Here is a 70,217-nt window from a genome sequence, read left to right as displayed (position 1 = left end):
TAGAATCCACGACAGGCAGGATGGTTCCCAGACCAGAGGTGACACCATTGCCAAGTCGGGGTAGTTTGATGGTGAAAAGTGGCTCCTGCAATCTGCCATCCAGAAGCGGGGCAGCTTACTTTTGTTTGCCAGGGAAAAGGGCCGAGGTTTTTGTCTGGGGGCCTATGGCTGGGAGTGACCGGCTGTCTCCTGAAAAGCTACGATAGGCAGGATGGTGACCAGACCCATGGTGGCACCAGTGCCAAGTTGGGCTGGTTTGATAGTACCAAGTGGCTCCTGCAAGCTGCCATCAAAATGTTGGCAGGCGAGTTTTGTTTTCCAGGGAAAAGCGCCGTAGTTTGTGTTTGGGGGCCTGTGGCTGGGAGTGGCCGGCTGGCTCCTTAGAATCCAAAATACGCAGGATGGTTCCCAGACCTGAGGTGGCACCAGTGCCAAGTTGGGCTGGTTTGATTGTAGCAAGTGGTTCCTGCAATCTGCCATCCAGAAGCGGGTTAACTTACTTTTGTTTTCCAGGGAAAAGCGCCGTTGTGTGTGTTTTTGGGCCTGTGGCTGGGAGTGGCCGGCTGGCTCCTTAGAATCCACGATACGCAGGATGGTTCCCAGACCCAAGGTGGCACCAGTGCCAAGTCGGTCTGGTTTGTTAGTACCAAGTGGTTCCTGCAATCTGCCATCCAGAAGCGGGGCAGCTGAATTTTGTTTGCCAGAGAAAAAGGCTGTTGTTTGTGTTTCGGGGCCTGTGGCTGGCAGTGGCCGGCTGGCTCCTGAAAATCCATGATACGCAGCATGGTTCCCAGACCCAAGGTGGCACCAGTGCCAAGTAGGGCTGGTTTCATAGTACCCAGTGGCTCCTGCAATCTGCCATCCAGAAGAGGGGCAGTTGAGTTTTGTTTTCCAGAGAAAAGGGCCGTGGTTTGTGTTTGGGGCCTATGGCTGAGAGTGACCGGCTGGCTCCTGAAAAGCTACGATAGGCAGGATGGTGACCAGACCCATGGTGGCACCAGTGCCAAGTCGGGCTGGTTTGATAATACTAAATAGCTCCTGCAATCTGCCATCCAGACGCGGGGCAGTGGATTTTTGCTTGCTGGAGAAAAGTTCCGTGGGTTTTTTTTGGGGGTATATGGCTGGACGTTGCCGGCTGACTCCTTAAAAACATCGATACGCAGGATGGTTCCCTGACCCAAGGTGGCATCACTGCCAAGACGGGCTGTTTTCGTAGTACCAAGTGCGTCCTGCAATTTGCCATCCAGAAGAGGGGCAGTTGAGTTTTGTTTACCAGAGAAAAGGGCCGTGGTTTGTGTTTGGGGGCATATGGCTGAGAGTGGCCGGCTGGCGCCTGAAAATCCACGATAGGCAGGATGGTGACCAGACCCATGGTGGCACCAGTGCCAAGTTGGGCTGGTTTGATAGTACCAAGTGGCTCCTGCAATCTGCCATCCAGAAGCGGGGCAGCTTACTTTTGTTTGCCAGGGAAACGGGCCGAGGTATTTGTCTGGGGGCCTATGGCAGGGAGTGACCGGCTGGCTCCTGAAAAGCTACGATAGGCAGGATGGTGACCAGACCCATGGTGGCACCAGTGCCAAGTTGGGCTGGTTTGATAGTACCAAGTGGCTCCGGCAATCTGCCATCAAAAAGTTGGCAGGCGAGTTTTGTTTTCCAGGGTAACGCGCCGTTGTTTTTGTTTAGAGGCCTGTGGCTGGGAGTGTCCGCCTGTCCTCTTAGAATCTACGTTACGCAGCATGGTTCCCAGAGCCAAGGTGGCACCAGTGCCAAGTTGGGCTGGTTTGATAGTAGCACGTGGTTCCTGCAATCTGCCATCCAGAAGAGGGGCAGCTTACTTTTGTTTGCCAGGGAAACAGGCCGAGGTTTTTCTCTGGGGGCCTATGGCAGGGAGTGACCGGCCGGCTCCTGAAAAGCTAAGATAGGCAGGATGCTTACCAGACCCATGATGGCACCAGTGCCAAGTTGGGCTGGTTTGATACTACCAAGTGCGTCCTGCAATCTGCCATCCAGAAGCGGGGCAGCTTACTTTTGTTTTCCATGGAAACGGGCCGAGGTTTGTGTCTGGGCGTTTATGGCTGGGAGTGACCGGCTGGCTCCTGAAAAGCTACGATAGGCAGGATGGTGACCAGACCCATGGTGGCACCAGTGCCAAGTTGGGCTGGTTTGATAGTACCAAGTGGCTCCTGCAATCTGCCATCAAAAAGTTGGCAGGCGAGTTTTGTTTTCCAGGGAAAAGCGCCGTTGTTTGTGTTTGGGCGCCTGTGGCACGGAGTGGCCGGGTGGCTGCTTAGAATCCACGATACGCAGGATGGTTCCCAGACCCAAGGTGGCACCAGTGTTAAGTCGGGCTGTTTTGACACTACCAAGTGGCTCCTGCAATCTGCCATCCAGAATCGGGGTAGCTTAATTTTGTTTGCCAGGGAAACGGGCCGAGGTTTGTGTCTGGGGGCCTATGGCTGGGAGTGACCGGCTGGCTCCTGAAATGCTACAATAGGCAGGATGGTTCCCAGACCCATAGTGGCACCAGTGCCAAGTTGGGATGATTTGATAGTACCAAGTGGCTCCTGCAATCTGCCATCAAAAAGCTGGCAGGCGAGTTTTGTTTTCCAGGGAAAAGCGCCGTTGTTTGTATTTGGGGGCCTGTGGCTGGGAGTGGCCGCCTGGCGCCTTAGAATCTACGTTACGCAGCATGGTTCCCAGACCCAAAGTGGCACCAGTGTCAAGTTGGGCTGGTTTGATAGTACCAAGTGGCTCCTGCAATCTGCCATCCAGAAGCGGGGTAGCTTACTTTTGTTTGCCAGGGAAACGGGCAGGCTTTCTGTCTGGGGGCCTATGGTTGGGAGTAACCGCCTGGCTCCTGAAAAGCTACGATAGGCAGGATGGTTCCCAGATCCAAGATGGCACCAGTGCCAAGTCGGGGTGGTTTGATGGTGCAAAGTGGCTCCTGCAATCTGCCATCCTGACGCGGGGCAGCGGATTTTTGTTTCCAAGAGAAATGGTCCGTGGTTTGTTTTTGGGTCTATATGGCTGGGCGTGGCCTGCTGGCTCCTTAAAAAGCTACGATAGGCGGGATGGTTCCCTGAACCAAGGTGGCACCAGTGCCAAGTCGGGCGGTTTTCGTAGTACAAAGTGCGTCCTAAAATTTGCCATCCAGAAGAGGGGCAGTTGAGTTTTGTTTACCAGAGAAAAGGGCCGTGGTTTGTTTTTGGGGGCATATGGCTGATAGTGGCCGTCTGGCCCCTGAAAATCCACGATAGGCAGGATGGTTCCCAGACCAGAGGTGGCACCAGTGCCAAGTCGGGCTGGTTTGATAGTACTAAATAGCACCTGCAATCTGCCATGCAGAAGCGGGGCAGCTTACTTTTGTTTGCCAGGGAAACGGGCCGAGGTTTGTGTCTGGGGGCCTATGGCTGGGAGTGACCGGCTGGCTCCTGAAAAGCTACGATAGGCAGGATGGTGACCAGACCCATGGTGGCACCAGTGCCAAGTTGGGCTGGTTTGATAGTACCAAGTGGCTCCTGCAATCTGCCATCAAAAAGTTGTCAGGCGAGTTTTGTTTTCCAGGGAAAAGCGCCGTTGTTTGTGTTTGGGGGACTGTGGGTGGGAGTGGCCGGCTGGCTCCTTAGAACACACGATACGCAGGATGGTTCCCAGACCCAAGGTGGCACCAGTGCCACGTCGGGCTGGTTTGATGGTGAAAAGTGGCTCCTGCAATCTGCCATCCTGAAGCGGGGTAGCTTACATTTGTGTGCCAGGGAAACGGGCCGAGGTTTATGACTGGGGGCCTAGGGCTAGGAGTGACCGGCTGGCTCCTGAAAAGCAACAATAGGCAGGATGGTTCCCAGACCCAAGGTGGCACCAGTGCCAAGTTGGGCTGGTTTGATGGTACCAACTGGCTCCTGCAATCTGCCATCTAAAAGTTGTCAGGCGAGTTTTGTTTTCCAGGGAAAAGCGCCGTTGATTTTGTTTGGAGGCCTGTGGCTGGCAGTGGCTGCCTGTCGTCTTAGAATCCGGGTTACGCAGCATGGTTCCCAGAGCCAAGGTGGCACCAGTGTCAAGTTGGGCTGGTTTGATAGTACCAAGTGGCTCCTGCAATCTGCCATCCAGAAGCGGGGCAGCTTACTTTTGTTTGCCAGGGAAACGGGCCGAAGTATTTGTCTGGGGACCTATGGCTGGGTGTGACCGGCTGGCTCCTGAAAAGCTACGATAGGCAGGATGGTGACCAGACCCATGGTGGCACCAGTGCCAAGTTGGGCTGGTTTGATAGTACCAAGTGGCTCCTGCAATCTGCCATCAAAAAGTTGGCAGGCCAGTTTTGTTTTCCAGGGAAAAGCGCCGTTGTTTGTGTTTGGGGGACTGTGGCTGGGAGTGGCCGGCTGGCTCCTTAGAACACACGATACGCAGGATGGTTCCCAGACCAGAGGTGGCACCAGTGCCAAGTCGGGCTGGTTTGATAGCACCAAGTGGCTCCTGCAATCTGCCATCCAGAAGCGGGGCAGCTGAATTTTGTTTGCCAGAGAAAAAGGCTGTTGTTTTTGTTTCGGGGCCTGTGGCTGGGAGGGGCCGGCTGGCTCCTGAAAATCCATGATACGCAGCATGGTTCCCAGACCCAAGGTGGCACCAGTGCCAAGTAGGGCTGGTTTCATAGTACCCAGTGGCTCCTGCAATCTGCCATCCAGAAGAGGGGCAGTTGAGTTTTGTTTTCCAGAGAAAAGGGCCGTGGTTTGTGTTTGGGGCCTATGGCTGAGAGTGACCGGCTGGCTCCTGAAAAGCTACGATAGGCAGGATGGTGACCAGACCCATGGTGGCACCAGTGCCAAGTCGGGCTGGTTTGATAATACTAAATAGCTCCTGCAATCTGCCATCCAGACGCGGGGCAGCGGATTTTTGCTTGCTGGAGAAAAGTTCCGTGGGTTTTTTTTGGGGGTATATGGCTGGACGTTGCCGGCTGACTCCTTAAAAACATCGATACGCAGGATGGTTCCCTGACCCAAGGTGGCATCACTGCCAAGACGGGCTGTTTTCGTAGTACCAAGTGCGTCCTGCAATTTGCCATCCAGAAGAGGGGCAGTTGAGTTTTGTTTTCCAGGGAAAAGCGCCGTTGTTTGTGTTTGGGGGCCTGTGGCTGGGAGTGGCCGGCTGGCTGCTTAGAATCCACGATACGCAGGATGGTTCCCAGACCAGAGGTGGCACCAGTGCCAAGTCGGGCTGGTTTGATACTACCAAGTGCGTCCTGCAATCTGCCATCCAGAAGCGGGACAGCTTACTTTTGTTTGCCAGGGAAACGGGCTGAGGTTTGTGTCTGGGGGCCTATGGCTGGGAGTGACCGGCTGGCTCCTGAAAAGCTACGATAGGCAGGATGGTGACCAGACCCATGGTGGCACCAGTGCCAAGTTGGGCTGGTTTGATAGTACCAAGTGGCTCCTGCAATCTGCCACCAAAAAGTTGGCAGGCGAGTTTTGTTTTCCAGGGTAACGCGCCGTTGTTTTTGTTTAGAGGCCTGTGGCTGGGAGTGTCCGCCTGTCCTCTTAGAATCTACGTTACGCAGCATGGTTCCCAGAGCCAAGGTGGCACCAGTGCCAAGTTGGGCTGGTTTGATAGTAGCACGTGGTTCCTGCAATCTGCCATCCAGAAGAGGGGCAGCTTACTTTTGTTTGCCAGGGAAACAGGCCGAGGTTTTTCTCTGGGGGCCTATGGCAGGGAGTGACCGGCCGGCTCCTGAAAAGCTAAGATAGGCAGGATGCTTACCAGACCCATGATGGCACCAGTGCCAAGTTGGGCTGGTTTGATACTACCAAGTGCGTCCTGCAATCTGCCATCCAGAAGCGGGGCAGCTTACTTTTGTTTTCCATGGAAACGGGCCGAGGTTTGTGTCTGGGCGTTTATGGCTGGGAGTGACCGGCTGGCTCCTGAAAAGCTACGATAGGCAGGATGGTGACCAGACCCATGGTGGCACCAGTGCCAAGTTGGGCTGGTTTGATAGTACCAAGTTGCTCCTGCAATCTGCCATCAAAAAGTTGGCAGGCGAGTTTTGTTTTCCAGGGAAAAGCGCCGTTGTTTGTGTTTGGGCGCCTGTGGCACGGAGTGGCCGGGTGGCTGCTTAGAATCCACGATACGCAGGATGGTTCCCAGACCCAAGGTGGCACCAGTGTTAAGTCGGGCTGTTTTGACACTACCAAGTGGCTCCTGCAATCTGCCATCCAGAATCGGGGTAGCTTAATTTTGTTTGCCAGGGAAACGGGCCGAGGTTTGTGTCTGGGGGCCTATGGCTGGGAGTGACCGGCTGGCTCCTGAAATGCTACAATAGGCAGGATGGTTCCCAGACCCATAGTGGCACCAGTGCCAAGTTGGGATGATTTGATAGTACCAAGTGGCTCCTGCAATCTGCCATCAAAAAGCTGGCAGGCGAGTTTTGTTTTCCAGGGAAAAGCGCCGTTGTTTGTATTTGGGGGCCTGTGGCTGGGAGTGGCCGCCTGGCGCCTTAGAATCTACGTTACGCAGCATGGTTCCCAGACCCAAAGTGGCACCAGTGTCAAGTTGGGCTGGTTTGATAGTACCAAGTGGCTCCTGCAATCTGCCATCCAGAAGCGGGGTAGCTTACTTTTGTTTGCCAGGGAAACGGGCAGGCTTTCTGTCTGGGGGCCTATGGTTGGGAGTAACCGCCTGGCTCCTGAAAAGCTACGATAGGCAGGATGGTTCCCAGATCCAAGATGGCACCAGTGCCAAGTCGGGGTGGTTTGATGGTGCAAAGTGGCTCCTGCAATCTGCCATCCTGACGCGGGGCAGCGGATTTTTGTTTCCAAGAGAAATGGTCCGTGGTTTGTTTTTGGGTCTATATGGCTGGGCGTGGCCTGCTGGCTCCTTAAAAAGCTACGATAGGCGGGATGGTTCCCTGAACCAAGGTGGCACCAGTGCCAAGTCGGGCGGTTTTCGTAGTACAAAGTGCGTCCTAAAATTTGCCATCCAGAAGAGGGGCAGTTGAGTTTTGTTTACCAGAGAAAAGGGCCGTGGTTTGTTTTTGGGGGCATATGGCTGATAGTGGCCGTCTGGCCCCTGAAAATCCACGATAGGCAGGATGGTTCCCAGACCAGAGGTGGCACCAGTGCCAAGTCGGGCTGGTTTGATAGTACTAAATAGCACCTGCAATCTGCCATGCAGAAGCGGGGCAGCTTACTTTTGTTTGCCAGGGAAACGGGCCGAGGTTTGTGTCTGGGGGCCTATGGCTGGGAGTGACCGGCTGGCTCCTGAAAAGCTACGATAGGCAGGATGGTGACCAGACCCATGGTGGCACCAGTGCCAAGTTGGGCTGGTTTGATAGTACCAAGTGGCTCCTGCAATCTGCCATCAAAAAGTTGTCAGGCGAGTTTTGTTTTCCAGGGAAAAGCGCCGTTGTTTGTGTTTGGGGGACTGTGGGTGGGAGTGGCCGGCTGGCTCCTTAGAACACACGATACGCAGGATGGTTCCCAGACCCAAGGTGGCACCAGTGCCACGTCGGGCTGGTTTGATGGTGAAAAGTGGCTCCTGCAATCTGCCATCCTGAAGCGGGGTAGCTTACATTTGTGTGCCAGGGAAACGGGCCGAGGTTTATGACTGGGGGCCTAGGGCTAGGAGTGACCGGCTGGCTCCTGAAAAGCAACAATAGGCAGGATGGTTCCCAGACCCAAGGTGGCACCAGTGCCAAGTTGGGCTGGTTTGATGGTACCAACTGGCTCCTGCAATCTGCCATCTAAAAGTTGTCAGGCGAGTTTTGTTTTCCAGGGAAAAGCGCCGTTGATTTTGTTTGGAGGCCTGTGGCTGGCAGTGGCTGCCTGTCGTCTTAGAATCCGGGTTACGCAGCATGGTTCCCAGAGCCAAGGTGGCACCAGTGTCAAGTTGGGCTGGTTTGATAGTACCAAGTGGCTCCTGCAATCTGCCATCCAGAAGCGGGGCAGCTTACTTTTGTTTGCCAGGGAAACGGGCCGAAGTATTTGTCTGGGGACCTATGGCTGGGTGTGACCGGCTGGCTCCTGAAAAGCTACGATAGGCAGGATGGTGACCAGACCCATGGTGGCACCAGTGCCAAGTTGGGCTGGTTTGATAGTACCAAGTGGCTCCTGCAATCTGCCATCAAAAAGTTGGCAGGCCAGTTTTGTTTTCCAGGGAAAAGCGCCGTTGTTTGTGTTTGGGGGACTGTGGCTGGGAGTGGCCGGCTGGCTCCTTAGAACACACGATACGCAGGATGGTTCCCAGACCAGAGGTGGCACCAGTGCCAAGTCGGGCTGGTTTGATAGCACCAAGTGGCTCCTGCAATCTGCCATCCAGAAGCGGGGCAGCTGAATTTTGTTTGCCAGAGAAAAAGGCTGTTGTTTTTGTTTCGGGGCCTGTGGCTGGGAGGGGCCGGCTGGCTCCTGAAAATCCATGATACGCAGCATGGTTCCCAGACCCAAGGTGGCACCAGTGCCAAGTAGGGCTGGTTTCATAGTACCCAGTGGCTCCTGCAATCTGCCATCCAGAAGAGGGGCAGTTGAGTTTTGTTTTCCAGAGAAAAGGGCCGTGGTTTGTGTTTGGGGCCTATGGCTGAGAGTGACCGGCTGGCTCCTGAAAAGCTACGATAGGCAGGATGGTGACCAGACCCATGGTGGCACCAGTGCCAAGTCGGGCTGGTTTGATAATACTAAATAGCTCCTGCAATCTGCCATCCAGACGCGGGGCAGCGGATTTTTGCTTGCTGGAGAAAAGTTCCGTGGGTTTTTTTTGGGGGTATATGGCTGGACGTTGCCGGCTGACTCCTTAAAAACATCGATACGCAGGATGGTTCCCTGACCCAAGGTGGCATCACTGCCAAGACGGGCTGTTTTCGTAGTACCAAGTGCGTCCTGCAATTTGCCATCCAGAAGAGGGGCAGTTGAGTTTTGTTTTCCAGGGAAAAGCGCCGTTGTTTGTGTTTGGGGGCCTGTGGCTGGGAGTGGCCGGCTGGCTGCTTAGAATCCACGATACGCAGGATGGTTCCCAGACCAGAGGTGGCACCAGTGCCAAGTCGGGCTGGTTTGATACTACCAAGTGCGTCCTGCAATCTGCCATCCAGAAGCGGGACAGCTTACTTTTGTTTGCCAGGGAAACGGGCTGAGGTTTGTGTCTGGGGGCCTATGGCTGGGAGTGACCGGCTGGCTCCTGAAAAGCTACGATAGGCAGGATGGTGACCAGACCCATGGTGGCACCAGTGCCAAGTTGGGCTGGTTTGATAGTACCAAGTGGCTCCTGCAATCTGCCACCAAAAAGTTGGCAGGCGAGTTTTGTTTTCCAGGGTAACGCGCCGTTGTTTTTGTTTAGAGGCCTGTGGCTGGGAGTGTCCGCCTGTCCTCTTAGAATCTACGTTACGCAGCATGGTTCCCAGAGCCAAGGTGGCACCAGTGCCAAGTTGGGCTGGTTTGATAGTAGCACGTGGTTCCTGCAATCTGCCATCCAGAAGAGGGGCAGCTTACTTTTGTTTGCCAGGGAAACAGGCCGAGGTTTTTCTCTGGGGGCCTATGGCAGGGAGTGACCGGCCGGCTCCTGAAAAGCTAAGATAGGCAGGATGCTTACCAGACCCATGATGGCACCAGTGCCAAGTTGGGCTGGTTTGATACTACCAAGTGCGTCCTGCAATCTGCCATCCAGAAGCGGGGCAGCTTACTTTTGTTTTCCATGGAAACGGGCCGAGGTTTGTGTCTGGGCGTTTATGGCTGGGAGTGACCGGCTGGCTCCTGAAAAGCTACGATAGGCAGGATGGTGACCAGACCCATGGTGGCACCAGTGCCAAGTTGGGCTGGTTTGATAGTACCAAGTTGCTCCTGCAATCTGCCATCAAAAAGTTGGCAGGCGAGTTTTGTTTTCCAGGGAAAAGCGCCGTTGTTTGTGTTTGGGCGCCTGTGGCACGGAGTGGCCGGGTGGCTGCTTAGAATCCACGATACGCAGGATGGTTCCCAGACCCAAGGTGGCACCAGTGTTAAGTCGGGCTGTTTTGACACTACCAAGTGGCTCCTGCAATCTGCCATCCAGAATCGGGGTAGCTTAATTTTGTTTGCCAGGGAAACGGTCCGAGGTTTGTGTCTGGGGGCCTATGGCTGGGAGTGACCGGCTGGCTCCTGAAATGCTACAATAGGCAGGATGGTTCCCAGACCCATAGTGGCACCAGTGCCAAGTTGGGATGATTTGATAGTACCAAGTGGCTCCTGCAATCTGCCATCAAAAAGCTGGCAGGCGAGTTTTGTTTTCCAGGGAAAAGCGCCGTTGTTTGTATTTGGGGGCCTGTGGCTGGGAGTGGCCGCCTGGCGCCTTAGAATCTACGTTACGCAGCATGGTTCCCAGACCCAAAGTGGCACCAGTGTCAAGTTGGGCTGGTTTGATAGTACCAAGTGGCTCCTGCAATCTGCCATCCAGAAGCGGGGTAGCTTACTTTTGTTTGCCAGGGAAACGGGCAGGCTTTCTGTCTGGGGACCTATGGTTGGGAGTAACCGCCTGGCTCCTGAAAAGCTACGATAGGCAGGATGGTTCCCAGATCCAAGATGGCACCAGTGCCAAGTCGGGGTGGTTTGATGGTGCAAAGTGGCTCCTGCAATCTGCCATCCTGACGCGGGGCAGCGGATTTTTGTTTCCAAGAGAAATGGTCCGTGGTTTGTTTTTGGGTCTATATGGCTGGGCGTGGCCTGCTGGCTCCTTAAAAAGCTACGATAGGCGGGATGGTTCCCTGAACCAAGGTGGCACCAGTGCCAAGTCGGGCGGTTTTCGTAGTACAAAGTGCGTCCTAAAATTTGCCATCCAGAAGAGGGGCAGTTGAGTTTTGTTTACCAGAGAAAAGGGCCGTGGCTTGTTTTTGGGGGCATATGGCTGATAGTGGCCGTCTGGCCCCTGAAAATCCACGATAGGCAGGATGGTTCCCAGACCAGAGGTGGCACCAGTGCCAAGTCGGGCTGGTTTGATAGTACTAAATAGCACCTGCAATCTGCCATGCAGAAGCGGGGCAGCTTACTTTTGTTTGCCAGGGAAACGGGCCGAGGTTTGTGTCTGGGGGCCTATGGCTGGGAGTGACCGCCTGGCTCCTGAAAAGCTACGATAGGCAGGATGGTGACCAGACCCATGGTGGCACCAGTGCCAAGTTGGGCTGGTTTGATAGTACCAAGTGGCTCCTGCAATCTGCCATCAAAAAGTTGTCAGGCGAGTTTTGTTTTCCAGGGAAAAGCGCCGTTGTTTGTGTTTGGGGGACTGTGGGTGGGAGTGGCCGGCTGGCTCCTTAGAACACACGATACGCAGGATGGTTCCCAGACCCAAGGTGGCACCAGTGCCACGTCGGGCTGGTTTGATGGTGAAAAGTGGCTCCTGCAATCTGCCATCCTGAAGCGGGGTAGCTTACATTTGTGTGCCAGGGAAACGGGCCGAGGTTTATGACTGGGGGCCTAGGGCTAGGAGTGACCGGCTGGCTCCTGAAAAGCAACAATAGGCAGGATGGTTCCCAGACCCAAGGTGGCACCAGTGCCAAGTTGGGCTGGTTTGATGGTACCAACTGGCTCCTGCAATCTGCCATCTAAAAGTTGTCAGGCGAGTTTTGTTTTCCAGGGAAAAGCGCCGTTGATTTTGTTTGGAGGCCTGTGGCTGGCAGTGGCTGCCTGTCGTCTTAGAATCCGGGTTACGCAGCATGGTTCCCAGAGCCAAGGTGGCACCAGTGTCAAGTTGGGCTGGTTTGATAGTACCAAGTGGCTCCTGCAATCTGCCATCCAGAAGCGGGGCAGCTTACTTTTGTTTGCCAGGGAAACGGGCCGAAGTATTTGTCTGGGGACCTATGGCTGGGTGTGACCGGCTGGCTCCTGAAAAGCTACGATAGGCAGGATGGTGACCAGACCCATGGTGGCACCAGTGCCAAGTTGGGCTGGTTTGATAGTACCAAGTGGCTCCTGCAATCTGCCATCAAAAAGTTGGCAGGCCAGTTTTGTTTTCCAGGGAAAAGCGCCGTTGTTTGTGTTTGGGGGACTGTGGCTGGGAGTGGCCGGCTGGCTCCTTAGAACACACGATACGCAGGATGGTTCCCAGACCAGAGGTGGCACCAGTGCCAAGTCGGGCTGGTTTGATAGTAGCACGTGGTTCCTGCAATCTGCCATCCAGAAGAGGGGCAGCTTACTTTTGTTTGCCAGGGAAACAGGCCGAGGTTTTTCTCTGGGGGCCTATGGCAGGGAGTGACCGGCCGGCTCCTGAAAAGCTAAGATAGGCAGGATGCTTACCAGACCCATGATGGCACCAGTGCCAAGTTGGGCTGGTTTGATACTACCAAGTGCGTCCTGCAATCTGCCATCCAGAAGCGGGGCAGCTTACTTTTGTTTTCCATGGAAACGGGCCGAGGTTTGTGTCTGGGCGTTTATGGCTGGGAGTGACCGGCTGGCTCCTGAAAAGCTACGATAGGCAGGATGGTGACCAGACCCATGGTGGCACCAGTGCCAAGTTGGGCTGGTTTGATAGTACCAAGTGGCTCCTGCAATCTGCCATCAAAAAGTTGGCAGGCGAGTTTTGTTTTCCAGGGAAAAGCGCCGTTGTTTTTGTTTGGGCGCCTGTGGCACGGAGTGGCCGGGTGGCTGCTTAGAATCCACGATACGCAGGATGGTTCCCAGACCCAAGGTGGCACCAGTGTTAAGTCGGGCTGTTTTGACACTACCAAGTGGCTCCTGCAATCTGCCATCCAGAATCGGGGTAGCTTAATTTTGTTTGCCAGGGAAACGGTCCGAGGTTTGTGTCTGGGGGCCTATGGCTGGGAGTGACCGGCTGGCTCCTGAAATGCTACAATAGGCAGGATGGTTCCCAGACCCATAGTGGCACCAGTGCCAAGTTGGGATGATTTGATAGTACCAAGTGGCTCCTGCAATCTGCCATCAAAAAGCTGGCAGGCGAGTTTTGTTTTCCAGGGAAAAGCGCCGTTGTTTGTATTTGGGGGCCTGTGGCTGGGAGTGGCCGCCTGGCGCCTTAGAATCTACGTTACGCAGCATGGTTCCCAGACCCAAAGTGGCACCAGTGTCAAGTTGGGCTGGTTTGATAGTACCAAGTGGCTCCTGCAATCTGCCATCCAGAAGCGGGGTAGCTTACTTTTGTTTGCCAGGGAAACGGGCAGGCTTTCTGTCTGGGGACCTATGGTTGGGAGTAACCGCCTGGCTCCTGAAAAGCTACGATAGGCAGGATGGTTCCCAGATCCAAGATGGCACCAGTGCCAAGTCGGGGTGGTTTGATAGTACCAAGTGGCTCCTGCAATCTGCCATCCTGACGCGGGGCAGCGGATTTTTGTTTCCAAGAGAAATGGTCCGTGGTTTGTTTTTGGGTCTATATGGCTGGGCGTGGCCTGCTGGCTCCTTAAAAAGCTACGATAGGCGGGATGGTTCCCTGAACCAAGGTGGCACCAGTGCCAAGTCGGGCGGTTTTCGTAGTACAAAGTGCGTCCTAAAATTTGCCATCCAGAAGAGGGGCAGTTGAGTTTTGTTTACCAGAGAAAAGGGCCGTGGTTTGTTTTTGGGGGCATATGGCTGATAGTGGCCGTCTGGCCCCTGAAAATCCACGATAGGCAGGATGGTTCCCAGACCAGAGGTGGCACCAGTGCCAAGTCGGGCTGGTTTGATAGTACTAAATAGCACCTGCAATCTGCCATGCAGAAGCGGGGCAGCTTACTTTTGTTTGCCAGGGAAACGGGCCGAGGTTTGTGTCTGGGGGCCTATGGCAGGGAGTGACCGCCTGGCTCCTGAAAAGCTACGATAGGCAGGATGGTGACCAGACCCATGGTGGCACCAGTGCCAAGTTGGGCTGGTTTGATAGTACCAAGTGGCTCCTGCAATCTGCCATCAAAAAGTTGTCAGGCGAGTTTTGTTTTCCAGGGAAAAGCGCCGTTGTTTGTGTTTGGGGGACTGTGGGTGGGAGTGGCCGGCTGGCTCCTTAGAACACACGATACGCAGGATGGTTCCCAGACCCAAGGTGGCACCAGTGCCACGTCGGGCTGGTTTGATGGTGAAAAGTGGCTCCTGCAATCTGCCATCCTGAAGCGGGGTAGCTTACATTTGTGTGCCAGGGAAACGGGCCGAGGTTTATGACTGGGGGCCTAGGGCTAGGAGTGACCGGCTGGCTCCTGAAAAGCAACAATAGGCAGGATGGTTCCCAGACCCAAGGTGGCACCAGTGCCAAGTTGGGCTGGTTTGATGGTACCAACTGGCTCCTGCAATCTGCCATCTAAAAGATGTCAGGCGAGTTTTGTTTTCCAGGGAAAAGCGCCGTTGATTTTGTTTGGAGGCCTGTGGCTGGCAGTGGCTGCCTGTCGTCTTAGAATCCGGGTTACGCAGCATGGTTCCCAGAGCCAAGGTGGCACCAGTGTCAAGTTGGGCTGGTTTGATAGTACCAAGTGGCTCCTGCAATCTGCCATCCAGAAGCGGGGCAGCTTACTTTTGTTTGCCAGGGAAACGGGCCGAAGTATTTGTCTGGGGACCTATGGCTGGGTGTGACCGGCTGGCTCCTGAAAAGCTACGATAGGCAGGATGGTGACCAGACCCATGGTGGCACCAGTGCCAAGTTGGGCTGGTTTGATAGTACCAAGTGGCTCCTTCAATCTGCCATCAAAATGTTGGCAGGCGAGTTTTGTTTTCCAGGGAAAAGCGCCGTTGTTTGTGTTTGGGGGACTGTGGCTGGGAGTGGCCAGCTGGCTCCTTAGAACACACGATACGCAGGATGGTTCCCAGACCAGAGGTGGCACCAGTGCCAAGTCGGGCTGGTTTGATAGCACCAAGTGGCTCCTGCAATCTGCCATCCAGAAGCGGGGCAGCTGAATTTTGTTTGCCAGAGAAAAAGGCTGTTGTTTTTGTTTCGGGGCCTGTGGCTGGGAGGGGCCGGCTGGCTCCTGAAAATCCATGATACGCAGCATGGTTCCCAGACCCAAGGTGGCACCAGTGCCAAGTAGGGCTGGTTTCATAGTACCCAGTGGCTCCTGCAATCTGCCATCCAGAAGAGGGGCAGTTGAGTTTTGTTTTCCAGAGAAAAGGGCCGTGGTTTGTGTTTGGGGCCTATGGCTGAGAGTGACGGGCTGGCTCCTGAAAAGCTACGATAGGCAGGATGGTGACCAGACCCATGGTGGCACCAGTGCCAAGTCGGGCTGGTTTGATAATACTAAATAGCTCCTGCAATCTGCCATCCAGACGCGGGGCAGCGGATTTTTGCTTGCTGGAGAAAAGTTCCGTGGGTTTTTTTTGGGGGTATATGGCTGGACGTTGCCGGCTGACTCCTTAAAAACATCGATACGCAGGATGGTTCCCTGACCCAAGGTGGCATCACTGCCAAGTCGGGCTGTTTTCGTAGTACCAAGTGCGTCCTGCAATTTGCCATCCAGAAGAGGGGCAGTTGAATTTTGTTTACCAGAGAAAAGGGCCGTGGTTTGTGTTTGGGGGCATATGGCTGAGAGTGGCCGGCTGGCGCCTGAAAATCCACGATAGGCAGGATGGTTCCCAGAGCCAAGGTGGCACCAGTGCCATGTTGGCCTGGTTTGATAGTACCATGTGGCTCCTGCAATCTGCCATGCAGAAGCGGGGCAGCTTACTTTTGTTTGCCAGGGAAACGGGCCGAGGTATTTGTCTGGGGGCCTAAGGCTGGGAGTGACCAGCTGGCTCCTGAAAAGCTACGATAGGCAGGATGGTGACCAGACCCATGGTGGCACCAGTGCCAAGTTGGGCTGGTTTGATAGTACCAAGTGGCTCCTGCAATCTGCCATCAAAAAGTTGGCAGGCGAGTTTTGTTTTCCAGGGTAACGCGCCGTTGTTTTTGTTTAGAGGCCTGTGGCTGGGAGTGTCCGCCTGTCCTCTTAGAATCTACGTTACGCAGCATGGTTCCCAGAGCCAAGGTGGCACCAGTGCCAAGTTGGGCTGGTTTGATAGTAGCAAGTGGTTCCTGCAATCTGCCATCCAGAAGAGGGGCAGCTTACTTTTGTTTGCCAGGGAAACGGGCCGAGGTATTTCTCTGGGGGCCTATGGCACGGAGTGACCGGCCGGCTCCTGAAAAGCTAAGATAGGCAGGATGTTTACCAGACCCATGATGGCACCAGTGCCAAGTTGGGCTAATTTGATACTACCAAGTGGCTCCTGCAATCTGCCATCCAGAAGCGGGGCAGCTTACTTTTGTTTGCCAGGGAAACGGGCCGAGGTTTTTCTCTGGGGGTTTATGGCTGGGAGTGACCGGCTGGCTCCTGAAAAGCTACGATAGGCAGGATGGTGAGCAGACCCATGGTGGCACCAGTGCCAAGTTGGGCTGGTTTGATAGTACCAAGTGGCTCCTGCAATCTGCCATCAAAAAGTTGTCAGGCGAGTTTTGTTTTCCAGGGAAAAGCGCCGTTGTGTGTGTTTTGGGGCCTGTGGCTGGGAGTGGCCAGCTGGCTCCTTAGAATCCACGATACGCAGGATGGTTCCCAGACCCAAGGTGGCACCAGTGCCAAGTCGGTCTGGTTTGTTAGTACCAAGTGGTTCCTGCAGTCTGCCATCCAGAAGCGGGGCAGCTGAATTTTGTTTGCCAGAGAAAAAGGCTGTTGTTTGTGTTTCGGGGACTGTGGCTGGCAGTGGACGGCTGGCTCCTGAAAATCCATGATACGCAGCATGGTTCCCAGACCCAAGGTGGCAACAGTGCCAAGTAGGGCTAGTTTCATATTACCCAGTGGCTCCTGCAATCTGCCATCCAGAAGAGGGGCAGGTGAGTTTTGTTTACCAGAGAAAAGGGCCGTGGTTTGTGTTTGGGGCCTATGGCTGAGAGTGACCGGCTGGCCCCTGAAAATCCACGATAGGAAGGATGGTTCCCAGATCCAAGGTGGCACCAGTGCCATGTTGTGCTGGTGTGATAGTCCCAAGTGGCTCCTGCAATCTGCCATCCAGAAGTGGGGCAGCTGAATTTTGTTTGCCAGAGAAAAAGGCTGTGGTTTTTGTTTGGGGGCCTATGGCTGGGAGTGGCCGGCTGGCTCCTGAAAATCCATGATACGCAGCATGGTTCCCAGACCCAAGGTGGCACCAGTGCCAAGTGGGGCTGGTTTCACAGTGTCAAGTGCCTCCTGCAATCTCCCATCCAGAAGCGGGGCAGCTGAGTTTTGTTTGCCTGTGAAACGGGCCGTTGTTTTTGATTGGGGTCTGTGGCCGAGAGTGTTCAGCTGGCTCCTGACAATCCACAATACACAGGATGATTCCCAGACCCAAGGTGGCACCAGTTCCAAGTTGGGCTGGTTTGATAGTACCAAGTGGCTCCTGCAATCTGCCATCCAGAAGCGGGGCAGCTTACTTTTGTTTGCCAGGGAAACGGGCCGAGGTTTGTGACTGGGGGCCTATGGCTGGGAGTGACCGGCTGGCTCCTGGAAAGCTACAATAGGCAGGATGGTTACCAGACCCATGGTGGCACCAGTGCCAAGTTGGGCTGGTTTGATAGTACCAAGTTGCTCCTGCAATCTGCCATCAAAAAGTTGGCAGGCGAGTTTTGTTTTCCAGGGAAAAGCGCCGTTGTTTGTGTTTGGGGGCCTGTGGCTGGGAGTGGCCGGCTGGCTCCTTAGAATCCACGATACGCAGGATGGTTCCCAGACCCAAGGTGGCACCAGTGCCAAGTCGGGCTGGTTTGATACTACCAAGTGGTTCCTGCAATCTGCCATCCAGAAGCAGGGCAGCTTACTTTTGTTTGCCAGGGAAACGGGCCGTGGGTTTTGTTTGGGGGCATATAGCTGAGAGTGGCCGGCTGGCCCCTGAAAATCCACGCTAGGCAGCATGGTTCCCAGATGCAAGGTGGCACCAGTGCCAAGTCGGGCTGGTTTGATGGTGCAAAGTGGCTCCTGCAATCTGCCATCCAGAAGCGGGGCAGCTGATTTTTGTTTGCCAGAGAAAAATTCCGTGGATTGTTTTTGGGGGCATATTGCTGGGAGTGGCCGGCTGGCTCCTTAAAATGCTCGATACGCATGATGGTTCCCAGGCCCAAGGTGTCACCACTACCAAGTCGGCCTGCGGTTTTAGTATCAAGTTCATCCTGCAATTTGCCATCCAGAAGAGGGGCAGTTGAGTTTTGTTTGCCAGAGAAACGGGCCGAGGTTTCTGTTTGGGGGCATATGGCTGAGAGTGGCCGGCTGGCCCCTGAAAATCCACGATACACAACATGGTTCCCAGATCCAAGGTGGCACCAGTGCCAAGTTGGGCTGGTTTGATAGTCCCAAGTGTCTCCTGCAATCTGCCATCCAGAAGCGGGGCAGCTTACTTTTGTTTGCCAGAGAAATAGGCCTAGGTTTTTGTTTGGGGGCCTGTGGCTAGGAGTGGCCGGCTGGCTCCTAAGAATCCACGATACGCAGGATGTTTACCAGACCCATGGTGGCACCAGTGCCAAGTTGGGCTGGTTTGATAGTACCAAGTGGCTCCTGCAAACTCCATCAAAAAGTTGGCAGGCGTGTTTTGTTTTCCAGGGAACAGCGCCGTTGATTTTGTTTGGGGGCCTGTGGCTGGGAGTGGCCGGCTGGCTCCTTAGAATCCACGATACGCAGGATGGTTCCCAGACCCAAGGTGACACCAGTGCCAAGTCGGGCTGGTTTGATTACAACAAGTGGCTCCTGCAATCTGCCATCCATAAGTGAGGCAGCTAAGTTTTGTTTGCCAGAAAAAAGGGCCGTGGTTTTTGTTGGGGGCCTGTGGCTGGGAGTAGCCGGCTGGCTCCTTAAAATCCACGATAGGCAGGATGGTTCCCAGACCCAAGGTGGTACCAGTGCCAAGTCGGGCTGGTTTGATAGTACCAAGTGGCTCCTGCAATCTGCCATCCAGAAGCGGGGCAGCTTACTTTTGTTTGCCAGGGAAACGGGCCGAGCTTTGTGTCTCGGGGCCTATGGCAGGGAGTGACCGGCTGGCTCCTGAAAAGCTACGATAGGCAGGATGGTGACCAGACCCATGGTGGCACCAGTGCCAAGTTGGGCTGGTTTGATAGTACCAAGTGGCTCCTGCAATCTGCCATCAAAAAGTTGTCAGGCGAGTTTTGTTTTCCAGGGAAAAGCGCCGTTGTGTGTGTTTTGGGGCCTGTGGCTGGGAGTGGCCAGCTGGCTCCTTAGAATCCACGATACGCAGGATGGTTCCCAGACCCAAGGTGGCACCAGTGCCAAGTCGGGCTGGTTTGTTAGTACCAAGTGGTTCCTGCAATCTCCCATCCAGAAGCGGGGCCGCTGAATTTTGTTTGCCAGAGAAAAAGGCTGTTTGTGTTTCGGGGCCTGTGGCTGGGAGTGGCCGGCTGGCTCCTGAAAATCCATGATACGCAGCATGGTTCCCAGACCCAAGGTGGCACCAGTGCCAAGTAGGGCTGGTTTCATAGTACCCAGTGGCTCCTGCAATCTGCCATCCAGAAGAGGGGCAGTTGAGTTTTGTTTTCCAGAGAAAAGGGCCGTGGTTTGTGTTTGGGGCCTATGGCTGAGAGTGACCGGCTGGCCCCTGAAAATCCACGATAGGAAGGATGGTTCCCAGATCCAAGGTGGCACCAGTGCCATGTTGTGCTGGTGTGATAGTCCCAAGTGGCTCCTACAATCTGCCATCCAGAAGTGGGGCAGCTGTATTTTGTTTGCCAGAGAAAAAGGCTGTGGTTTTTGTTTGGGGGCCTATGGCTGGGAGTGGCCGGCTGGCTCCTGAAAATCCACGATAGGAAGGATGGTTCCCAGACCCAAGGTGGCACCAGTGCCAAGTGGGGCTGGTTTCACAGTGTCAAGTGCCTCCTGCAATCTCCCATCCAGAAGCGGGGCAGCTGAGTTTTGTTTGCCTGTGAAACGGGCCGTTGTTTTTGATTGGGGTCTGTGGCCGAGAGTGTTCAGCTGGCTCCTGACAATCCACAATACGCAGGATGGTTCCCAGACCCAAGGTGGCACCAGTGCCAAGTCGTGCTGGTTTGATAGTACCAAGTGGCTCCTGCAATCTGCCATCCATAAGAGGGGCAGTTGAGTTTTGTTTGCCAGAGAAAAGCGCCGTTGTTTGTGTTTGGGGGCTAGTGGCTGGGAGTGGCCGACTGGCGCCTTAGAATCTGCGATACGGAGCATGGTTCCCAGACCCAAGGTGGCACCAGTGCCAAGTCGGGCTGGTTTGATAGTACCAAGTGGCTCCTGCAATCTGCCATCCAGAAGCGGGGCAGCTTACTTTTGTTTGCCAGGGAAACGGGCCGAGGTTTTTGACTGGGGGCCTATGGCTGGGAGTGACCGGCTGGCTCCTGGAAAGCTACAATAGGCAGGATGGTTACCAGACCCATGGTGGCACCAGTGCCAAGTTGGGCTGGTTTGATAGTACCAAGTTGCTCCTGCAATCTGCCATCAAAAAGTTGGCAGGCGAGTTTTGTTTTCCAGGGAAAAGCGCCGTTGTTTGTATTTGGGGGCCTGTGGCTGGGAGTGGCCGGCTGGCTCCTTAGAATCCACGATACGCAGGATGGTTCCCAGACCCAAGGTGGCACCAGTGCCAAGTCGGGCTGGTTTGATACTACCAAGTGGTTCCTGCAATCTGCCATCCAGAAGCGGGGCAGCTTAATTTTGTTTGCCAGGGAAACGGGCCGTGGGTTTTGTTTGGGGGCATATAGCTGAGAGTGGCCGGCTGGCCCCTGAAAATCCACGCTAGGCAGCATGGTTCCAGGATGCAAGTTGGCACCAGTGCCAAGTCGGGCTGGTTTGATGGTGCAAAGTGGCTCCTGCAATCTGCCATCCAGAAGCGGGGCAGCTGATTTTTGTTTGCCAGAGAAAAATTCCGTGGATTGTTTTTGGGGGCATATTGCTGGGAGTGGCCGGCTGGCTCCTTAAAATGCTCGATACGCATGATGGTTCCCAGGCCCAAGGTGTCACCACTACCAAGTCGGCCTGCGGTTTTAGTATCAAGTTCATCCTGCAATTTGCCATCCAGAAGAGGGGCAGTTGAGTTTTGTTTGCCAGAGAAACGGGCCGAGGTTTCTATTTTGGGGCATATGGCTGAGAGTGGCCGGCTGGCCCCTGAAAATCCACGATACACAGCATGGTTCCCAGATCCAAGGTGGCACCAGTGCCAAGTTGGGCTGGTTTGATAGTCCCAAGTGTCTCCTGCAATCTGCCATCCAGAAGCGGGGCAGCTTACTTTTGTTTGCCAGAGAAATAGGCCTAGGTTTTTGTTTGGGGGCCTGTGGCTAGGAGTGGCCGGCTGGCTCCTAAGAATCCACGATACGCAGGATGTTTACCAGACCCATGGTGGCACCAGTGCCAAGTTGGGCTGGTTTGATAGTACCAAGTGGCTCCTGCAAACTCCATCAAAAAGTTGGCAGGCGTGTTTTGTTTTCCAGGGAACAGCGCCGTCGATTTTGTTTGGGGGCCTGTGGCTGGGAGTGGCCGGCTGGCTCCTTAGAATCCACGATACGCAGGATGGTTCCCAGACCCAAGGTGGCACCAGTGCCAAGTCGGGCTGGTTTGATTACACCAAGTGGCTCCTGCAATCTGCCATCCAGAAGTGAGGCAGCTAAGTTTTGTTTGCGAGAAAAAAGGGCCGTGGTTTTTGTTGGGGGCCTGTGGCTGGGAGTAGCCGGCTGGCTCCTTAAAATCCACGATAGGCAGGATGGTTCCCAGACCCAAGGTGGCACCAGTGCCAAGTCGGGCTGGTTTGATAGTACCAAGTGGCTCCTGCAATCTGCCATCCAGAAGCGGGGCAGCTGAGTTTTGTTTGCCAGAGAAAAAGGCTGTGGTTTTTGTTTGGGGGCCTGTGGCTGGCAGTGGCCGGCTGGCTCCTGAAAATCCACGATACGCAGCATGGTTCCCAGACCCAAGGTGGCACCAGTACAAAGTGGGGCTCGTTTGACAGTGTCAAGTGCCTCCTGCAATCTCCCATCCAGAAGCGGGGCAGCTGAGTTTTTTTTGCCAGGGAAACGGACCTTTGTTTTTGATTGGGGTCTGTGGCCGAGAGTGGTCGGCTGTCTCCTGACAATCCACAATACGCAGGATGGTTCCCAGACCAAAGGTGGCACCAGTGCCAAGTCGGGCTGGTTTGATAGTACCCAGTGGCTCCTGCAATTTGCCATCCAGAAGCGGGGCAGCTAAATTTTGTTTGCTAGAGATAAGGGCTGTGGTTTGTGTTTGGGGGCCTATGGCCGAGAGTGGTAGGCTGGCCCCTGAAAATCAACGATAGGCAGGATGGTTCCCAGATCCAAGGTGGCACCAGTGCCAAGTAAGGCTGGTTGTATGGTTCAAAGTGACTCCTGCAATCTGCCATCCAGAAGCGGGACAGCTGAGTTTTTTTTGCCAGAGAAAAGGCCCGTGGTTTCTTTTTGGGGCATACGGCTGGGAATTGCCGGCTGGCTCCTTAAAATGCTCGATACGCAGGATGGTTCCCAGAGCCAAGGTGGCACCACTGCCAAGTCGGGCTCTTTTTGTAGTACCAAGTGCGTCCTGCAATTTGCCATCCAGAAGAGGGGCAGTTGAGTTTTGTTTGCCAGAGAAAAGGGCCGAGGTTTGTGTTTGGGAGCATATGGCTGGGAATGACCGGCTGGCCCCTGAAAATCCACGATACGCCGGATGGTTCCCAGATCCAAGGTGGTACCATTACCAAGTCGGGCTGGTTTGATAGTCCCAAGTGGCTCCTGCAAACTGCCATCCAGAAGCGGGGCAGCTGAGTTTTGTTTGCCAGGGAAATGGGCCGTTGTTTGTGTTTGGGGGCCTGTGGCTGGGAGTGTTCGGCTGGTTCCTGAATATGTACGATACGCAGGATTGTTCCCAGATCCAAGGTGGCAGCAGTGCCATGTTGTGCTGGTGTGATAGTCCCAAGTGGCTCCTGCAATCTGCCATCCAGAAGTGGGGCAGCTGATTTTTGTTTGCCAGAGAAAAGGTCCGTGGTTTGTGTTTGGTGCATATGGCTGAGAGTGGCCGGCTGGCCCCTGAAAATCCACGATACACAGGATGGTTCCCAGATCCAAGGTGGCACCTGTGCCAAGTCGGGCTGATTTGATAGTACTAAGTAGCTCCTGCAATCTGCCATCCAGAAGCGGGGCAGCTTACTTTTGTTTGCCAGGGAAATGGGCCGAGATTTCTGTTTGGGGGCCTATGGCTGGGAGTGACCGGCTGGCTCCTGAAAAGCTACAATAGGCAGGATGGTTCCCAGAGCCAAGGTGGCACCAGTGCCAAGTTGGGCTGGTTTGATAGTACCAAGTGGCTCCTGCAATCTGCCATCCAGAAGCAGGGCAGCTGAGTTTTGTTTGCCAGAGAAAAGGGCTTGGTTTGTGTTTGGGGGCATATGGCTGGGTGTGGCCAGCTGGCTCCTTAAAATGCACGATATGCAACATGGCTCCCAGACCCAAGGTGGCACCAGTGCCAAGTCGGGCTGGTTTGATAGTACCAAGTGGCTCCTGCAATCTTCCATGATCACGTGGAGAAATACTTTCTGGTTTCAGCCATATGCTCTTTCTTCTCTCCCTCAACTTCTCTATCACCTCTCATCTGGTGCACATGCGCTGTCTTCAAGGTCCACAGGCTACTTTTCACAGAATCTTCTGGCCTGATGAAGTAAGAATGATGAATAGAACAGAGCTGGGATCTATTTTCCAGTTTGGATAAAATGCATTCTGCACACAAATCCAAGGAGAACGGGCTGCCCCAATGCCCAGAAAATCTTTCACTCCTGCTAGTGTTCTACGTCAACCGCAACTTAGTCTGAAAGAAAAGCTTTTTCTCTGAGAGCATCTGAGAGGTTTGCATGAAGCACTGATATCTGACATATGCAATTTTGAATAGGAGAGGAAAAAGAAAATGGCAAGGAGTTTTTAATTTTAGTGGTTTCAATTTTAATTTCCGTGCACTTTTTCAAAACTTGTCAGCTCAAATGCCCATCAACATCTTTTAGTCATCTGTAAGTCAGTATTCATATAAAATGTGCTTCAAATCCAAAGAATTTCAAATTTGCACTCCAAGCTTCTATGCCTAGATTTATGATTTCCTACACATATTAGATGAAAGGAAGGCCTTTTTTACTGTGGGAGTGCTGGAACACTGGAACAGGTTGCCCAGAGAAGTTGTGGGTGTCCCATCCCTGAAAGTATTCAAGGTCACCTTGGACGGGGCTTGGAGCAGCAACAAAGGAGAAGCTTGATGGTAGAGAAACAAAGTTGGACTATAGAAGAAACTCGGATTGAAGTATAGGATCAAGTTTTCTCTCAGCTCTTGGGGTAAATTCAAAGTTGTACAAAATGACATTTATCTGTGCTATTCACTACTGTAACAGAAAGTTTCATGAAAACTGTACAGAAGATAGTAAATTTTAAAAGAGATAAGAATTACAGCATAAAATCCATGGGATAGGTTACAACATGAGACACTCTCTAAGAGAAAATCTCTGTGTTTCAGCACTTCATCGGGGTAAGATTTCATGAAGTGCCAAAGAAGGCGGCAAAATATCATTCGGGACATTATTTACTGGAATTCAGCCTGGCCATTAGTAGGAACTGCCTTTGAACATATCATGTAGATATACCACACACGCTTTCCCTTCACTGAAAAATTACTGTTTACAACAAATAAGCAATTGACGATCAAAATTGATTGAAAGCATCTTAAACATGTCAAGTATTTCATTGTAGATGATCTGTGATCCAAATGCTTCTTCCACCTTCGAGAGGGACAGAAGAATTCTTCCATATCATGATGGTTTAAAATTGTATCAACCAATGTTTTCTGCTGAAAAGATATCATCTATTTTTTTCTATTTTTGGAAGAAAATATTCCTAGACATACAACAGGTGAGAACTAAGTAATTTTAAAGAAACAAATGAAATGAAAATATTCTGTAAATAGAATGAAATGAAAAGCTGTGTTTTAAATAGGAGCTAAATATTAAACAGAATTTTTGTACCAGGCATTTGAATTACTGCACCAGCTCTTTTGCCCATCAAGAGAGGCATTTAGCATTTCAGTCTTTTCCAAGGTGTTCATGATCTGCTATGCTGATCTCTGTGTGTGCCTAGGTGTGTGTGGAGGGGGGGGCATATGAAGGGGAGTGTGTATGTTTGTTTTACAATTGTTGTGGCAGATTCATGCCTCAGCTCCACATTTTGTTTTAAAAAGGTCACACCGAGTGGATATGAAGTTTACTATCAACAAGAGATCGATTCCCAAATCATCCATTTGACTCTCCCTTATAAATCATGTGCTTTGTTGCATATTTTATCAAATATACTTTCAAGCCAGATGGAGGAAGGAGGATGTGGGAATCCCTCCACCATCTTGCAACTTTTATGTAAGTAGGTTTTCAAGAAAATCATCATTTCTCTTTTAAATATGTCTGGAACAGGCATGATGGTAGTGTCAACCTGTTGGAGTTTTTGTTGCTGGAAGAAGTTGTACAAAAGGATTGGTTTTTACATTGACCAGTTAACTGAATCAAGCGCAGGAATACATTGGAAATTTAGCTGGGGGTTCCTTTTCCCAGCAGACTACTTCTAGAACGAGCTTGTACACTGAAGCTGACTCTTTTGCTCTCTTTTTGTTTCTTTCCTATTTTCTTGGCTTCTTTGCCACTATCTAGACAATTTTGGAACTTTGTTCCCAACTAAAATGGTTTCAATAGTCTGATTGTGATCATACATTTTTACAAGGAATTTTTAAAATCTTTCCTCGAGTCCAGAAAGTCAAGGACTTAGATCTTTTTCTTCCCTTATCAATATTGCCATGAAATTGATAAATAAAGACCAACTCTTTATTTTTGTTTTTAACCCACGTAGATAATTCCCATCCATTAATCCATTTTGTGGACCAATAGCTGCCATTCTGATGGAAGCTGTCACTTCTTAACAATAGGCATTCTGTGACTATGTTGACTGCACTTTGGGTGAAGATCCTAACTGGTCTTAGATATACATAGGGAGAAATTTGCTCAGCCAGTGTCAGTCTTAAGCATGCGTATCAGAAGATCTTTCTAGAGCTGGGAATTTTCCCATGAAAGGGATTCAGTTAGGGAAGAGACACTTGTGCCAGAGTTTTACATTCTTCTTGAACACTGCTTAAGGAACTTAGATGCCATGTCCATTTGGATCTCTGTCTGCACAGAACTTTGTCATGCCAGCGCTTTGAAATGCATCTTGAAGAGAATTCACTAGCACAGAATGAAAGAGAGTGGAAGGGGTTGGTGGGGCTAACCAGGCCCAACCCCCCTGCCTAAACCAGGATACCTAGAGCCTCTTGCCCAGGATTCTATCTGGGTGTACTTTTAATGTCTTCAAAGATCCAGGCTCCACAATCTTTCTGGGCAGTCTGTGCCGTGGTTCAGTCACCCTGACAGTAAAGAAACATTTACTGATGTTCAAAGGCAATCTCCTGTATTTCAGTGTGTGCCCACTGCCTCTTGTCTTTTCCCTCAGCATCACTGAAAAGACACTGATTCCCTCCCCTTTGCACTATTGCTTCCATATGTATGTGTGATGCCATGTAGAGGTATGTCAAAAACCTCCCTGAAGCCCAGGCAGATAATATTCCCTTCATCTACCAGTCAAGTTGATTCATCAGAGGAGTTTAAAGTGATGTTCAGCATGAAATTCCCCTGAAAAATCATGCTAACTACATTATTTGGTCATCTGTCATGTGCCTGGCAAGGATTTCCAGGAAGAGCTGCTTCATCAACTTCCTGGGGATAAAAAAGAGGCTGGCTGGTTTGTACTATGGCGAGTCCTCTTAATTGCCTTTTTTGAAGATGGGTGTCATTTGCTAACATCCACTCTTTAGCCTCTCTTGTCGTCTACATCTTAGCAAAACGCTTTTCCACTATGTCTGGCTAGGAAAAACTGTGCCAGCACAGAAAACATCTCCCATCGTGTTCTAGAAGTTGCACGGATGTCTGCCAAGTGTTTGGCAGGAAGAAAAGAAAAGTTGTCCAAAACAGCTTCCAATCGAATGTTCCTGTGATTGGAAAAGTCAGGAGAGTGCAAAGGTACTGTTTTCTATCAGTTGGCAAGGTGCGCACACAATCCCAGTGTTGTACAGCTTGCTTCTTCACCTTCCCGAAGCTGCCGCTCTCGCCGGCTGCCGGAGCCCAAGAAGCGGCTTCTTCGCGCAAAGACGATTGTGCCGCTCACAGTGCTCTCCTTAGCGCGGCTTCTGCCGAAAGACGCCCGGCAGCGGCTCTTACCTCCGGAGAGCATCCTACCTTCGTCTTTAGCTCCTCTTCTCATCTACACCTCGGCAAAAAGCTTTTCCACTATGTCTGGCTAGGAAAAACTGTGCCAGCACAGAAAACATCTCCCATCGTGTTCTAGAAGTTGCACGGATGTCTGCCAAGTGTTTGGCAGGAAGAAAAGAAAAGTTGTCCAAAACAGCTTCCAATCGAATGTTCCTGTGATTGGAAAAGTCAGGAGAGTGCAAAGGTACTGTTTTCTATCAGTTGGCAAGGTGCGCACACAATCCCAGTGTTGTACAGCTTGCTTCTTCACCTTCCCGAAGCTGCCGCTCTCGCCGGCTGCCGGAGCCCAAGAAGCGGCTTCTTCGCGCAAAGACGATTGTGCCGCTCACAGGGCTCTCCTTAGCGCGGCTTCTGCCGAAAGACGCCCGGCAGCGGCTCTTACCTCCGGAGAGCATCCTACCTTCGTCTTTCGCGTCTTTTGTAGTCTACATCTTAGCAAAACGCTTTTCCACTATGTCTGGCTAGGAAAAACTGTGCCAGCACAGAAAACATCTCCCAACGTTTTCTAGATATTGCAGAGATGTCTGCCAATTGTTTGGGAGGAAGAAAAGAAACGTTGTCCAAAACAGCTTCCAATCGAATGTTCATGTGATTGGAAAAGTCAGGAGTGCAAAGGTACTGTTTTCTATCAGTTGGCAAGGTGCGCACACAATCCCAGTGTTGTACAGCTTGCTTCTTCACCTTCCCGAAGCTGCCACTCTCAGGAGGTAAGAGCCGCTGCCGGGCGTCTTTCGGCAGAAGCCGCGCTAAGGAGAGCACTGTGAGCGGCACAATCGTCTTTGCGCGAAGAAGCCGCTTCTTGGGCTCCGGCAGCCGGCGAGAGCGGCAGCTTCGGGAAGGTGAAGAAGCAAGCTGTACAACACTGGGATTGTGTGCGCACCTTGCCAACTGATAGAAAACAGTACCTTTGCACTCTCCTGACTTTTCCAATCACAGGAACATTCGATTGGAAGCTGTTTTGGACAACTTTTCTTTTCTTCCTGCCAAACACTTGGCAGACATCCGTGCAACTTCTAGAACACGATGGGAGATGTTTTCTGTGCTGGCACAGTTTTTCTTAGCCAGACATAGTGGAAAAGCGTTTTGCTAAGATGTAGACTACAAAAGACGCGAAAGACGAAGGTAGGATGCTCTCCGGAGGTAAGAGCCGCTGCCGGGCGTCTTTCGGCAGAAGCCGCGCTAAGGAGAGCACTGTGAGCGGCACAATCGTCTTTGCGCGAAGAAGCCGCTTCTTGGGCTCCGGCAGCCGGCGAGAGCGGCAGCTTCGGGAAGGTGAAGAAGCAAGCTGTACAACACTGGGATTGTGTGCGCACCTTGCCAACTGATAGAAAACAGTACCTTTGCACTCTCCTGACTTTTCCAATCACAGGAACATTCGATTGGAAGCTGTTTTGGCCAACTTTTCTTTTCTTCCTGCCAAACACTTGGCAGACATCCGTGCAACTTCTAGAACACGATGGGAGATGTTTTCTGTGCTGGCACAGTTTTTCCTAGCCAGACATAGTGGAAAAGCGTTTTGCTAAGATGTAGACTGCAAAAGACGCGAAAGACGAAGGTAGGATGCTCTCCGGAGGTAAGAGCCGCTGCCGGGCGTCTTTCGGCAGAAGCCGCGCTAAGGAGAGCCCTGTGAGCGGCACAATCGTCTTTGCGCGAAGAAGCCGCTTCTTGGGCTCCGGCAGCCGGCGAGAGCGGCAGCTTCGGGAAGGTGAAGAAGCAAGCTGTACAACACTGGGATTGTGTGCGCACCTTGCCAACTGATAGAAAACAGTACCTTTGCACTCTCCTGACTTTTCCAATCACAGGAACATTCGATTGGAAGCTGTTTTGGACAACTTTTCTTTTCTTCCTGCCAAACACTTGGCAGACATCCGTGCAACTTCTAGAACACGATGGGAGATGTTTTCTGTGCTGGCACAGTTTTTCCTAGCCAGACATAGTGGAAAAGCGTTTTGCTAAGATGTAGACTACAAAAGACGCGAAAGACGAAGGTAGGATGCTCTCCGGAGGTAAGAGCCGCTGCCGGGCGTCTTTCGGCAGAAGCCGCGCTAAGGAGAGCCCTGTGAGCGGCACAATCGTCTTTGCGCGAAGAAGCCGCTTCTTGGGCTCCGGCAGCCGGCGAGAGCGGCAGCTTCGGGAAGGTGAAGAAGCAAGCTGTACAACACTGGGATTGTGTGCGCACCTTGCCAACTGATAGAAAACAGTACCTTTGCACTCTCCTGACTTTTCCAATCACAGGAACATTCGATTGGAAACTGTTTTGGACAACTTTTCTTTTCTTCCTGCCAAACACTTGGCAGACATCCGTGCAACTTCTAGAACACGATGGGAGATGTTTTCTGTGCTGGCACAGTTTTTCCTAGCCAGACATAGTGGAAAAGCGTTTTGCTAAGATGTAGACTACAAAAGACGCGAAAGACGAAGGTAGGATGCTCTCCGGAGGTAAGAGCCGCTGCCGGGCGTCTTTCGGCAGAAGCCGCGCTAAGGAGAGCACTGTGAGCGGCACAATCGTCTTTGCGCGAAGAAGCCGCTTCTTGGGCTCCGGCAGCCGGCGAGAGCGGCAGCTTCGGGAAGGTGAAGAAGCAAGCTGTACAACACTGGGATTGTGTGCGCACCTTGCCAACTGATAGAAAACAGTACCTTTGCACTCTCCTGACTTTTCCAATCACAGGAACATTCGATTGGAAGCTGTTTTGGACAACTTTTCTTTTCTTCCTGCCAAACACTTGGCAGACATCCGTGCAACTTCTAGAACACGATGGGAGATGTTTTCTGTGCTGGCACAGTTTTTCCTAGCCAGACATAGTGGAAAAGCGTTTTGCTAAGATGTAGACTGCAAAAGACGCGAAAGACGAAGGTAGGATGCTCTCCGGAGGTAAGAGCCGCTGCCGGGCGTCTTTCGGCAGAAGCCGCGCTAAGGAGAGCCCTGTGAGCGGCACAATCGTCTTTGCGCGAAGAAGCCGCTTCTTGGGCTCCGGCAGCCGGCGAGAGCGGCAGCTTCGGGAAGGTGAAGAAGCAAGCTGTACAACACTGGGATTGTGTGCGCACCTTGCCAACTGATAGAAAACAGTACCTTTGCACTCTCCTGACTTTTCCAATCACAGGAACATTCGATTGGAAGCTGTTTTGGACAACTTTTCTTTTCTTCCTGCCAAACACTTGGCAGACATCCGTGCAACTTCTAGAACACGATGGGAGATGTTTTCTGTGCTGGCACAGTTTTTCCTAGCCAGACATAGTGGAAAAGCGTTTTGCTAAGATGTAGACTGCAAAAGACGCGAAAGACGAAGGTAGGATGCTCTCCGGAGGTAAGAGCCGCTGCCGGGCGTCTTTCGGCAGAAGCCGCGCTAAGGAGAGCCCTGTGAGCGGCACAATCGTCTTTGCGCGAAGAAGCCGCTTCTTGGGCTCCGGCAGCCGGCGAGAGCGGCAGCTTCGGGAAGGTGAAGAAGCAAGCTGTACAACACTGGGATTGTGTGCGCACCTTGCCAACTGATAGAAAACAGTACCTTTGCACTCTCCTGACTTTTCCAATCACAGGAACATTCGATTGGAAACTGTTTTGGACAACTTTTCTTTTCTTCCTGCCAAACACTTGGCAGACATCCGTGCAACTTCTAGAACACGATGGGAGATGTTTTCTGTGCTGGCACAGTTTTTCCTAGCCAGACATAGTGGAAAAGCGTTTTGCTAAGATGTAGACTACAAAAGACGCGAAAGACGAAGGTAGGATGCTCTCCGGAGGTAAGAGCCGCTGCCGGGCGTCTTTCGGCAGAAGCCGCGCTAAGGAGAGCACTGTGAGCGGCACAATCGTCTTTGCGCGAAGAAGCCGCTTCTTGGGCTCCGGCAGCCGGCGAGAGCGGCAGCTTCGGGAAGGTGAAGAAGCAAGCTGTACAACACTGGGATTGTGTGCGCACCTTGCCAACTGATAGAAAACAGTACCTTTGCACTCTCCTGACTTTTCCAATCACAGGAACATTCGATTGGAAGCTGTTTTGGACAACTTTTCTTTTCTTCCTGCCAAACACTTGGCAGACATCCGTGCAACGTCTAGAACACGATGGGAGATGTTTTCTGTGCTGGCACAGTTTTTCCTAGCCAGACATAGTGGAAAAGCTTTTTGCCGAGGTGTAGATGAGAAGAGGAGCTAAAGACGAAGGTAGGATGCTCTCCGGAGGTAAGAGCCGCTGCCGGGCGTCTTTCGGCAGAAGCCGCGCTAAGGAGAGCCCTGTGAGCGGCACAATCGTCTTTGCGCGAAGAAGCCGCTTCTTGGGCTCCGGCAGCCGGCGAGAGCGGCAGCTTCGGGAAGGTGAAGAAGCAAGCTGTACAACACTGGGATTGTGTGCGCACCTTGCCAACTGATAGAAAACAGTACCTTTGCACTCTCCTGACTTTTCCAATCACAGGAACATTCGATTGGAAGCTGTTTTGGACAACTTTTCTTTTCTTCCTGCCAAACACTTGGCAGACATCCGTGCAACTTCTAGAACACGATGGGAGATGTTTTCTGTGCTGGCACAGTTTTTCCTAGCCAGACATAGTGGAAAAGCGTTTTGCCGAGGTGTAGATGAGAAGAGGAGCTAAAGACGAAGGTAGGATGCTCTCCGGAGGTAAGAGCCGCTGCCGGGCGTCTTTCGGCAGAAGCCGCGCTAAGGAGAGCCCTGTGAGCGGCACAATCGTCTTTGCGCGAAGAAGCCGCTTCTTGGGCTCCGGCAGCCGGCGAGAGCGGCAGCTTCGGGAAGGTGAAGAAGCAAGCTGTACAACACTGGGATTGTGTGCGCACCTTGCCAACTGATAGAAAACAGTACCTTTGCACTCTCCTGACTTTTCCAATCACAGGAACATTCGATTGGAAGCTGTTTTGGACAACTTTTCTTTTCTTCCTGCCAAACACTTGGCAGACATCCGTGCAACTTCTAGAACACGATGGGAGATGTTTTCTGTGCTGGCACAGTTTTTCCTAGCCAGACATAGTGGAAAAGCGTTTTGCCGAGGTGTAGATGAGAAGAGGAGCTAAAGACGAAGGTAGGATGCTCTCCGGAGGTAAGAGCCGCTGCCGGGCGTCTTTCGGCAGAAGCCGCGCTAAGGAGAGCCCTGTGAGCGGCACAATCGTCTTTGCGCGAAGAAGCCGCTTCTTGGGCTCCGGCAGCCGGCGAGAGCGGCAGCTTCGGGAAGGTGAAGAAGCAAGCTGTACAACACTGGGATTGTGTGCGCACCTTGCCAACTGATAGAAAACAGTACCTTTGCACTCTCCTGACTTTTCCAATCACAGGAACATTCGATTGGAAGCTGTTTTGGACAACTTTTCTTTTCTTCCTGCCAAACACTTGGCAGACATCCGTGCAACTTCTAGAACACGATGGGAGATGTTTTCTGTGCTGGCACAGTTTTTCCTAGCCAGACATAGTGGAAAAGCGTTTTGCTAAGATGTAGACTGCAAAAGACGCGAAAGACGAAGGTAGGATGCTCTCCGGAGGTAAGAGCCGCTGCCGGGCGTCTTTCGGCAGAAGCCGCGCTAAGGAGAGCCCTGTGAGCGGCACAATCGTCTTTGCGCGAAGAAGCCGCTTCTTGGGCTCCGGCAGCCGGCGAGAGCGGCAGCTTCGGGAAGGTGAAGAAGCAAGCTGTACAACACTGGGATTGTGTGCGCACCTTGCCAACTGATAGAAAACAGTACCTTTGCACTCTCCTGACTTTTCCAATCACAGGAACATTCGATTGGAAGCTGTTTTGGACAACTTTTCTTTTCTTCCTGCCAAACACTTGGCAGACATCCGTGCAACTTCTAGAACACGATGGGAGATGTTTTCTGTGCTGGCACAGTTTTTCCTAGCCAGACATAGTGGAAAAGCGTTTTGCTAAGATGTAGACTACAAAAGACGCGAAAAACGAAGGTAGGATGCTCTCCGGAGGTAAGAGCCGCTGCCGGGCGTCTTTCGGCAGAAGCCGCGCTAAGGAGAGCCCTGTGAGCGGCACAATCGTCTTTGCGCGAAGAAGCCGCTTCTTGGGCTCCGGCAGCCGGCGAGAGCGGCAGCTTCGGGAAGGTGAAGAAGCAAGCTGTACAACACTGGGATTGTGTGCGCACCTTGCCAACTGATAGAAAACAGTACCTTTGCACTCTCCTGACTTTTCCAATCACAGGAACATTCGATTGGAAACTGTTTTGGACAACTTTTCTTTTCTTCCTGCCAAACACTTGGCAGACATCCGTGCAACTTCTAGAACACGATGGGAGATGTTTTCTGTGCTGGCACAGTTTTTCCTAGCCAGACATAGTGGAAAAGCGTTTTGCTAAGATGTAGACTACAAAAGACGCGAAAGACGAAGGTAGGATGCTCTCCGGAGGTAAGAGCCGCTGCCGGGCGTCTTTCGGCAGAAGCCGCGCTAAGGAGAGCACTGTGAGCGGCACAATCGTCTTTGCGCGAAGAAGCCGCTTCTTGGGCTCCGGCAGCCGGCGAGAGCGGCAGCTTCGGGAAGGTGAAGAAGCAAGCTGTACAACACTGGGATTGTGTGCGCACCTTGCCAACTGATAGAAAACAGTACCTTTGCACTCTCCTGACTTTTCCAATCACAGGAACATTCGATTGGAAGCTGTTTTGGACAACTTTTCTTTTCTTCCTGCCAAACACTTGGCAGACATCCGTGCAACGTCTAGAACACGATGGGAGATGTTTTCTGTGCTGGCACAGTTTTTCCTAGCCAGACATAGTGGAAAAGCTTTTTGCCGAGGTGTAGATGAGAAGAGGAGCTAAAGACGAAGGTAGGATGCTCTCCGGAGGTAAGAGCCGCTGCCGGGCGTCTTTCGGCAGAAGCCGCGCTAAGGAGAGCCCTGTGAGCGGCACAATCGTCTTTGCGCGAAGAAGCCGCTTCTTGGGCTCCGGCAGCCGGCGAGAGCGGCAGCTTCGGGAAGGTGAAGAAGCAAGCTGTACAACACTGGGATTGTGTGCGCACCTTGCCAACTGATAGAAAACAGTACCTTTGCACTCTCCTGACTTTTCCAATCACAGGAACATTCGATTGGAAGCTGTTTTGGACAACTTTTCTTTTCTTCCTGCCAAACACTTGGCAGACATCCGTGCAACTTCTAGAACACGATGGGAGATGTTTTCTGTGCTGGCACAGTTTTTCCTAGCCAGACATAGTGGAAAAGCGTTTTGCCGAGGTGTAGATGAGAAGAGGAGCTAAAGACGAAGGTAGGATGCTCTCCGGAGGTAAGAGCCGCTGCCGGGCGTCTTTCGGCAGAAGCCGCGCTAAGGAGAGCCCTGTGAGCGGCACAATCGTCTTTGCGCGAAGAAGCCGCTTCTTGGGCTCCGGCAGCCGGCGAGAGCGGCAGCTTCGGGAAGGTGAAGAAGCAAGCTGTACAACACTGGGATTGTGTGCGCACCTTGCCAACTGATAGAAAACAGTACCTTTGCACTCTCCTGACTTTTCCAATCACAGGAACATTCGATTGGAAGCTGTTTTGGACAACTTTTCTTTTCTTCCTGCCAAACACTTGGCAGACATCCGTGCAACTTCTAGAACACGATGGGAGATGTTTTCTGTGCTGGCACAGTTTTTCCTAGCCAGACATAGTGGAAAAGCGTTTTGCCGAGGTGTAGATGAGAAGAGGAGCTAAAGACGAAGGTAGGATGCTCTCCGGAGGTAAGAGCCGCTGCCGGGCGTCTTTCGGCAGAAGCCGCGCTAAGGAGAGCCCTGTGAGCGGCACAATCGTCTTTGCGCGAAGAAGCCGCTTCTTGGGCTCCGGCAGCCGGCGAGAGCGGCAGCTTCGGGAAGGTGAAGAAGCAAGCTGTACAACACTGGGATTGTGTGCGCACCTTGCCAACTGATAGAAAACAGTACCTTTGCACTCTCCTGACTTTTCCAATCACAGGAACATTCGATTGGAAGCTGTTTTGGACAACTTTTCTTTTCTTCCTGCCAAACACTTGGCAGACATCCGTGCAACTTCTAGAACACGATGGGAGATGTTTTCTGTGCTGGCACAGTTTTTCCTAGCCAGACATAGTGGAAAAGCGTTTTGCTAAGATGTAGACTGCAAAAGACGCGAAAGACGAAGGTAGGATGCTCTCCGGAGGTAAGAGCCGCTGCCGGGCGTCTTTCGGCAGAAGCCGCGCTAAGGAGAGCCCTGTGAGCGGCACAATCGTCTTTGCGCGAAGAAGCCGCTTCTTGGGCTCCGGCAGCCGGCGAGAGCGGCAGCTTCGGGAAGGTGAAGAAGCAAGCTGTACAACACTGGGATTGTGTGCGCACCTTGCCAACTGATAGAAAACAGTACCTTTGCACTCTCCTGACTTTTCCAATCACAGGAACATTCGATTGGAAGCTGTTTTGGACAACTTTTCTTTTCTTCCTGCCAAACACTTGGCAGACATCCGTGCAACTTCTAGAACACGATGGGAGATGTTTTCTGTGCTGGCACAGTTTTTCCTAGCCAGACATAGTGGAAAAGCGTTTTGCTAAGATGTAGACTACAAAAGACGCGAAAAACGAAGGTAGGATGCTCTCCGGAGGTAAGAGCCGCTGCCGGGCGTCTTTCGGCAGAAGCCGCGCTAAGGAGAGCCCTGTGAGCGGCACAATCGTCTTTGCGCGAAGAAGCCGCTTCTTGGGCTCCGGCAGCCGGCGAGAGCGGCAGCTTCGGGAAGGTGAAGAAGCAAGCTGTACAACACTGGGATTGTGTGCGCACCTTGCCAACTGATAGAAAACAGTACCTTTGCACTCTCCTGACTTTTCCAATCACAGGAACATTCGATTGGAAACTGTTTTGGACAACTTTTCTTTTCTTCCTGCCAAACACTTGGCAGACATCCGTGCAACTTCTAGAACACGATGGGAGATGTTTTCTGTGCTGGCACAGTTTTTCCTAGCCAGACATAGTGGAAAAGCGTTTTGCTAAGATGTAGACTACAAAAGACGCGAAAGACGAAGGTAGGATGCTCTCCGGAGGTAAGAGCCGCTGCCGGGCGTCTTTCGGCAGAAGCCGCGCTAAGGAGAGCACTGTGAGCGGCACAATCGTCTTTGCGCGAAGAAGCCGCTTCTTGGGCTCCGGCAGCCGGCGAGAGCGGCAGCTTCGGGAAGGTGAAGAAGCAAGCTGTACAACACTGGGATTGTGTGCGCACCTTGCCAACTGATAGAAAACAGTACCTTTGCACTCTCCTGACTTTTCCAATCACAGGAACATTCGATTGGAAGCTGTTTTGGACAACTTTTCTTTTCTTCCTGCCAAACACTTGGCAGACATCCGTGCAACGTCTAGAACACGATGGGAGATGTTTTCTGTGCTGGCACAGTTTTTCCTAGCCAGACATAGTGGAAAAGCTTTTTGCCGAGGTGTAGATGAGAAGAGGAGCTAAAGACGAAGGTAGGATGCTCTCCGGAGGTAAGAGCCGCTGCCGGGCGTCTTTCGGCAGAAGCCGCGCTAAGGAGAGCCCTGTGAGCGGCACAATCGTCTTTGCGCGAAGAAGCCGCTTCTTGGGCTCCGGCAGCCGGCGAGAGCGGCAGCTTCGGGAAGGTGAAGAAGCAAGCTGTACAACACTGGGATTGTGTGCGCACCTTGCCAACTGATAGAAAACAGTACCTTTGCACTCTCCTGACTTTTCCAATCACAGGAACATTCGATTGGAAGCTGTTTTGGACAACTTTTCTTTTCTTCCTGCCAAACACTTGGCAGACATCCGTGCAACGTCTAGAACACGATGGGAGATGTTTTCTGTGCTGGCACAGTTTTTCCTAGCCAGACATAGTGGAAAAGCTTTTTGCCGAGGTGTAGATGAGAAGAGGAGCTAAAGACGAAGGTAGGATGCTCTCCGGAGGTAAGAGCCGCTGCCGGGCGTCTTTCGGCAGAAGCCGCGCTAAGGAGAGCCCTGTGAGCGGCACAATCGTCTTTGCGCGAAGAAGCCGCTTCTTGGGCTCCGGCAGCCGGCGAGAGCGGCAGCTTCGGGAAGGTGAAGAAGCAAGCTGTACAACACTGGGATTGTGTGCGCACCTTGCCAACTGATAGAAAACAGTACCTTTGCACTCTCCTGACTTTTCCAATCACAGGAACATTCGATTGGAAGCTGTTTTGGACAACTTTTCTTTTCTTCCTGCCAAACACTTGGCAGACATCCGTGCAACTTCTAAAACACGATGGGAGATGTTTTCTGTGCTGGCACAGTTTTTCCTAGCCAGACATAGTGGAAAAGCGTTTTGCTAAGATGTAGACTGCAAAAGACGCGAAAGACGAAGGTAGGATGCTCTCCGGAGGTAAGAGCCGCTGCCGGGCGTCTTTCGGCAGAAGCCGCGCTAAGGAGAGCCCTGTGAGCGGCACAATCGTCTTTGCGCGAAGAAGCCGCTTCTTGGGCTCCGGCAGCCGGCGAGAGCGGCAGCTTCGGGAAGGTGAAGAAGCAAGCTGTACAACACTGGGATTGTGTGCGCACCTTGCCAACTGATAGAAAACAGTACCTTTGCACTCTCCTGACTTTTCCAATCACAGGAACATTCGATTGGAAGCTGTTTTGGACAACTTTTCTTTTCTTCCTGCCAAACACTTGGCAGACATCCGTGCAACTTCTAGAACACGATGGGAGATGTTTTCTGTGCTGGCACAGTTTTTCCTAGCCAGACATAGTGGAAAAGCGTTTTGCTAAGATGTAGACTGCAAAAGACGCGAAAGACGAAGGTAGGATGCTCTCCGGAGGTAAGAGCCGCTGCCGGGCGTCTTTCGGCAGAAGCCGCGCTAAGGAGAGCCCTGTGAGCGGCACAATCGTCTTTGCGCGAAGAAGCCGCTTCTTCGGTTCCGGCAGCCGGCGAGAGCGGCAGCTTCGGGAAGGTGAAGAAGCAAGCTGTACAACACTGGGATTGTGTGCGCACCTTGCCAACTGATAGAAAACAGTACCTTTGCACTCTCCTGACTTTTCCAATCACAGGAACATTCGATTGGAAGCTGTTTTGGACAACTTTTCTTTTCTTCCTGCCAAACACTTGGCAGACATCCGTGCAACGTCTAGAACACGATGGGAGATGTTTTCTGTGCTGGCACAGTTTTTCCTAGCCAGACATAGTGGAAAAGCTTTTTGCCGAGGTGTAGATGAGAAGAGGAGCTAAAGACGAAGGTAGGATGCTCTCCGGAGGTAAGAGCCGCTGCCGGGCGTCTTTCGGCAGAAGCCGCGCTAAGGAGAGCCCTGTGAGCGGCACAATCGTCTTTGCGCGAAGAAGCCGCTTCTTGGGCTCCGGCAGCCGGCGAGAGCGGCAGCTTCGGGAAGGTGAAGAAGCAAGCTGTACAACACTGGGATTGTGTGCGCACCTTGCCAACTGATAGAAAACAGTACCTTTGCACTCTCCTGACTTTTCCAATCACAGGAACATTCGATTGGAAGCTGTTTTGGACAACTTTTCTTTTCTTCCTGCCAAACACTTGGCAGACATCCGTGCAACTTCTAGAACACGATGGGAGATGTTTTCTGTGCTGGCACAGTTTTTCCTAGCCAGACATAGTGGAAAAGCGTTTTGCCGAGGTGTAGATGAGAAGAGGAGCTAAAGACGAAGGTAGGATGCTCTCCGGAGGTAAGAGCCGCTGCCGGGCGTCTTTCGGCAGAAGCCGCGCTAAGGAGAGCCCTGTGAGCGGCACAATCGTCTTTGCGCGAAGAAGCCGCTTCTTGGGCTCCGGCAGCCGGCGAGAGCGGCAGCTTCGGGAAGGTGAAGAAGCAAGCTGTACAACACTGGGATTGTGTGCGCACCTTGCCAACTGATAGAAAACAGTACCTTTGCACTCTCCTGACTTTTCCAATCACAGGAACATTCGATTGGAAGCTGTTTTGGACAACTTTTCTTTTCTTCCTGCCAAACACTTGGCAGACATCCGTGCAACTTCTAGAACACGATGGGAGATGTTTTCTGTGCTGGCACAGTTTTTCCTAGCCAGACATAGTGGAAAAGCGTTTTGCCGAGGTGTAGATGAGAAGAGGAGCTAAAGACGAAGGTAGGATGCTCTCCGGAGGTAAGAGCCGCTGCCGGGCGTCTTTCGGCAGAAGCCGCGCTAAGGAGAGCCCTGTGAGCGGCACAATCGTCTTTGCGCGAAGAAGCCGCTTTCTGGGCTCCGGCAGCCGGCGAGAGCGGCAGCTTCGGGAAGGTGAAGAAGCAAGCTGTACAACACTGGGATTGTGTGCGCACCTTGCCAACTGATAGAAAACAGTACCTTTGCACTCTCCTGACTTTTCCAATCACAGGAACATTCGATTGGAAGCTGTTTTGGACAACTTTTCTTTTCTTCCTGCCAAACACTTGGCAGACATCCGTGCAACTTCTAGAACACGATGGGAGATGTTTTCTGTGCTGGCACAGTTTTTCCTAGCCAGACATAGTGGAAAAGCGTTTTGCTAAGATGTAGACTGCAAAAGACGCGAAAGACGAAGGTAGGATGCTCTCCGGAGGTAAGAGCCGCTGCCGGGCGTCTTTCGGCAGAAGCCGCGCTAAGGAGAGCCCTGTGAGCGGCACAATCGTCTTTGCGCGAAGAAGCCGCTTCTTGGGCTCCGGCAGCCGGCGAGAGCGGCAGCTTCGGGAAGGTGAAGAAGCAAGCTGTACAACACTGGGATTGTGTGCGCACCTTGCCAACTGATAGAAAACAGTACCTTTGCACTCTCCTGACTTTTCCAATCACAGGAACATTCGATTGGAAGCTGTTTTGGACAACTTTTCTTTTCTTCCTGCCAAACACTTGGCAGACATCCGTGCAACTTCTAGAACACGATGGGAGATGTTTTCTGTGCTGGCACAGTTTTTCCTAGCCAGACATAGTGGAAAAGCGTTTTGCTAAGATGTAGACTACAAAAGACGCGAAAAACGAAGGTAGGATGCTCTCCGGAGGTAAGAGCCGCTGCCGGGCGTCTTTCGGCAGAAGCCGCGCTAAGGAGAGCACTGTGAGCGGCACAATCGTCTTTGCGCGAAGAAGCCGCTTCTTGGGCTCCGGCAGCCGGCGAGAGCGGCAGCTTCGGGAAGGTGAAGAAGCAAGCTGTACAACACTGGGATTGTGTGCGCACCTTGCCAACTGATAGAAAACAGTACCTTTGCACTCTCCTGACTTTTCCAATCACAGGAACATTCGATTGGAAACTGTTTTGGACAACTTTTCTTTTCTTCCTGCCAAACACTTGGCAGACATCCGTGCAACTTCTAGAACACGATGGGAGATGTTTTCTGTGCTGGCACAGTTTTTCCTAGCCAGACATAGTGGAAAAGCGTTTTGCTAAGATGTAGACTACAAAAGACGCGAAAGACGAAGGTAGGATGCTCTCCGGAGGTAAGAGCCGCTGCCGGGCGTCTTTCGGCAGAAGCCGCGCTAAGGAGAGCACTGTGAGCGGCACAATCGTCTTTGCGCGAAGAAGCCGCTTCTTGGGCTCCGGCAGCCGGCGAGAGCGGCAGCTTCGGGAAGGTGAAGAAGCAAGCTGTACAACACTGGGATTGTGTGCGCACCTTGCCAACTGATAGAAAACAGTACCTTTGCACTCTCCTGACTTTTCCAATCACAGGAACATTCGATTGGAAGCTGTTTTGGACAACTTTTCTTTTCTTCCTGCCAAACACTTGGCAGACATCCGTGCAACGTCTAGAACACGATGGGAGATGTTTTCTGTGCTGGCACAGTTTTTCCTAGCCAGACATAGTGGAAAAGCTTTTTGCCGAGGTGTAGATGAGAAGAGGAGCTAAAGACGAAGGTAGGATGCTCTCCGGAGGTAAGAGCCGCTGCCGGGCGTCTTTCGGCAGAAGCTGCGCTAAGGAGAGCCCTGTGAGCGGCACAATCGTCTTTGCGCGAAGAAGCCGCTTCTTGGGCTCCGGCAGCCGGCGAGAGCGGCAGCTTCGGGAAGGTGAAGAAGCAAGCTGTACAACACTGGGATTGTGTGCGCACCTTGCCAACTGATAGAAAACAGTACCTTTGCACTCTCCTGACTTTTCCAATCACAGGAACATTCGATTGGAAGCTGTTTTGGACAACTTTTCTTTTCTTCCTGCCAAACACTTGGCAGACATCCGTGCAACTTCTAGAACACGATGGGAGATGTTTTCTGTGCTGGCACAGTTTTTCCTAGCCAGACATAGTGGAAAAGCGTTTTGCCGAGGTGTAGATGAGAAGAGGAGCTAAAGACGAAGGTAGGATGCTCTCCGGAGGTAAGAGCCGCTGCCGGGCGTCTTTCGGCAGAAGCCGCGCTAAGGAGAGCACTGTGAGCGGCACAATCGTCTTTGCGCGAAGAAGCCGCTTCTTGGGCTCCGGCAGCCGGCGAGAGCGGCAGCTTCGGGAAGGTGAAGAAGCAAGCTGTACAACACTGGGATTGTGTGCGCACCTTGCCAACTGATAGAAAACAGTACCTTTGCACTCTCCTGACTTTTCCAATCACAGGAACATTCGATTGGAAGCTGTTTTGGACAACTTTTCTTTTCTTCCTGCCAAACACTTGGCAGACGTCCGTGCAACTTCTAGAACACGATGGGAGATGTTTTCTGTGCTGGCACAGTTTTTCCTAGCCAGACATAGTGGAAAAGCGTTTTGCTAAGATGTAGACTACAAAAGACGCGAAAAACGAAGGTAGGATGCTCTCCGGAGGTAAGAGCCGCTGCCGGGCGTCTTTCGGCAGAAGCCGCGCTAAGGAGAGCCCTGTGAGCGGCACAATCGTCTTTGCGCGAAGAAGCCGCTTCTTGGGCTCCGGCAGCCGGCGAGAGCGGCAGCTTCGGGAAGGTGAAGAAGCAAGCTGTACAACACTGGGATTGTGTGCGCACCTTGCCAACTGATAGAAAACAGTACCTTTGCACTCTCCTGACTTTTCCAATCACAGGAACATTCGATTGGAAGCTGTTTTGGACAACTTTTCTTTTCTTCCTGCCAAACACTTGGCAGACATCCGTGCAACTTCTAGAACACGATGGGAGATGTTTTCTGTGCTGGCACAGTTTTTCCTAGCCAGACATAGTGGAAAAGCGTTTTGCCGAGGTGTAGATGAGAAGAGGAGCTAAAGACGAAGGTAGGATGCTCTCCGGAGGTAAGAGCCGCTGCCGGGCGTCTTTCGGCAGAAGCCGCGCTAAGGAGAGCCCTGTGAGCGGCACAATCGTCTTTGCGCGAAGAAGCCGCTTTCTGGGCTCCGGCAGCCGGCGAGAGCGGCAGCTTCGGGAAGGTGAAGAAGCAAGCTGTACAACACTGGGATTGTGTGCGCACCTTGCCAACTGATAGAAAACAGTACCTTTGCACTCTCCTGACTTTTCCAATCACAGGAACATTCGATTGGAAGCTGTTTTGGACAACTTTTCTTTTCTTCCTGCCAAACACTTGGCAGACATCCGTGCAACTTCTAGAACACGATGGGAGATGTTTTCTGTGCTGGCACAGTTTTTCCTAGCCAGACATAGTGGAAAAGCGTTTTGCCGAGGTGTAGATGAGAAGAGGAGCTAAAGACGAAGGTAGGATGCTCTCCGGAGGTAAGAGCCGCTGCCGGGCGTCTTTCGGCAGAAGCCGCGCTAAGGAGAGCCCTGTGAGCGGCACAATCGTCTTTGCGCGAAGAAGCCGCTTCTTGGGCTCCGGCAGCCGGCGAGAGCGGCAGCTTCGGGAAGGTGAAGAAGCAAGCTGTACAACACTGGGATTGTGTGCGCACCTTGCCAACTGATAGAAAACAGTACCTTTGCACTCTCCTGACTTTTCCAATCACAGGAACATTCGATTGGAAGCTGTTTTGGACAACTTTTCTTTTCTTCCTGCCAAACACTTGGCAGACATCCGTGCAACTTCTAGAACACGATGGGAGATGTTTTCTGTGCTGGCACAGTTTTTCCTAGCCAGACATAGTGGAAAAGCGTTTTGCTAAGATGTAGACTGCAAAAGACGCGAAAGACGAAGGTAGGATGCTCTCCGGAGGTAAGAGCCGCTGCCGGGCGTCTTTCGGCAGAAGCCGCGCTAAGGAGAGCCCTGTGAGCGGCACAATCGTCTTTGCGCGAAGAAGCCGCTTCTTGGGCTCCGGCAGCCGGCGAGAGCGGCAGCTTCGGGAAGGTGAAGAAGCAAGCTGTACAACACTGGGATTGTGTGCGCACCTTGCCAACTGATAGAAAACAGTACCTTTGCACTCTCCTGACTTTTCCAATCACAGGAACATTCGATTGGAAGCTGTTTTGGACAACTTTTCTTTTCTTCCTGCCAAACACTTGGCAGACATCCGTGCAACTTCTAGAACACGATGGGAGATGTTTTCTGTGCTGGCACAGTTTTTCCTAGCCAGACATAGTGGAAAAGCGTTTTGCTAAGATGTAGACTACAAAAGACGCGAAAAACGAAGGTAGGATGCTCTCCGGAGGTAAGAGCCGCTGCCGGGCGTCTTTCGGCAGAAGCCGCGCTAAGGAGAGCCCTGTGAGCGGCACAATCGTCTTTGCGCGAAGAAGCCGCTTCTTGGGCTCCGGCAGCCGGCGAGAGCGGCAGCTTCGGGAAGGTGAAGAAGCAAGCTGTACAACACTGGGATTGTGTGCGCACCTTGCCAACTGATAGAAAACAGTACCTTTGCACTCTCCTGACTTTTCCAATCACAGGAACATTCGATTGGAAACTGTTTTGGACAACTTTTCTTTTCTTCCTGCCAAACACTTGGCAGACATCCGTGCAACTTCTAGAACACGATGGGAGATGTTTTCTGTGCTGGCACAGTTTTTCCTAGCCAGACATAGTGGAAAAGCGTTTTGCTAAGATGTAGACTACAAAAGACGCGAAAGACGAAGGTAGGATGCTCTCCGGAGGTAAGAGCCGCTGCCGGGCGTCTTTCGGCAGAAGCCGCGCTAAGGAGAGCACTTTGAGCGGCACAATCGTCTTTGCGCGAAGAAGCCGCTTCTTGGGCTCCGGCAGCCGGCGAGAGCGGCAGCTTCGGGAAGGTGAAGAAGCAAGCTGTACAACACTGGGATTGTGTGCGCACCTTGCCAACTGATAGAAAACAGTACCTTTGCACTCTCCTGACTTTTCCAATCACAGGAACATTCGATTGGAAGCTGTTTTGGACAACTTTTCTTTTCTTCCTGCCAAACACTTGGCAGACATCCGTGCAACGTCTAGAACACGATGGGAGATGTTTTCTGTGCTGGCACAGTTTTTCCTAGCCAGACATAGTGGAAAAGCTTTTTGCCGAGGTGTAGATGAGAAGAGGAGCTAAAGACGAAGGTAGGATGCTCTCCGGAGGTAAGAGCCGCTGCCGGGCGTCTTTCGGCAGAAGCCGCGCTAAGGAGAGCCCTGTGAGCGGCACAATCGTCTTTGCGCGAAGAAGCCGCTTCTTGGGCTCCGGCAGCCGGCGAGAGCGGCAGCTTCGGGAAGGTGAAGAAGCAAGCTGTACAACACTGGGATTGTGTGCGCACCTTGCCAACTGATAGAAAACAGTACCTTTGCACTCTCCTGACTTTTCCAATCACAGGAACATTCGATTGGAAGCTGTTTTGGACAACTTTTCTTTTCTTCCTGCCAAACACTTGGCAGACATCCGTGCAACTTCTAGAACACGATGGGAGATGTTTTCTGTGCTGGCACAGTTTTTCCTAGCCAGACATAGTGGAAAAGCGTTTTGCCGAGGTGTAGATGAGAAGAGGAGCTAAAGACGAAGGTAGGATGCTCTCCGGAGGTAAGAGCCGCTGCCGGGCGTCTTTCGGCAGAAGCCGCGCTAAGGAGAGCCCTGTGAGCGGCACAATCGTCTTTGCGCGAAGAAGCCGCTTCTTGGGCTCCGGCAGCCGGCGAGAGCGGCAGCTTCGGGAAGGTGAAGAAGCAAGCTGTACAACACTGGGATTGTGTGCGCACCTTGCCAACTGATAGAAAACAGTACCTTTGCACTCTCCTGACTTTTCCAATCACAGGAACATTCGATTGGAAGCTGTTTTGGACAACTTTTCTTTTCTTCCTGCCAAACACTTGGCAGACATCCGTGCAACTTCTAGAACACGATGGGAGATGTTTTCTGTGCTGGCACAGTTTTTCCTAGCCAGACATAGTGGAAAAGCGTTTTGCCGAGGTGTAGATGAGAAGAGGAGCTAAAGACGAAGGTAGGATGCTCTCCGGAGGTAAGAGCCGCTGCCGGCGTCTTTCGGCAGAAGCCGCGCTAAGGAGAGCCCTGTGAGCGGCACAATCGTCTTTGCGCGAAGAAGCCGCTTCTTGGGCTCCGGCAGCCGGCGAGAGCGGCAGCTTCGGGAAGGTGAAGAAGCAAGCTGTACAACACTGGGATTGTGTGCGCACCTTGCCAACTGATAGAAAACAGTACCTTTGCACTCTCCTGACTTTTCCAATCACAGGAACATTCGATTGGAAGCTGTTTTGGACAACTTTTCTTTTCTTCCTGCCAAACACTTGGCAGACATCCGTGCAACTTCTAGAACACGATGGGAGATGTTTTCTGTGCTGGCACAGTTTTTCCTAGCCAGACATAGTGGAAAAGCGTTTTGCTAAGATGTAGACTGCAAAAGACGCGAAAGACGAAGGTAGGATGCTCTCCGGAGGTAAGAGCCGCTGCCGGGCGTCTTTCGGCAGAAGCCGCGCTAAGGAGAGCCCTGTGAGCGGCACAATCGTCTTTGCGCGAAGAAGCCGCTTCTTGGGCTCCGGCAGCCGGCGAGAGCGGCAGCTTCGGGAAGGTGAAGAAGCAAGCTGTACAACACTGGGATTGTGTGCGCACCTTGCCAACTGATAGAAAACAGTACCTTTGCACTCTCCTGACTTTTCCAATCACAGGAACATTCGATTGGAAGCTGTTTTGGACAACTTTTCTTTTCTTCCTGCCAAACACTTGGCAGACATCCGTGCAACTTCTAGAACACGATGGGAGATGTTTTCTGTGCTGGCACAGTTTTTCCTAGCCAGACATAGTGGAAAAGCGTTTTGCTAAGATGTAGACTACAAAAGACGCGAAAAACGAAGGTAGGATGCTCTCCGGAGGTAAGAGCCGCTGCCGGGCGTCTTTCGGCAGAAGCCGCGCTAAGGAGAGCCCTGTGAGCGGCACAATCGTCTTTGCGCGAAGAAGCCGCTTCTTGGGCTCCGGCAGCCGGCGAGAGCGGCAGCTTCGGGAAGGTGAAGAAGCAAGCTGTACAACACTGGGATTGTGTGCGCACCTTGCCAACTGATAGAAAACAGTACCTTTGCACTCTCCTGACTTTTCCAATCACAGGAACATTCGATTGGAAACTGTTTTGGACAACTTTTCTTTTCTTCCTGCCAAACACTTGGCAGACATCCGTGCAACTTCTAGAACACGATGGGAGATGTTTTCTGTGCTGGCACAGTTTTTCCTAGCCAGACATAGTGGAAAAGCGTTTTGCTAAGATGTAGACTACAAAAGACGCGAAAGACGAAGGTAGGATGCTCTCCGGAGGTAAGAGCCGCTGCCGGGCGTCTTTCGGCAGAAGCCGCGCTAAGGAGAGCACTGTGAGCGGCACAATCGTCTTTGCGCGAAGAAGCCGCTTCTTGGGCTCCGGCAGCCGGCGAGAGCGGCAGCTTCGGGAAGGTGAAGAAGCAAGCTGTACAACACTGGGATTGTGTGCGCACCTTGCCAACTGATAGAAAACAGTACCTTTGCACTCTCCTGACTTTTCCAATCACAGGAACATTCGATTGGAAGCTGTTTTGGACAACTTTTCTTTTCTTCCTGCCAAACACTTGGCAGACATCCGTGCAACGTCTAGAACACGATGGGAGATGTTTTCTGTGCTGGCACAGTTTTTCCTAGCCAGACATAGTGGAAAAGCTTTTTGCCGAGGTGTAGATGAGAAGAGGAGCTAAAGACGAAGGTAGGATGCTCTCCGGAGGTAAGAGCCGCTGCCGGGCGTCTTTCGGCAGAAGCCGCGCTAAGGAGAGCCCTGTGAGCGGCACAATCGTCTTTGCGCGAAGAAGCCGCTTCTTGGGCTCCGGCAGCCGGCGAGAGCGGCAGCTTCGGGAAGGTGAAGAAGCAAGCTGTACAACACTGGGATTGTGTGCGCACCTTGCCAACTGATAGAAAACAGTACCTTTGCACTCTCCTGACTTTTCCAATCACAGGAACATTCGATTGGAAGCTGTTTTGGACAACTTTTCTTTTCTTCCTGCCAAACACTTGGCAGACATCCGTGCAACTTCTAGAACACGATGGGAGATGTTTTCTGTGCTGGCACAGTTTTTCCTAGCCAGACATAGTGGAAAAGCGTTTTGCCGAGGTGTAGATGAGAAGAGGAGCTAAAGACGAAGGTAGGATGCTCTCCGGAGGTAAGAGCCGCTGCCGGGCGTCTTTCGGCAGAAGCCGCGCTAAGGAGAGCCCTGTGAGCGGCACAATCGTCTTTGCGCGAAGAAGCCGCTTCTTGGGCTCCGGCAGCCGGCGAGAGCGGCAGCTTCGGGAAGGTGAAGAAGCAAGCTGTACAACACTGGGATTGTGTGCGCACCTTGCCAACTGATAGAAAACAGTACCTTTGCACTCTCCTGACTTTTCCAATCACAGGAACATTCGATTGGAAGCTGTTTTGGACAACTTTTCTTTTCTTCCTGCCAAACACTTGGCAGACATCCGTGCAACTTCTAGAACACGATGGGAGATGTTTTCTGTGCTGGCACAGTTTTTCCTAGCCAGACATAGTGGAAAAGCGTTTTGCCGAGGTGTAGATGAGAAGAGGAGCTAAAGACGAAGGTAGGATGCTCTCCGGAGGTAAGAGCCGCTGCCGGGCGTCTTTCGGCAGAAGCCGCGCTAAGGAGAGCCCTGTGAGCGGCACAATCGTCTTTGCGCGAAGAAGCCGCTTCTTGGGCTCCGGCAGCCGGCGAGAGCGGCAGCTTCGGGAAGGTGAAGAAGCAAGCTGTACAACACTGGGATTGTGTGCGCACCTTGCCAACTGATAGAAAACAGTACCTTTGCACTCTCCTGACTTTTCCAATCACAGGAACATTCGATTGGAAGCTGTTTTGGACAACTTTTCTTTTCTTCCTGCCAAACACTTGGCAGACATCCGTGCAACTTCTAGAACACGATGGGAGATGTTTTCTGTGCTGGCACAGTTTTTCCTAGCCAGACATAGTGGAAAAGCGTTTTGCTAAGATGTAGACTGCAAAAGACGCGAAAGACGAAGGTAGGATGCTCTCCGGAGGTAAGAGCCGCTGCCGGGCGTCTTTCGGCAGAAGCCGCGCTAAGGAGAGCCCTGTGAGCGGCACAATCGTCTTTGCGCGAAGAAGCCGCTTCTTGGGCTCCGGCAGCCGGCGAGAGCGGCAGCTTCGGGAAGGTGAAGAAGCAAGCTGTACAACACTGGGATTGTGTGCGCACCTTGCCAACTGATAGAAAACAGTACCTTTGCACTCTCCTGACTTTTCCAATCACAGGAACATTCGATTGGAAGCTGTTTTGGACAACTTTTCTTTTCTTCCTGCCAAACACTTGGCAGACATCCGTGCAACTTCTAGAACACGATGGGAGATGTTTTCTGTGCTGGCACAGTTTTTCCTAGCCAGACATAGTGGAAAAGCGTTTTGCTAAGATGTAGACTGCAAAAGACGCGAAAGACGAAGGTAGGATGCTCTCCGGAGGTAAGAGCCGCTGCCGGGCGTCTTTCGGCAGAAGCCGCGCTAAGGAGAGCCCTGTGAGCGGCACAATCGTCTTTGCGCGAAGAAGCCGCTTCTTGGGCTCCGGCAGCCGGCGAGAGCGGCAGCTTCGGGAAGGTGAAGAAGCAAGCTGTACAACACTGGGATTGTGTGCGCACCTTGCCAACTGATAGAAAACAGTACCTTTGCACTCTCCTGACTTTTCCAATCACAGGAACATTCGATTGGAAGCTGTTTTGGACAACTTTTCTTTTCTTCCTGCCAAACACTTGGCAGACATCCGTGCAACTTCTAGAACACGATGGGAGATGTTTTCTGTGCTGGCACAGTTTTTCCTAGCCAGACATAGTGGAAAAGCGTTTTGCTAAGATGTAGACTACAAAAGACGCGAAAAACGAAGGTAGGATGCTCTCCGGAGGTAAGAGCCGCTGCCGGGCGTCTTTCGGCAGAAGCCGCGCTAAGGAGAGCCCTGTGAGCGGCACAATCGTCTTTGCGCGAAGAAGCCGCTTCTTGGGCTCCGGCAGCCGGCGAGAGCGGCAGCTTCGGGAAGGTGAAGAAGCAAGCTGTACAACACTGGGATTGTGTGCGCACCTTGCCAACTGATAGAAAACAGTACCTTTGCACTCTCCTGACTTTTCCAATCACAGGAACATTCGATTGGAAACTGTTTTGGACAACTTTTCTTTTCTTCCTGCCAAACACTTGGCAGACATCCGTGCAACTTCTAGAACACGATGGGAGATGTTTTCTGTGCTGGCACAGTTTTTCCTAGCCAGACATAGTGGAAAAGCGTTTTGCTAAGATGTAGACTACAAAAGACGCGAAAGACGAAGGTAGGATGCTCTCCGGAGGTAAGAGCCGCTGCCGGGCGTCTTTCGGCAGAAGCCGCGCTAAGGAGAGCACTGTGAGCGGCACAATCGTCTTTGCGCGAAGAAGCCGCTTCTTGGGCTCCGGCAGCCGGCGAGAGCGGCAGCTTCGGGAAGGTGAAGAAGCAAGCTGTACAACACTGGGATTGTGTGCGCACCTTGCCAACTGATAGAAAACAGTACCTTTGCACTCTCCTGACTTTTCCAATCACAGGAACATTCGATTGGAAGCTGTTTTGGACAACTTTTCTTTTCTTCCTGCCAAACACTTGGCAGACATCCGTGCAACGTCTAGAACACGATGGGAGATGTTTTCTGTGCTGGCACAGTTTTTCCTAGCCAGACATAGTGGAAAAGCTTTTTGCCGAGGTGTAGATGAGAAGAGGAGCTAAAGACGAAGGTAGGATGCTCTCCGGAGGTAAGAGCCGCTGCCGGGCGTCTTTCGGCAGAAGCCGCGCTAAGGAGAGCCCTGTGAGCGGCACAATCGTCTTTGCGCGAAGAAGCCGCTTCTTGGGCTCCGGCAGCCGGCGAGAGCGGCAGCTTCGGGAAGGTGAAGAAGCAAGCTGTACAACACTGGGATTGTGTGCGCACCTTGCCAACTGATAGAAAACAGTACCTTTGCACTCTCCTGACTTTTCCAATCACAGGAACATTCGATTGGAAGCTGTTTTGGACAACTTTTCTTTTCTTCCTGCCAAACACTTGGCAGACATCCGTGCAACTTCTAGAACACGATGGGAGATGTTTTCTGTGCTGGCACAGTTTTTCCTAGCCAGACATAGTGGAAAAGCGTTTTGCCGAGGTGTAGATGAGAAGAGGAGCTAAAGACGAAGGTAGGATGCTCTCCGGAGGTAAGAGCCGCTGCCGGGCGTCTTTCGGCAGAAGCCGCGCTAAGGAGAGCCCTGTGAGCGGCACAATCGTCTTTGCGCGAAGAAGCCGCTTCTTGGGCTCCGGCAGCCGGCGAGAGCGGCAGCTTCGGGAAGGTGAAGAAGCAAGCTGTACAACACTGGGATTGTGTGCGCACCTTGCCAACTGATAGAAAACAGTACCTTTGCACTCTCCTGACTTTTCCAATCACAGGAACATTCGATTGGAAGCTGTTTTGGACAACTTTTCTTTTCTTCCTGCCAAACACTTGGCAGACATCCGTGCAACTTCTAGAACACGATGGGAGATGTTTTCTGTGCTGGCACAGTTTTTCCTAGCCAGACATAGTGGAAAAGCGTTTTGCCGAGGTGTAGATGAGAAGAGGAGCTAAAGACGAAGGTAGGATGCTCTCCGGAGGTAAGAGCCGCTGCCGGGCGTCTTTCGGCAGAAGCCGCGCTAAGGAGAGCCCTGTGAGCGGCACAATCGTCTTTGCGCGAAGAAGCCGCTTCTTGGGCTCCGGCAGCCGGCGAGAGCGGCAGCTTCGGGAAGGTGAAGAAGCAAGCTGTACAACACTGGGATTGTGTGCGCACCTTGCCAACTGATAGAAAACAGTACCTTTGCACTCTCCTGACTTTTCCAATCACAGGAACATTCGATTGGAAGCTGTTTTGGACAACTTTTCTTTTCTTCCTGCCAAACACTTGGCAGACATCCGTGCAACTTCTAGAACACGATGGGAGATGTTTTCTGTGCTGGCACAGTTTTTCCTAGCCAGACATAGTGGAAAAGCGTTTTGCTAAGATGTAGACTGCAAAAGACGCGAAAGACGAAGGTAGGATGCTCTCCGGAGGTAAGAGCCGCTGCCGGGCGTCTTTCGGCAGAAGCCGCGCTAAGGAGAGCCCTGTGAGCGGCACAATCGTCTTTGCGCGAAGAAGCCGCTTCTTGGGCTCCGGCAGCCGGCGAGAGCGGCAGCTTCGGGAAGGTGAAGAAGCAAGCTGTACAACACTGGGATTGTGTGCGCACCTTGCCAACTGATAGAAAACAGTACCTTTGCACTCTCCTGACTTTTCCAATCACAGGAACATTCGATTGGAAGCTGTTTTGGACAACTTTTCTTTTCTTCCTGCCAAACACTTGGCAGACATCCGTGCAACTTCTAGAACACGATGGGAGATGTTTTCTGTGCTGGCACAGTTTTTCCTAGCCAGACATAGTGGAAAAGCGTTTTGCTAAGATGTAGACTACAAAAGACGCGAAAAACGAAGGTAGGATGCTCTCCGGAGGTAAGAGCCGCTGCCGGGCGTCTTTCGGCAGAAGCCGCGCTAAGGAGAGCCCTGTGAGCGGCACAATCGTCTTTGCGCGAAGAAGCCGCTTCTTGGGCTCCGGCAGCCGGCGAGAGCGGCAGCTTCGGGAAGGTGAAGAAGCAAGCTGTACAACACTGGGATTGTGTGCGCACCTTGCCAACTGATAGAAAACAGTACCTTTGCACTCTCCTGACTTTTCCAATCACAGGAACATTCGATTGGAAACTGTTTTGGACAACTTTTCTTTTCTTCCTGCCAAACACTTGGCAGACATCCGTGCAACTTCTAGAACACGATGGGAGATGTTTTCTGTGCTGGCACAGTTTTTCCTAGCCAGACATAGTGGAAAAGCGTTTTGCTAAGATGTAGACTACAAAAGACGCGAAAGACGAAGGTAGGATGCTCTCCGGAGGTAAGAGCCGCTGCCGGGCGTCTTTCGGCAGAAGCCGCGCTAAGGAGAGCACTGTGAGCGGCACAATCGTCTTTGCGCGAAGAAGCCGCTTCTTGGGCTCCGGCAGCCGGCGAGAGCGGCAGCTTCGGGAAGGTGAAGAAGCAAGCTGTACAACACTGGGATTGTGTGCGCACCTTGCCAACTGATAGAAAACAGTACCTTTGCACTCTCCTGACTTTTCCAATCACAGGAACATTCGATTGGAAGCTGTTTTGGACAACTTTTCTTTTCTTCCTGCCAAACACTTGGCAGACATCCGTGCAACTTCTAGAACACGATGGGAGATGTTTTCTGTGCTGGCACAGTTTTTCCTAGCCAGACATAGTGGAAAAGCTTTTTGCCGAGGTGTAGATGAGAAGAGGAGCTAAAGACGAAGGTAGGATGCTCTCCGGAGGTAAGAGCCGCTGCCGGGCGTCTTTCGGCAGAAGCCGCGCTAAGGAGAGCCCTGTGAGCGGCACAATCGTCTTTGCGCGAAGAAGCCGCTTCTTGGGCTCCGGCAGCCGGCGAGAGCGGCAGCTTCGGGAAGGTGAAGAAGCAAGCTGTACAACACTGGGATTGTGTGCGCACCTTGCCAACTGATAGAAAACAGTACCTTTGCACTCTCCTGACTTTTCCAATCACAGGAACATTCGATTGGAAGCTGTTTTGGACAACTTTTCTTTTCTTCCTGCCAAACACTTGGCAGACATCCGTGCAACGTCTAGAACACGATGGGAGATGTTTTCTGTGCTGGCACAGTTTTTCCTAGCCAGACATAGTGGAAAAGCTTTTTGCCGAGGTGTAGATGAGAAGAGGAGCTAAAGACGAAGGTAGGATGCTCTCCGGAGGTAAGAGCCGCTGCCGGGCGTCTTTCGGCAGAAGCCGCGCTAAGGAGAGCCCTGTGAGCGGCACAATCGTCTTTGCGCGAAGAAGCCGCTTCTTGGGCTCCGGCAGCCGGCGAGAGCGGCAGCTTCGGGAAGGTGAAGAAGCAAGCTGTACAACACTGGGATTGTGTGCGCACCTTGCCAACTGATAGAAAACAGTACCTTTGCACTCTCCTGACTTTTCCAATCACAGGAACATTCGATTGGAAGCTGTTTTGGACAACTTTTCTTTTCTTCCTGCCAAACACTTGGCAGACATCCGTGCAACTTCTAAAACACGATGGGAGATGTTTTCTGTGCTGGCACAGTTTTTCCTAGCCAGACATAGTGGAAAAGCGTTTTGCTAAGATGTAGACTGCAAAAGACGCGAAAGACGAAGGTAGGATGCTCTCCGGAGGTAAGAGCCGCTGCCGGGCGTCTTTCGGCAGAAGCCGCGCTAAGGAGAGCCCTGTGAGCGGCACAATCGTCTTTGCGCGAAGAAGCCGCTTCTTGGGCTCCGGCAGCCGGCGAGAGCGGCAGCTTCGGGAAGGTGAAGAAGCAAGCTGTACAACACTGGGATTGTGTGCGCACCTTGCCAACTGATAGAAAACAGTACCTTTGCACTCTCCTGACTTTTCCAATCACAGGAACATTCGATTGGAAGCTGTTTTGGACAACTTTTCTTTTCTTCCTGCCAAACACTTGGCAGACATCCGTGCAACTTCTAGAACACGATGGGAGATGTTTTCTGTGCTGGCACAGTTTTTCCTAGCCAGACATAGTGGAAAAGCGTTTTGCTAAGATGTAGACTGCAAAAGACGCGAAAGACGAAGGTAGGATGCTCTCCGGAGGTAAGAGCCGCTGCCGGGCGTCTTTCGGCAGAAGCCGCGCTAAGGAGAGCCCTGTGAGCGGCACAATCGTCTTTGCGCGAAGAAGCCGCTTCTTCGGTTCCGGCAGCCGGCGAGAGCGGCAGCTTCGGGAAGGTGAAGAAGCAAGCTGTACAACACTGGGATTGTGTGCGCACCTTGCCAACTGATAGAAAACAGTACCTTTGCACTCTCCTGACTTTTCCAATCACAGGAACATTCGATTGGAAGCTGTTTTGGACAACTTTTCTTTTCTTCCTGCCAAACACTTGGCAGACATCCGTGCAACGTCTAGAACACGATGGGAGATGTTTTCTGTGCTGGCACAGTTTTTCCTAGCCAGACATAGTGGAAAAGCTTTTTGCCGAGGTGTAGATGAGAAGAGGAGCTAAAGACGAAGGTAGGATGCTCTCCGGAGGTAAGAGCCGCTGCCGGGCGTCTTTCGGCAGAAGCCGCGCTAAGGAGAGCCCTGTGAGCGGCACAATCGTCTTTGCGCGAAGAAGCCGCTTCTTGGGCTCCGGCAGCCGGCGAGAGCGGCAGCTTCGGGAAGGTGAAGAAGCAAGCTGTACAACACTGGGATTGTGTGCGCACCTTGCCAACTGATAGAAAACAGTACCTTTGCACTCTCCTGACTTTTCCAATCACAGGAACATTCGATTGGAAGCTGTTTTGGACAACTTTTCTTTTCTTCCTGCCAAACACTTGGCAGACATCCGTGCAACTTCTAGAACACGATGGGAGATGTTTTCTGTGCTGGCACAGTTTTTCCTAGCCAGACATAGTGGAAAAGCGTTTTGCCGAGGTGTAGATGAGAAGAGGAGCTAAAGACGAAGGTAGGATGCTCTCCGGAGGTAAGAGCCGCTGCCGGGCGTCTTTCGGCAGAAGCCGCGCTAAGGAGAGCCCTGTGAGCGGCACAATCGTCTTTGCGCGAAGAAGCCGCTTCTTGGGCTCCGGCAGCCGGCGAGAGCGGCAGCTTCGGGAAGGTGAAGAAGCAAGCTGTACAACACTGGGATTGTGTGCGCACCTTGCCAACTGATAGAAAACAGTACCTTTGCACTCTCCTGACTTTTCCAATCACAGGAACATTCGATTGGAAGCTGTTTTGGACAACTTTTCTTTTCTTCCTGCCAAACACTTGGCAGACATCCGTGCAACTTCTAGAACACGATGGGAGATGTTTTCTGTGCTGGCACAGTTTTTCCTAGCCAGACATAGTGGAAAAGCGTTTTGCCGAGGTGTAGATGAGAAGAGGAGCTAAAGACGAAGGTAGGATGCTCTCCGGAGGTAAGAGCCGCTGCCGGGCGTCTTTCGGCAGAAGCCGCGCTAAGGAGAGCCCTGTGAGCGGCACAATCGTCTTTGCGCGAAGAAGCCGCTTCTTGGGCTCCGGCAGCCGGCGAGAGCGGCAGCTTCGGGAAGGTGAAGAAGCAAGCTGTACAACACTGGGATTGTGTGCGCACCTTGCCAACTGATAGAAAACAGTACCTTTGCACTCTCCTGACTTTTCCAATCACAGGAACATTCGATTGGAAGCTGTTTTGGACAACTTTTCTTTTCTTCCTGCCAAACACTTGGCAGACATCCGTGCAACTTCTAGAACACGATGGGAGATGTTTTCTGTGCTGGCACAGTTTTTCCTAGCCAGACATAGTGGAAAAGCGTTTTGCTAAGATGTAGACTGCAAAAGACGCGAAAGACGAAGGTAGGATGCTCTCCGGAGGTAAGAGCCGCTGCCGGGCGTCTTTCGGCAGAAGCCGCGCTAAGGAGAGCCCTGTGAGCGGCACAATCGTCTTTGCGCGAAGAAGCCGCTTCTTGGGCTCCGGCAGCCGGCGAGAGCGGCAGCTTCGGGAAGGTGAAGAAGCAAGCTGTACAACACTGGGATTGTGTGCGCACCTTGCCAACTGATAGAAAACAGTACCTTTGCACTCTCCTGACTTTTCCAATCACAGGAACATTCGATTGGAAGCTGTTTTGGACAACTTTTCTTTTCTTCCTGCCAAACACTTGGCAGACATCCGTGCAACTTCTAGAACACGATGGGAGATGTTTTCTGTGCTGGCACAGTTTTTCCTAGCCAGACATAGTGGAAAAGCGTTTTGCTAAGATGTAGACTACAAAAGACGCGAAAAACGAAGGTAGGATGCTCTCCGGAGGTAAGAGCCGCTGCCGGGCGTCTTTCGGCAGAAGCCGCGCTAAGGAGAGCCCTGTGAGCGGCACAATCGTCTTTGCGCGAAGAAGCCGCTTCTTGGGCTCCGGCAGCCGGCGAGAGCGGCAGCTTCGGGAAGGTGAAGAAGCAAGCTGTACAACACTGGGATTGTGTGCGCACCTTGCCAACTGATAGAAAACAGTACCTTTGCACTCTCCTGACTTTTCCAATCACAGGAACATTCGATTGGAAACTGTTTTGGACAACTTTTCTTTTCTTCCTGCCAAACACTTGGCAGACATCCGTGCAACTTCTAGAACACGATGGGAGATGTTTTCTGTGCTGGCACAGTTTTTCCTAGCCAGACATAGTGGAAAAGCGTTTTGCTAAGATGTAGACTACAAAAGACGCGAAAGACGAAGGTAGGATGCTCTCCGGAGGTAAGAGCCGCTGCCGGGCGTCTTTCGGCAGAAGCCGCGCTAAGGAGAGCACTGTGAGCGGCACAATCGTCTTTGCGCGAAGAAGCCGCTTCTTGGGCTCCGGCAGCCGGCGAGAGCGGCAGCTTCGGGAAGGTGAAGAAGCAAGCTGTACAACACTGGGATTGTGTGCGCACCTTGCCAACTGATAGAAAACAGTACCTTTGCACTCTCCTGACTTTTCCAATCACAGGAACATTCGATTGGAAGCTGTTTTGGACAACTTTTCTTTTCTTCCTGCCAAACACTTGGCAGACATCCGTGCAACGTCTAGAACACGATGGGAGATGTTTTCTGTGCTGGCACAGTTTTTCCTAGCCAGACATAGTGGAAAAGCTTTTTGCCGAGGTGTAGATGAGAAGAGGAGCTAAAGACGAAGGTAGGATGCTCTCCGGAGGTAAGAGCCGCTGCCGGGCGTCTTTCGGCAGAAGCCGCGCTAAGGAGAGCCCTGTGAGCGGCACAATCGTCTTTGCGCGAAGAAGCCGCTTCTTGGGCTCCGGCAGCCGGCGAGAGCGGCAGCTTCGGGAAGGTGAAGAAGCAAGCTGTACAACACTGGGATTGTGTGCGCACCTTGCCAACTGATAGAAAACAGTACCTTTGCACTCTCCTGACTTTTCCAATCACAGGAACATTCGATTGGAAGCTGTTTTGGACAACTTTTCTTTTCTTCCTGCCAAACACTTGGCAGACATCCGTGCAACTTCTAGAACACGATGGGAGATGTTTTCTGTGCTGGCACAGTTTTTCCTAGCCAGACATAGTGGAAAAGCGTTTTGCCGAGGTGTAGATGAGAAGAGGAGCTAAAGACGAAGGTAGGATGCTCTCCGGAGGTAAGAGCCGCTGCCGGGCGTCTTTCGGCAGAAGCCGCGCTAAGGAGAGCCCTGTGAGCGGCACAATCGTCTTTGCGCGAAGAAGCCGCTTCTTGGGCTCCGGCAGCCGGCGAGAGCGGCAGCTTCGGGAAGGTGAAGAAGCAAGCTGTACAACACTGGGATTGTGTGCGCACCTTGCCAACTGATAGAAAACAGTACCTTTGCACTCTCCTGACTTTTCCAATCACAGGAACATTCGATTGGAAGCTGTTTTGGACAACTTTTCTTTTCTTCCTGCCAAACACTTGGCAGACATCCGTGCAACTTCTAGAACACGATGGGAGATGTTTTCTGTGCTGGCACAGTTTTTCCTAGCCAGACATAGTGGAAAAGCGTTTTGCTAAGATGTAGACTACAAAAGACGCGAAAAACGAAGGTAGGATGCTCTCCGGAGGTAAGAGCCGCTGCCGGGCGTCTTTCGGCAGAAGCCGCGCTAAGGAGAGCCCTGTGAGCGGCACAATCGTCTTTGCGCGAAGAAGCCGCTTCTTGGGCTCCGGCAGCCGGCGAGAGCGGCAGCTTCGGGAAGGTGAAGAAGCAAGCTGTACAACACTGGGATTGTGTGCGCACCTTGCCAACTGATAGAAAACAGTACCTTTGCACTCTCCTGACTTTTCCAATCACAGGAACATTCGATTGGAAGCTGTTTTGGACAACTTTTCTTTTCTTCCTGCCAAACACTTGGCAGACATCCGTGCAACTTCTAGAACACGATGGGAGATGTTTTCTGTGCTGGCACAGTTTTTCCTAGCCAGACATAGTGGAAAAGCGTTTTGCCGAGGTGTAGATGAGAAGAGGAGCTAAAGACGAAGGTAGGATGCTCTCCGGAGGTAAGAGCCGCTGCCGGGCGTCTTTCGGCAGAAGCCGCGCTAAGGAGAGCCCTGTGAGCGGCACAATCGTCTTTGCGCGAAGAAGCCGCTTTCTGGGCTCCGGCAGCCGGCGAGAGCGGCAGCTTCGGGAAGGTGAAGAAGCAAGCTGTACAACACTGGGATTGTGTGCGCACCTTGCCAACTGATAGAAAACAGTACCTTTGCACTCTCCTGACTTTTCCAATCACAGGAACATTCGATTGGAAGCTGTTTTGGACAACTTTTCTTTTCTTCCTGCCAAACACTTGGCAGACATCCGTGCAACTTCTAGAACACGATGGGAGATGTTTTCTGTGCTGGCACAGTTTTTCCTAGCCAGACATAGTGGAAAAGCGTTTTGCCGAGGTGTAGATGAGAAGAGGAGCTAAAGACGAAGGTAGGATGCTCTCCGGAGGTAAGAGCCGCTGCCGGGCGTCTTTCGGCAGAAGCCGCGCTAAGGAGAGCCCTGTGAGCGGCACAATCGTCTTTGCGCGAAGAAGCCGCTTCTTGGGCTCCGGCAGCCGGCGAGAGCGGCAGCTTCGGGAAGGTGAAGAAGCAAGCTGTACAACACTGGGATTGTGTGCGCACCTTGCCAACTGATAGAAAACAGTACCTTTGCACTCTCCTGACTTTTCCAATCACAGGAACATTCGATTGGAAGCTGTTTTGGACAACTTTTCTTTTCTTCCTGCCAAACACTTGGCAGACATCCGTGCAACTTCTAGAACACGATGGGAGATGTTTTCTGTGCTGGCACAGTTTTTCCTAGCCAGACATAGTGGAAAAGCGTTTTGCTAAGATGTAGACTGCAAAAGACGCGAAAGACGAAGGTAGGATGCTCTCCGGAGGTAAGAGCCGCTGCCGGGCGTCTTTCGGCAGAAGCCGCGCTAAGGAGAGCCCTGTGAGCGGCACAATCGTCTTTGCGCGAAGAAGCCGCTTCTTGGGCTCCGGCAGCCGGCGAGAGCGGCAGCTTCGGGAAGGTGAAGAAGCAAGCTGTACAACACTGGGATTGTGTGCGCACCTTGCCAACTGATAGAAAACAGTACCTTTGCACTCTCCTGACTTTTCCAATCACAGGAACATTCGATTGGAAGCTGTTTTGGACAACTTTTCTTTTCTTCCTGCCAAACACTTGGCAGACATCCGTGCAACTTCTAGAACACGATGGGAGATGTTTTCTGTGCTGGCACAGTTTTTCCTAGCCAGACATAGTGGAAAAGCGTTTTGCTAAGATGTAGACTACAAAAGACGCGAAAAACGAAGGTAGGATGCTCTCCGGAGGTAAGAGCCGCTGCCGGGCGTCTTTCGGCAGAAGCCGCGCTAAGGAGAGCCCTGTGAGCGGCACAATCGTCTTTGCGCGAAGAAGCCGCTTCTTGGGCTCCGGCAGCCGGCGAGAGCGGCAGCTTCGGGAAGGTGAAGAAGCAAGCTGTACAACACTGGGATTGTGTGCGCACCTTGCCAACTGATAGAAAACAGTACCTTTGCACTCTCCTGACTTTTCCAATCACAGGAACATTCGATTGGAAACTGTTTTGGACAACTTTTCTTTTCTTCCTGCCAAACACTTGGCAGACATCCGTGCAACTTCTAGAACACGATGGGAGATGTTTTCTGTGCTGGCACAGTTTTTCCTAGCCAGACATAGTGGAAAAGCGTTTTGCTAAGATGTAGACTACAAAAGACGCGAAAGACGAAGGTAGGATGCTCTCCGGAGGTAAGAGCCGCTGCCGGGCGTCTTTCGGCAGAAGCCGCGCTAAGGAGAGCACTTTGAGCGGCACAATCGTCTTTGCGCGAAGAAGCCGCTTCTTGGGCTCCGGCAGCCGGCGAGAGCGGCAGCTTCGGGAAGGTGAAGAAGCAAGCTGTACAACACTGGGATTGTGTGCGCACCTTGCCAACTGATAGAAAACAGTACCTTTGCACTCTCCTGACTTTTCCAATCACAGGAACATTCGATTGGAAGCTGTTTTGGACAACTTTTCTTTTCTTCCTGCCAAACACTTGGCAGACATCCGTGCAACGTCTAGAACACGATGGGAGATGTTTTCTGTGCTGGCACAGTTTTTCCTAGCCAGACATAGTGGAAAAGCTTTTTGCCGAGGTGTAGATGAGAAGAGGAGCTAAAGACGAAGGTAGGATGCTCTCCGGAGGTAAGAGCCGCTGCCGGGCGTCTTTCGGCAGAAGCCGCGCTAAGGAGAGCCCTGTGAGCGGCACAATCGTCTTTGCGCGAAGAAGCCGCTTCTTGGGCTCCGGCAGCCGGCGAGAGCGGCAGCTTCGGGAAGGTGAAGAAGCAAGCTGTACAACACTGGGATTGTGTGCGCACCTTGCCAACTGATAGAAAACAGTACCTTTGCACTCTCCTGACTTTTCCAATCACAGGAACATTCGATTGGAAGCTGTTTTGGACAACTTTTCTTTTCTTCCTGCCAAACACTTGGCAGACATCCGTGCAACGTCTAGAACACGATGGGAGATGTTTTCTGTGCTGGCACAGTTTTTCCTAGCCAGACATAGTGGAAAAGCTTTTTGCCGAGGTGTAGATGAGAAGAGGAGCTAAAGACGAAGGTAGGATGCTCTCCGGAGGTAAGAGCCGCTGCCGGGCGTCTTTCGGCAGAAGCCGCGCTAAGGAGAGCCCTGTGAGCGGCACAATCGTCTTTGCGCGAAGAAGCCGCTTCTTGGGCTCCGGCAGCCGGCGAGAGCGGCAGCTTCGGGAAGGTGAAGAAGCAAGCTGTACAACACTGGGATTGTGTGCGCACCTTGCCAACTGATAGAAAACAGTACCTTTGCACTCTCCTGACTTTTCCAATCACAGGAACATTCGATTGGAAGCTGTTTTGGACAACTTTTCTTTTCTTCCTGCCAAACACTTGGCAGACATCCGTGCAACTTCTAGAACACGATGGGAGATGTTTTCTGTGCTGGCACAGTTTTTCCTAGCCAGACATAGTGGAAAAGCGTTTTGCTAAGATGTAGACTGCAAAAGACGCGAAAGACGAAGGTAGGATGCTCTCCGGAGGTAAGAGCCGCTGCCGGGCGTCTTTCGGCAGAAGCCGCGCTAAGGAGAGCCCTGTGAGCGGCACAATCGTCTTTGCGCGAAGAAGCCGCTTCTTGGGCTCCGGCAGCCGGCGAGAGCGGCAGCTTCGGGAAGGTGAAGAAGCAAGCTGTACAACACTGGGATTGTGTGCGCACCTTGCCAACTGATAGAAAACAGTACCTTTGCACTCTCCTGACTTTTCCAATCACAGGAACATTCGATTGGAAGCTGTTTTGGACAACTTTTCTTTTCTTCCTGCCAAACACTTGGCAGACATCCGTGCAACTTCTAGAACACGATGGGAGATGTTTTCTGTGCTGGCACAGTTTTTCCTAGCCAGACATAGTGGAAAAGCGTTTTGCTAAGATGTAGACTGCAAAAGACGCGAAAGACGAAGGTAGGATGCTCTCCGGAGGTAAGAGCCGCTGCCGGGCGTCTTTCGGCAGAAGCCGCGCTAAGGAGAGCCCTGTGAGCGGCACAATCGTCTTTGCGCGAAGAAGCCGCTTCTTGGGCTCCGGCAGCCGGCGAGAGCGGCAGCTTCGGGAAGGTGAAGAAGCAAGCTGTACAACACTGGGATTGTGTGCGCACCTTGCCAACTGATAGAAAACAGTACCTTTGCACTCTCCTGACTTTTCCAATCACAGGAACATTCGATTGGAAACTGTTTTGGACAACTTTTCTTTTCTTCCTGCCAAACACTTGGCAGACATCCGTGCAACTTCTAGAACACGATGGGAGATGTTTTCTGTGCTGGCACAGTTTTTCCTAGCCAGACATAGTGGAAAAGCGTTTTGCTAAGATGTAGACTACAAAAGACGCGAAAGACGAAGGTAGGATGCTCTCCGGAGGTAAGAGCCGCTGCCGGGCGTCTTTCGGCAGAAGCCGCGCTAAGGAGAGCACTGTGAGCGGCACAATCGTCTTTGCGCGAAGAAGCCGCTTCTTGGGCTCCGGCAGCCGGCGAGAGCGGCAGCTTCGGGAAGGTGAAGAAGCAAGCTGTACAACACTGGGATTGTGTGCGCACCTTGCCAACTGATAGAAAACAGTACCTTTGCACTCTCCTGACTTTTCCAATCACAGGAACATTCGATTGGAAGCTGTTTTGGACAACTTTTCTTTTCTTCCTGCCAAACACTTGGCAGACATCCGTGCAACGTCTAGAACACGATGGGAGATGTTTTCTGTGCTGGCACAGTTTTTCCTAGCCAGACATAGTGGAAAAGCTTTTTGCCGAGGTGTAGATGAGAAGAGGAGCTAAAGACGAAGGTAGGATGCTCTCCGGAGGTAAGAGCCGCTGCCGGGCGTCTTTCGGCAGAAGCCGCGCTAAGGAGAGCCCTGTGAGCGGCACAATCGTCTTTGCGCGAAGAAGCCGCTTCTTGGGCTCCGGCAGCCGGCGAGAGCGGCAGCTTCGGGAAGGTGAAGAAGCAAGCTGTACAACACTGGGATTGTGTGCGCACCTTGCCAACTGATAGAAAACAGTACCTTTGCACTCTCCTGACTTTTCCAATCACAGGAACATTCGATTGGAAGCTGTTTTGGACAACTTTTCTTTTCTTCCTGCCAAACACTTGGCAGACATCCGTGCAACTTCTAGAACACGATGGGAGATGTTTTCTGTGCTGGCACAGTTTTTCCTAGCCAGACATAGTGGAAAAGCGTTTTGCCGAGGTGTAGATGAGAAGAGGAGCTAAAGACGAAGGTAGGATGCTCTCCGGAGGTAAGAGCCGCTGCCGGGCGTCTTTCGGCAGAAGCCGCGCTAAGGAGAGCCCTGTGAGCGGCACAATCGTCTTTGCGCGAAGAAGCCGCTTCTTGGGCTCCGGCAGCCGGCGAGAGCGGCAGCTTCGGGAAGGTGAAGAAGCAAGCTGTACAACACTGGGATTGTGTGCGCACCTTGCCAACTGATAGAAAACAGTACCTTTGCACTCTCCTGACTTTTCCAATCACAGGAACATTCGATTGGAAGCTGTTTTGGACAACTTTTCTTTTCTTCCTGCCAAACACTTGGCAGACATCCGTGCAACTTCTAGAACACGATGGGAGATGTTTTCTGTGCTGGCACAGTTTTTCCTAGCCAGACATAGTGGAAAAGCGTTTTGCCGAGGTGTAGATGAGAAGAGGAGCTAAAGACGAAGGTAGGATGCTCTCCGGAGGTAAGAGCCGCTGCCGGGCGTCTTTCGGCAGAAGCCGCGCTAAGGAGAGCCCTGTGAGCGGCACAATCGTCTTTGCGCGAAGAAGCCGCTTCTTGGGCTCCGGCAGCCGGCGAGAGCGGCAGCTTCGGGAAGGTGAAGAAGCAAGCTGTACAACACTGGGATTGTGTGCGCACCTTGCCAACTGATAGAAAACAGTACCTTTGCACTCTCCTGACTTTTCCAATCACAGGAACATTCGATTGGAAGCTGTTTTGGACAACTTTTCTTTTCTTCCTGCCAAACACTTGGCAGACATCCGTGCAACTTCTAGAACACGATGGGAGATGTTTTCTGTGCTGGCACAGTTTTTCCTAGCCAGACATAGTGGAAAAGCGTTTTGCTAAGATGTAGACTGCAAAAGACGCGAAAGACGAAGGTAGGATGCTCTCCGGAGGTAAGAGCCGCTGCCGGGCGTCTTTCGGCAGAAGCCGCGCTAAGGAGAGCCCTGTGAGCGGCACAATCGTCTTTGCGCGAAGAAGCCGCTTCTTGGGCTCCGGCAGCCGGCGAGAGCGGCAGCTTCGGGAAGGTGAAGAAGCAAGCTGTACAACACTGGGATTGTGTGCGCACCTTGCCAACTGATAGAAAACAGTACCTTTGCACTCTCCTGACTTTTCCAATCACAGGAACATTCGATTGGAAGCTGTTTTGGACAACTTTTCTTTTCTTCCTGCCAAACACTTGGCAGACATCCGTGCAACTTCTAGAACACGATGGGAGATGTTTTCTGTGCTGGCACAGTTTTTCCTAGCCAGACATAGTGGAAAAGCGTTTTGCTAAGATGTAGACTACAAAAGACGCGAAAAACGAAGGTAGGATGCTCTCCGGAGGTAAGAGCCGCTGCCGGGCGTCTTTCGGCAGAAGCCGCGCTAAGGAGAGCCCTGTGAGCGGCACAATCGTCTTTGCGCGAAGAAGCCGCTTCTTGGGCTCCGGCAGCCGGCGAGAGCGGCAGCTTCGGGAAGGTGAAGAAGCAAGCTGTACAACACTGGGATTGTGTGCGCACCTTGCCAACTGATAGAAAACAGTACCTTTGCGCTCTCCTGACTTTTCCAATCACAGGAACATTCGATTGGAAACTGTTTTGGACAACTTTTCTTTTCTTCCTGCCAAACACTTGGCAGACATCCGTGCAACTTCTAGAACACGATGGGAGATGTTTTCTGTGCTGGCACAGTTTTTCCTAGCCAGACATAGTGGAAAAGCGTTTTGCTAAGATGTAGACTACAAAAGACGCGAAAGACGAAGGTAGGATGCTCTCCGGAGGTAAGAGCCGCTGCCGGGCGTCTTTCGGCAGAAGCCGCGCTAAGGAGAGCCCTGTGAGCGGCACAATCGTCTTTGCGCGAAGAAGCCGCTTCTTGGGCTCCGGCAGCCGGCGAGAGCGGCAGCTTCGGGAAGGTGAAGAAGCAAGCTGTACAACACTGGGATTGTGTGCGCACCTTGCCAACTGATAGAAAACAGTACCTTTGCACTCTCCTGACTTTTCCAATCACAGGAACATTCGATTGGAAGCTGTTTTGGACAACTTTTCTTTTCTTCCTGCCAAACACTTGGCAGACATCCGTGCAACGTCTAGAACACGATGGGAGATGTTTTCTGTGCTGGCACAGTTTTTCCTAGCCAGACATAGTGGAAAAGCTTTTTGCCGAGGTGTAGATGAGAAGAGGAGCTAAAGACGAAGGTAGGATGCTCTCCGGAGGTAAGAGCCGCTGCCGGGCGTCTTTCGGCAGAAGCCGCGCTAAGGAGAGCCCTGTGAGCGGCACAATCGTCTTTGCGCGAAGAAGCCGCTTCTTGGGCTCCGGCAGCCGGCGAGAGCGGCAGCTTCGGGAAGGTGAAGAAGCAAGCTGTACAACACTGGGATTGTGTGCGCACCTTGCCAACTGATAGAAAACAGTACCTTTGCACTCTCCTGACTTTTCCAATCACAGGAACATTCGATTGGAAGCTGTTTTGGACAACTTTTCTTTTCTTCCTGCCAAACACTTGGCAGACATCCGTGCAACTTCTAGAACACGATGGGAGATGTTTTCTGTGCTGGCACAGTTTTTCCTAGCCAGACATAGTGGAAAAGCGTTTTGCCGAGGTGTAGATGAGAAGAGGAGCTAAAGACGAAGGTAGGATGCTCTCCGGAGGTAAGAGCCGCTGCCGGGCGTCTTTCGGCAGAAGCCGCGCTAAGGAGAGCCCTGTGAGCGGCACAATCGTCTTTGCGCGAAGAAGCCGCTTCTTGGGCTCCGGCAGCCGGCGAGAGCGGCAGCTTCGGGAAGGTGAAGAAGCAAGCTGTACAACACTGGGATTGTGTGCGCACCTTGCCAACTGATAGAAAACAGTACCTTTGCACTCTCCTGACTTTTCCAATCACAGGAACATTCGATTGGAAGCTGTTTTGGACAACTTTTCTTTTCTTCCTGCCAAACACTTGGCAGACATCCGTGCAACTTCTAGAACACGATGGGAGATGTTTTCTGTGCTGGCACAGTTTTTCCTAGCCAGACATAGTGGAAAAGCGTTTTGCCGAGGTGTAGATGAGAAGAGGAGCTAAAGACGAAGGTAGGATGCTCTCCGGAGGTAAGAGCCGCTGCCGGGCGTCTTTCGGCAGAAGCCGCGCTAAGGAGAGCCCTGTGAGCGGCACAATCGTCTTTGCGCGAAGAAGCCGCTTCTTGGGCTCCGGCAGCCGGCGAGAGCGGCAGCTTCGGGAAGGTGAAGAAGCAAGCTGTACAACACTGGGATTGTGTGCGCACCTTGCCAACTGATAGAAAACAGTACCTTTGCACTCTCCTGACTTTTCCAATCACAGGAACATTCGATTGGAAGCTGTTTTGGACAACTTTTCTTTTCTTCCTGCCAAACACTTGGCAGACATCCGTGCAACTTCTAGAACACGATGGGAGATGTTTTCTGTGCTGGCACAGTTTTTCCTAGCCAGACATAGTGGAAAAGCGTTTTGCTAAGATGTAGACTGCAAAAGACGCGAAAGACGAAGGTAGGATGCTCTCCGGAGGTAAGAGCCGCTGCCGGGCGTCTTTCGGCAGAAGCCGCGCTAAGGAGAGCCCTGTGAGCGGCACAATCGTCTTTGCGCGAAGAAGCCGCTTCTTGGGCTCCGGCAGCCGGCGAGAGCGGCAGCTTCGGGAAGGTGAAGAAGCAAGCTGTACAACACTGGGATTGTGTGCGCACCTTGCCAACTGATAGAAAACAGTACCTTTGCACTCTCCTGACTTTTCCAATCACAGGAACATTCGATTGGAAGCTGTTTTGGACAACTTTTCTTTTCTTCCTGCCAAACACTTGGCAGACATCCGTGCAACTTCTAGAACACGATGGGAGATGTTTTCTGTGCTGGCACAGTTTTTCCTAGCCAGACATAGTGGAAAAGCGTTTTGCTAAGATGTAGACTACAAAAGACGCGAAAAACGAAGGTAGGATGCTCTCCGGAGGTAAGAGCCGCTGCCGGGCGTCTTTCGGCAGAAGCCGCGCTAAGGAGAGCCCTGTGAGCGGCACAATCGTCTTTGCGCGAAGAAGCCGCTTCTTGGGCTCCGGCAGCCGGCGAGAGCGGCAGCTTCGGGAAGGTGAAGAAGCAAGCTGTACAACACTGGGATTGTGTGCGCACCTTGCCAACTGATAGAAAACAGTACCTTTGCACTCTCCTGACTTTTCCAATCACAGGAACATTCGATTGGAAACTGTTTTGGACAACTTTTCTTTTCTTCCTGCCAAACACTTGGCAGACATCCGTGCAACTTCTAGAACACGATGGGAGATGTTTTCTGTGCTGGCACAGTTTTTCCTAGCCAGACATAGTGGAAAAGCGTTTTGCTAAGATGTAGACTACAAAAGACGCGAAAGACGAAGGTAGGATGCTCTCCGGAGGTAAGAGCCGCTGCCGGGCGTCTTTCGGCAGAAGCCGCGCTAAGGAGAGCACTGTGAGCGGCACAATCGTCTTTGCGCGAAGAAGCCGCTTCTTGGGCTCCGGCAGCCGGCGAGAGCGGCAGCTTCGGGAAGGTGAAGAAGCAAGCTGTACAACACTGGGATTGTGTGCGCACCTTGCCAACTGATAGAAAACAGTACCTTTGCACTCTCCTGACTTTTCCAATCACAGGAACATTCGATTGGAAGCTGTTTTGGACAACTTTTCTTTTCTTCCTGCCAAACACTTGGCAGACATCCGTGCAACGTCTAGAACACGATGGGAGATGTTTTCTGTGCTGGCACAGTTTTTCCTAGCCAGACATAGTGGAAAAGCTTTTTGCCGAGGTGTAGATGAGAAGAGGAGCTAAAGACGAAGGTAGGATGCTCTCCGGAGGTAAGAGCCGCTGCCGGGCGTCTTTCGGCAGAAGCCGCGCTAAGGAGAGCCCTGTGAGCGGCACAATCGTCTTTGCGCGAAGAAGCCGCTTCTTGGGCTCCGGCAGCCGGCGAGAGCGGCAGCTTCGGGAAGGTGAAGAAGCAAGCTGTACAACACTGGGATTGTGTGCGCACCTTGCCAACTGATAGAAAACAGTACCTTTGCACTCTCCTGACTTTTCCAATCACAGGAACATTCGATTGGAAGCTGTTTTGGACAACTTTTCTTTTCTTCCTGCCAAACACTTGGCAGACATCCGTGCAACTTCTAGAACACGATGGGAGATGTTTTCTGTGCTGGCACAGTTTTTCCTAGCCAGACATAGTGGAAAAGCGTTTTGCCGAGGTGTAGATGAGAAGAGGAGCTAAAGACGAAGGTAGGATGCTCTCCGGAGGTAAGAGCCGCTGCCGGGCGTCTTTCGGCAGAAGCCGCGCTAAGGAGAGCCCTGTGAGCGGCACAATCGTCTTTGCGCGAAGAAGCCGCTTCTTGGGCTCCGGCAGCCGGCGAGAGCGGCAGCTTCGGGAAGGTGAAGAAGCAAGCTGTACAACACTGGGATTGTGTGCGCACCTTGCCAACTGATAGAAAACAGTACCTTTGCACTCTCCTGACTTTTCCAATCACAGGAACATTCGATTGGAAGCTGTTTTGGACAACTTTTCTTTTCTTCCTGCCAAACACTTGGCAGACATCCGTGCAACTTCTAGAACACGATGGGAGATGTTTTCTGTGCTGGCACAGTTTTTCCTAGCCAGACATAGTGGAAAAGCGTTTTGCTAAGATGTAGACTACAAAAGACGCGAAAGACGAAGGTAGGATGCTCTCCGGAGGTAAGAGCCGCTGCCGGGCGTCTTTCGGCAGAAGCCGCGCTAAGGAGAGCACTGTGAGCGGCACAATCGTCTTTGCGCGAAGAAGCCGCTTCTTGGGCTCCGGCAGCCGGCGAGAGCGGCAGCTTCGGGAAGGTGAAGAAGCAAGCTGTACAACACTGGGATTGTGTGCGCACCTTGCCAACTGATAGAAAACAGTACCTTTGCACTCTCCTGACTTTTCCAATCACAGGAACATTCGATTGGAAGCTGTTTTGGACAACTTTTCTTTTCTTCCTGCCAAACACTTGGCAGACATCCGTGCAACGTCTAGAACACGATGGGAGATGTTTTCTGTGCTGGCACAGTTTTTCCTAGCCAGACATAGTGGAAAAGCTTTTTGCCGAGGTGTATATGAGAAGAGGAGCTAAAGACGAAGGTAGGATGCTCTCCGGAGGTAAGAGCCGCTGCCGGGCGTCTTTCGGCAGAAGCCGCGCTAAGGAGAGCACTGTGAGCGGCACAATCGTCTTTGCGCGAAGAAGCCGCTTCTTGGGCTCCGGCAGCCGGCGAGAGCGGCAGCTTCGGGAAGGTGAAGAAGCAAGCTGTACAACACTGGGATTGTGTGCGCACCTTGCCAACTGATAGAAAACAGTACCTTTGCACTCTCCTGACTTTTCCAATCACAGGAACATTCGATTGGAAGCTGTTTTGGACAACTTTTCTTTTCTTCCTGCCAAACACTTGGCAGACATCCGTGCAACTTCTAGAACACGATGGGAGATGTTTTCTGTGCTGGCACAGTTTTTCCTAGCCAGACATAGTGGAAAAGCGTTTTGCTAAGATGTAGACTACAAAAGACGCGAAAGACGAAGGTAGGATGCTCTCCGGAGGTAAGAGCCGCTGCCGGGCGTCTTTCGGCAGAAGCCGCGCTAAGGAGAGCCCTGTGAGCGGCACAATCGTCTTTGCGCGAAGAAGCCGCTTCTTGGGCTCCGGCAGCCGGCGAGAGCGGCAGCTTCGGGAAGGTGAAGAAGCAAGCTGTACAACACTGGGATTGTGTGCGCACCTTGCCAACTGATAGAAAACAGTACCTTTGCACTCTCCTGACTTTTCCAATCACAGGAACATTCGATTGGAAGCTGTTTTGGACAACTTTTCTTTTCTTCCTGCCAAACACTTGGCAGACATCCGTGCAACTTCTAGAACACGATGGGAGATGTTTTCTGTGCTGGCACAGTTTTTCCTAGCCAGACATAGTGGAAAAGCGTTTTGCTAAGATGTAGACTACAAAAGACGCGAAAGACGAAGGTAGGATGCTCTCCGGAGGTAAGAGCCGCTGCCGGGCGTCTTTCGGCAGAAGCCGCGCTAAGGAGAGCACTGTGAGCGGCACAATCGTCTTTGCGCGAAGAAGCCGCTTCTTGGGCTCCGGCAGCCGGCGAGAGCGGCAGCTTCGGGAAGGTGAAGAAGCAAGCTGTACAACACTGGGATTGTGTGCGCACCTTGCCAACTGATAGAAAACAGTACCTTTGCACTCTCCTGACTTTTCCAATCACAGGAACATTCGATTGGAAGCTGTTTTGGACAACTTTTCTTTTCTTCCTGCCAAACACTTGGCAGACATCCGTGCAACTTCTAGAACACGATGGGAGATGTTTTCTGTGCTGGCACAGTTTTTCCTAGC

The sequence above is a fragment of the Melospiza melodia genome, chromosome 5 (assembly GCF_035770615.1).
Source record: "Melospiza melodia melodia isolate bMelMel2 chromosome 5, bMelMel2.pri, whole genome shotgun sequence".
In the NCBI taxonomy this organism is placed as follows: domain Eukaryota; kingdom Metazoa; phylum Chordata; class Aves; order Passeriformes; family Passerellidae; genus Melospiza; species Melospiza melodia.
The sequence above is the reverse complement of the archived record's forward strand: the minus strand, read 5'-3'. Positions refer to the sequence as shown.